This window comes from Pezoporus occidentalis, unplaced genomic scaffold (genome assembly GCF_034315485.1).
Source record: "Pezoporus occidentalis ecotype Australia unplaced genomic scaffold, CSIRO_AGI_Poc_V1 ctg2, whole genome shotgun sequence".
Lineage (NCBI taxonomy): Eukaryota > Metazoa > Chordata > Aves > Psittaciformes > Psittacidae > Pezoporus > Pezoporus occidentalis.
This window is the reverse complement of record NW_026913855.1, coordinates 16,116,595-16,173,028: the sequence shown is the minus strand read 5'-3', so window position 1 is coordinate 16,173,028 and position 56,434 is coordinate 16,116,595. Positions and strand designations below refer to the sequence as shown.

General features: G+C 40.3%; 1 protein-coding gene and 1 long non-coding RNA gene across 6 annotated transcripts; both read right to left on the bottom strand.

Moving 5' to 3' along the window:
- Nucleotides 1–950: 950 nt before the first annotated feature.
- Nucleotides 951–33,337, bottom strand: RNF182 (ring finger protein 182). Of its 5 annotated transcripts, XM_062618008.1 has the most exons (8): nt 32,796–33,337; nt 26,602–26,744; nt 21,850–21,978; nt 15,730–15,906; nt 14,053–14,224; nt 11,365–11,694; nt 9,431–9,511; nt 951–4,113 (listed from the first exon to the last, which is right to left on the bottom strand). In XM_062618008.1, exon 8 carries the CDS (start codon nt 3,895–3,897, stop codon nt 3,160–3,162), a length of 738 nt encoding a protein of 245 aa, XP_062473992.1. In that variant the 5' UTR covers nt 3,898–4,113; nt 9,431–9,511; nt 11,365–11,694; nt 14,053–14,224; nt 15,730–15,906; nt 21,850–21,978; nt 26,602–26,744; nt 32,796–33,337; the 3' UTR covers nt 951–3,159. The 5 variants fall into 5 exon arrangements, with proteins under 5 accessions (XP_062473992.1, XP_062473993.1, XP_062473995.1 ...); XM_062618009.1 differs by lacking the exons at nt 11,365–11,694; nt 14,053–14,224; XM_062618011.1 differs by lacking the exons at nt 11,365–11,694; nt 14,053–14,224; nt 15,730–15,906.
- A 10,245-nt stretch (nt 33,338–43,582) lies between these two features.
- Nucleotides 43,583–53,179, bottom strand: LOC134163272 (uncharacterized). The gene is made up of 4 exons (XR_009964669.1): nt 53,139–53,179; nt 50,040–50,488; nt 48,195–49,309; nt 43,583–45,813 (listed from the first exon to the last, which is right to left on the bottom strand). It is a non-coding gene; the product is annotated as an uncharacterized LOC134163272 (long non-coding RNA).
- Between the last annotated feature and the right edge of the window lie 3,255 nt (nt 53,180–56,434).

Genomic DNA, 56,434 nt, shown 5'->3' with positions numbered 1-56,434 from the left:
CAGCACATCCTTCCTATGTTGTGCCCAGCAGCTACTACTACATCATCCTGCCCTGGCCCTCAGGGGATATCACTGTATTATACTGTAAACAAGCAGCTAGTGAGGATAGGGTCTGCATCCATAGGATAAGCAGGCATTAAAACAAAAAATCTAATTCGTACAAAATTAATCTTGTAATAATGAATTCATTACACTTCGTACCCAGTTGAGTCACGTCTCTGCAAAGCAGGAATAAAATCCTACTGAAAGGAAATTGCCTTGGTGGGCAGGCAGTATTTTATGACCACAGGAGCTATTACTCCCCAAGGAGAGAAAAAAGTCACAGAAAGGGAAGGAAATGCAGACAGGCAGGTATGCAGGGCTGGATTCTAGCTCCACTTACACTGACAGAGTTATTCCACTGTAGAGGAGACAAGAGTTTTCAGTTCTAAGTCTTAAGGATGTTGGAGAATAAAAATAATGAAAGAGTAATATCTGAAGTTCTTCTAATCCCAGTCACACACCAAATATCTTCTCCAAAGATAATTGAGATTTAGACCTCCTAGCAATTCTCAGTGGTCATATTGTAAGTCATACAGGAATTGTATGAGACCAAAGCTGTAAAAACGTGCTCTGTCTGAGCGGCAGAATAGCTATACAATCAATATGTTTTTGCACGCTCTTATTTTAGAGTGGATTAGTGTTGCAGCACAGTCTAAAATAACAGCATAAATTTAACAGGCTGGCAGTCTTAAAAGAGTGAAGTATAACAACAGGTGTATTTATTTGTGCTGTGAGATGTAACTGATACCACTGTAATCCTGCTGAGATTTTTAAAACAGAGTATAAAATACTCGGCGCTGGAGCTACAATAATCTTAATCAACTGAAAATCAAACGGAAAAGACAACAGGTATCACTGTAGACATATTGTGCAGAGGTACTACATATGTGTCACACATTTGCAAAACCTATTAGTCAGCCCTTTATTAGAGACACTACATTCAGACAAATTGAACAAATCCTAAAACATATAAATCCCTAACACTACAAATACATCTTATCCCAAAGCTATGAAGTACGATAACACCACATAGGTTTCTATTTTTCTTGCTTTTTCACATGATTGTTGTTGGATACTTAGATTTTATGAGTTCATAGATGAGTCAAACCTTGCAGTATATACCAGAACTGGAGATGATACCTCTTCTAACTATATGCTTTACCACAGACATTAAAAACAATTACTTAGAAATAGTGATTTCTAGGAATTCTGAAAATATTTTAGTTATAATTGTTATCAAATCATTACAGAAAAGCCTAAAACATTTCCATTAATCATTCATTACATAGCTCCATAACTCCATACACTTGGAAACTATGATTTTGCTTTAAGTTTTCTTCTTACATATGTGTCTATATGCACATACACACACACATATATGGACTACTATAAAATGAGTGTCAAGAAAAGCAGGACCTTTACATTTCCACATTCTTCCCTATGTTTGCGATAGGAATGAAACTGTAGATAACATCCATGCCATCTACAAAAATTAAAGCAACTTGACTTCAAATCCTTGACAGACACAACAACCACTTACGCTCTGCTTTTCCCGTTGGCATTTTCCATTCTTTAAGTCAGCCTGCTCTAAGAATATATTGTTAGGCCATACATTCAATCTTCATGCAACAAACCTTTCTCCCTGACACTGCCTTGAAATTACAGAGTCTTGTGCCTGACCCAGAAACCATGCTTGCCCTGCTCAGCTCCTCAGTTTTAACCCTGCTGTGCACAGGAAAACAAGATTGCAGCTGTGGTGTTGACTAAACCTAGTTATACACATTAAATATTTCCTTTTTCTGTGCTCTTCCAGTAGTTCAAAAAGTAGCCTGAACCGTACAAGATACAAGCAAGCCTTACAGGGCCTGATTCTATTTGTGGAATGGTAAATCATCAGTAACTCCTCTGAACTCAACTGATCAAGACATACCAATCGCCACACCTAGAGTGCCATCCACTCACAATGGTGACAGAGGGAGCTCAGGGTATTAAACATTTTGAAGAACTATGTGATAAATAGAAACCTTTCCAAAGTCATAGAACCTCCTTACAATGCTCATTCTGTGAACTCAGAAAGAAAAAAACCAACAGTTTCAGATTTTTTTTCTGAGATCCGTCTTAGTGATTGAAGGTCCATTTCCTAATGGTTGGGAATAAAAGTCTATCTTGATAGTTAAAGCCACATAATCCAAATTCTCCCGTGTAGCTACCACAGAGTAGATGTGCATGAAGCTGGTCAGGCAATTTGTTAGGAGGACTAATGGGTTGGAGATGTGGTGCGGTGGTGGAAATGCTAGAGGGGAGGGTAAGCATAACAACATAGCTACAGAAATCTGCAGAGCTCTGAATCCTCAAAGGGAAACCTAAGGTGTATACACACCAAAATAAGAACACCCAGAGAAGAGCAAATGTGTGGCTGGGTCCCTGGAAGTACTCATTAGCAAGAGTATTTCAGAGGCAGCTGCAACTGTATGACAAGTGGGCTTCTGTTTGGGGAAAGTGTTTTGGAGACATGTCTTTAGCATGGTGAAAAAAAGATTCCTCATGTTGCAGAATGCAAAAAACCTGTAACCATTGGCCTCCTAACAAATATTTCTGCTATAACAAGAACTGTGAAAAAGCAATGGCAGCTTGTCTTATTCATCTTATAATATCAACTAATAAAGTGATTTTATTTGCTGTAAATGGTAACATATGATAAACTACAGATATTCCAAAGCATGAGATGCTGTACTTTGACCTGGAAGGTGTCTATTGTATTAATTTCTTCTAGTGTGGATCCTGCAGCCTTGACTGACATGATCAAGCCAATAGAAAGCAAAGGGCTACCCGTGTGAATAGTGGCAGCAGCAGCAGGCACCCAGTTTGGCAATTTTGCTTTATCCTTTCCTACAACTTGGCCTTTTAAAATCAGCATGTAAATTTTATTTCCATTATTTAGCTTTAAAAAAAAAAGGAGGGGGGAATCAAATCAAGTAGAAAAAAGGACCATATAACTAGGGCCACTGCTTCCATTTAGTGGGATGGACAACAGTAAGAATAAATAAGAATACAAAGACAGGACATATCAACTATGCTACACAAGTGACAATACATCTTATTTTACTGCATTTGTTATCAAGATGACATGCAGTCTAGAACTTCATGGCAAACACACTGGCAAAAGCCATAAACCATGAGAATAACAAGGCTCGAAGGAACAAGGCTTACAAAGACAACCCCAAGGGTAACTTTCTTAGATACCAGTAAATAAATCCCTAAAGGCAAGGAACTAAAGTACAGCAACCCGAGCAACCACACTAGCACCCTAATTGAGGTCTGGAAGAGCAAAGATGTGCAGTTCCACACTGTCCAGTTGTGGGACACAGTTGCAACAGAGTCAAAACTTGTAGGCCTGTAAAATTCCACAACAGGGGTTGAGTTCAGGGTCGGGGGACTTTCTCTTTGTACTTCCATGATTGTTATAACCAGGCAATTAGAAGAGGTGTGAGAAGGGCTAACCAGAGATGCCAACCTCTTGGGAGTCAGCAAGAGCTCTGTTGGGTTGTCTGGTAGGCACTTTTTTCCCTTTCCCCCACAAGCCAAATTCAGAAGGATGTTGTTGTCATCAGGAAGACTACTAACCTCATCGTCTGGCAGGCATGTTTCAAACCTGCAAAACGGGCATACTATGACTCCTTGTGGGGAATCACCGAAGTCTATGATCTTGCAAAGGCATTTGGCACATACTCTGTGACAGCACTCCAGCACTTTCGGTTTCCTCTGTCTCAGGTTATAGCGGTTGTAACAGATCTTGCACTCGAGCTCATCTGAGCTCTGGATTTCCACAGACTCCTCTGGTAGCTGACTGGTCATTTCTTCTGATGGTTTTTAGACTTGCAGAAAGAGAAGTCAATGGATGAAGAGGTCACTCTAGGCTTCTTTCAGAACTTTTTCCTGGTGATCACATCACCCATCTCAAACAGGAAAAGAGGAGGTGACATTGTCGAAAGCGTCAGTAGGCATCATCCATTTTCAGCTTCTGCTAAGGGCTGTGTACTGCATGTCCTTTACTCTGAGCCAGGCATCCATCTGAAAAAGACAACGTGGGATTTTTGTGCAAGAAAAGCTAAGCTGCAGCAGGTGCAGGTTCTACTTTTCAAAAGCTCAGCTTCCTTTGCTAAAAATACCTCTAAGGTAGTTTTTTTGCTGTGGCAGATAGTGCCTATTAGCAGTCATGCTGACAAAACTTAGTATCACTCTGCACGCATTTGTTTTAGACTTGTAACTTTGATTGGCTCAGCCCATGAAGTTCTCGGCAGAAGCTGCAATCTAATCATGGATCCATGACCATTTGTCTAAATTCCGGTTTCCTCAGGAAATGAGACCTAACCCCTGGTGCTTTTCATCTTTCTCAGTAACTTGTGAACCTGCTGATCACTTTCAAACAACTCAGCAGAGGGGCAGCAGTACTAAACATAACAAAGTTTCTAGAAAAGAAGTGAACACTGGCAGTTGGGTAGAGGAGAAGGAGAGGTATTTGTAATGACTACCACTTATCCTGAAGTTCAGTGGTCAGCCAGCACACACCCAGCTTCTGCTCTTAACAGGCAGCATGCTGCCTATCGCTCAGCCAGAGAAGAGGGTAATATAGGGGGAAGCTGGTGATACTCTGAAGGGATAAAAGAGTTTCGGGGAGCGAAGTGGGTATGGAAGAGGGCTGGGGTTATTGTAAGAGTTATGTGAGGACCAGGTCAAATCTGTAAAAAGATCAGGTTTTATTAATTCCACTGCTTCTGGAACAGCTCATTTCTCTGTCGACACCTAGCTCCTGAACACAGATTACGAAAATGAGGGTTCATTAGCTTGTAACAAATGTCTCCTCTAATGTGTGGATGCTAGGGTGAAGGCTAATGTGTCTCTCAAGGGCATTAGCCAGATGCTTTCTGGCACAGCCATGAAACACTGGCTTTCAAGTGTTTCATGGCTGTGACAGCTCTTTTACACCTCAGCTAAGGAGAGGCCCAGGGCATGCTTGTACTGCTGCATGCCCATTCTGCGATGCATTTGTGCCACCAGAGACCCATCAGGTTCACTGAAAAAGAAGTGTATTGGTCTGTTTTGTAACTGTGCATTTTCATGACTTCATGAAGCAGTCCCTGTATTATAAGCAAAACACTGAGCAGAACCATGTACTCTGGGGACCAATAATTACCAGCACTTACGAAACCAGCTTTATTTGCCAGAAGATAAAAACTTCTTCAGATTCGGGCATATGCTTGCTCACAGAGATGGGTGCGTCGTTGCATTTGCAGACTTTGAAACTGTGCTTCACTGCTAGAGTAAGAAGGAACTTGCCACAGTCAGACAATGGGGGTCAGCACTTGCATCCAGCTGCCAGCTCCGTTATCAATAAATATCAGGCACACGGAATACGGGGGGGGGGGGGGGGGGGAGAGAGGGAGAGAAATGGTCTATTTCAGTAAACTTGTTTCTTAACTATTAGTTTTAGTAAATGTTTGATTCCTTTCCTTGGGGAAATTTTAACCCACTCCTAGCATTCAAATCTTTCTCCTTTTTTTGAGAACAAGGCAGGAAGTTGTGTCTTTTAAGCAATGCACTCCTTCTGTCAATACATTTTACTTGTCAACTATCAGGCACAATAAAGTGTCCTTCATGGGCCTATTGTTCCTACTGTGCTTTATGGATTTTCCATTCTCTCAACCTTCTGCATAGCTTCTATAAGTAACAATTTCTCAAACTGACCTCCTGGATGTTAAAACAAAGATTTCATTACTGCAGACAATGCAGTAAAGAAAAAACAGGACAACATAGTGAAGAAAAAAAGCACCATATTTCTCTAAGAATTTATAACAGACATGGCTCCTTCCCCATTTCATTTTCCTAACTTTTTTCCTGCCTCTTCCAACTTACTTCTTTAGTGATTTAAAAGTTTTCATCTCTGCCTTACTGTTGTTTTTATTATTTGCACCGTGACTATATTTGTTGTGTGTTTCATTAGGCAAGGCAAACACAAAAAGGCTGATCCATAATATTTAGTGTGTACAAGCTAAACATCTAAAAGACAAAGTACATCTTTTACAGACCTTATAACCTATCGTTTATCCTTCGTTACACTGTGTGCTTCCTTATTAATTTCTACTACTCTTTATTTCATTCCAAATATCATCTTCTAGATGACTTTTAGGCATACATAAATGTCACGAAGTGAAACTTTCCAAAGGACAAAAAAAACACAAAAGGGACCTAAATAAGTGAAATGCCGATCTACAGGAAAGCAAAGCACCCCTGAGAAGTTAAGAAGCCAAACAAAACAAGTGATGGTTTTGAACTTTTACATCTTGAGTATCATTCAAATTCTGTACCCGAGGTGAATTCAGATTACTAACAGGTTCATGCTTCACAGCTAAGGCTGGCAAACATTGTCCTGTGATGTAAAATTAGAATTGTGATTAACCAAAAAGCTGCCCAAAAATGTGTCTGCTTATGGAAAACTGTGATCTTTCTCTGCAAACTCCCAATCTTTCTAAATGAATATTTCCCATTTTTTCCAAAAAAATAGTCTACTTTCCAACCAATTTTGTTAAAACATGGATCACTTCTGCCTGAATCAGATTTCAAACTGAAAGCGTTTTCCTGATTATATCCCCTTTAAGTGGCCAAATTTAGTGTTAATACAAGGAGCAACAAGTTGCTGGCACTAGCAATATCTCAACTGCTAGATTTGAACCATTAACTTCATTTCCAGAACACAATGATCCTCCTTGAGGTAGTTTCTGTCATGAGCTATTCTACAAATTATTTTCTAACATTTTTTTAATGTACTGCACAAGAAAGAACTTACATCATCTTTCTCCTTCCACAGAGTCTCTTCAAAACATATCTATCAGTAATAAAACATCACTAATTGCTTTTTCTTTAGCTAAGTTTAGATGTTTGATTTCTCCTTATGTGTTCTTGTGTGATTACTGCTTACTACTATTCTTCATTTATACATCTATTCCTTTGAAAATTAAAATTTAATCACTAATTTCTATTAATGATATTCATACATTTTTTAGTTTCTCATCTCTATGGTGGGTTCAGATGCTTCTTAGAGAATTTTGTATTTTTTCTTCTCAATACCCACATTCTGTCTTATTTTTTCTCTGAGAATTGATGCCTTTTGAGCTTTATTAATGCCGCTCTGCTATTATACACACCACATATACTAAAAAGTTTTCTGATCAGGGACTTGTTAAAAATACAAGAAAACTGAGGATTTTAAAGAATTTTTGCATCAAATTACCCCTATTCTTGAGAGAATTAGAAATTTCTTGAGAAATACAGCCAGCCACTCCTTCAGACCACTTCTACTCTATGGCAAAGAGACATGCGTGTCTGCATGTCTCTCCAGGAGAGTATTTACTGGAAGCAGGCAGGATAAGGAATTAAAGTAGGGAATACATTAACTGCTGCCCCTCTGAATCCTGGTCCCCCACCAAAAAGGTGGCAAAAGCTTCACATACTTCTGCTTGCTGTGTGTTGAAAGGAAAAGCAGCTGCAATATTACACAGAAATTATTTAGTATATTACACAGAAACAAGGGATTGTGTCTCTATGTTCATGTTTTGTACTCCTCTTCTCTTGGAGCCACTTTTTTATGATGACAAGAGAAGGTACGTCCCTATTATATGTTCCAATACTCCATTAATGTTTGGGTTTTTTTTTTAATTATTGGGATACAATATACATGTTTTTTCTGACTTTGACATCCAAAGGACAGTCAAGTAAAAACTCCTGAGCGGAAATCCTATGATGAGTCTAACTTCTTTCACTTCCAAGTACAAAACTGCTACGGACTTGAGATCAAAGTGAGGCCCCGTGTCTATGTTGAGAGCACTGTGTTTATTTTTATTAATTCAGATATTGCCATGACTTGAAATTATTCGCTATGTCCAGTTTTCCACTTGAACTTATTTATTTTTAGAGATGTCTCACCTGCTTGTTTGATACCAACAGGCACAAGTTGTAACTAAGGAACATATTAGGAAAAAAATATTCACAAGGTGTTCAAAGACTGGAACATGCGCAGAGTGAAGCAGAAATTAAATCTCCAACCTTACAGATATTGAAAACATGACTGGGTACAACCCTGGCTACTCTGCTGTAGAATCTGGCCCTGCTTTGGGCAAAGGAGACTAGACTCTTGCTGGAGATTCTTTCCAACCCAGATTATTCTATGATTCTATGTTTTGGTATCCTGAACTGACTTTATGTGCTCTGTTTCAGAAGCTTTGTTCCTTACTAAGGAATCAGGCTGACAGTTGCTTTTGTAGCTAAATATCTCTCCTATATGTTAATTCTACCATTTAATATATGAATTCCTTTTTACAAGAAAGCCTAGATAGCTTCTGTTATTCTGTCTTCCACAGAAGACTATCCACTGGGCTCAACACAATCCAATTGCAGAACTTCTCATTCCTGTCTCTATTATGTAGCACATAGTGGCCTTTGGAACAAAATATAAACTGCTAGACATGTACAATGATAAAAGCATCCACTTCAGTTTATCCAAGAACAAGCAGATCTGTTATACTGACAAGCACTTGTCTTTTGTAAGGGTTCTGCCTAAGCACTGCAGGTGTGAATCTTTCCTATTCACATTATGTTCCTGATGCTGCTTGAGCTCTGACTCCCTCTCCCTTCCTTCCCTGTGCCACCTATGCTGTACCTGGCAGACTCCTCTCCCTGACCCTTTTAGTAGAATGGAGAAAAGTTGAAGGAGAAAGCAGAAGATCACCAGGAGTCCCCAGTGTTTCAGCTCACAGCTGGAGGGCAGTTCCAGTAGCAGGGGGAATATCCTGCCCTGAGACCAAGAGGAGGCCATCCATCAGTCTTCTAAATCACTGCTGGGTTGCAGACTGCAGATTTGCAGGGTTTCATCTCAGGCATTGAAAGAAAGGTGGATGGGTTGTGCAACATGTTATGACCCCCCTCTTTGCACTTATCTATCAAATACTGCATAGACAAGTGCTCTTATGAGAAGGCCATAAGCAGTTAGTTGTAGATGAAGCTCTCAATATCGGAGCTTAGTCATGCTGACAGGGCAAAGTAGACAGGATATTTGTGCTTCTCCCTAATAATCATCCTCTCCCAGTCTATCAAACCAACCTTTTATCATTCGTCTCTCACACTTTTTTCCTATGAAAGTAATTTGCCAACAATTCACATACAACCTAAAATGAATACATGAGGTCAGTAATTAACTTCCATCCATGGAGCTACCCAACATGTGATATTTTCAAAGGTTTTTAAAGTTTCCTCTAAATGCAAGCCGAGTGTATTTGGGGAATGAGAGACGAAGAAATGTATATATATATAGAGAGAGAAATACAGAGAAACTTACTTTCCAAGAAAAAGAACTTCTTGCAAAGTTTCACTTGCAGGGAATGCAAGAAATGCCTGTTCTTCTCCACATGGGTAAAAACTGGTGGAAAGGAGGGAAACAGAATTAGTAGGGCAGGAACATAGCTGGAAGTCTTTTCAGTCTGTTTCTCTGTAAGAGAGGAAAGCAGTCCAACTTCTGTAGTTTGCATAGAAATACCCATATGTTAAGATTTCTGTTTAGAGGAATATATTGGGTAAATCCCATTTACTAAAATTATTTCTGTAAAATAATCCAGAGTTATCTTTATAGATCTGTTGTTGATTTTAAGCCTCTTTCAATATTATGCACTAAACATTCTGAAGTGCGATCTCATCTAGCAACTACATATTCACAAATGTTAGCAATGCATTCAAAGAAACCCCAAGAGCAAAGCAGCTAACAAGATAAACTGTGCTTTGAAAGAAGAGTTTTAAAAACAATCAAGACACTTTCCTTCACAAATCTTACAGAAGCTCTTTGGTCATTTTTACTTTTCCAAACAACCTGCAGTCTCTTCTCCAGCACAGACCAGAAAGCAACCATCTCCTGTGGACCACTGCATTCACATTTGAGCAGCTTTGCTGCATTCTGACTCAGCAGGAAATGACCATCACACGAGATTTTTCCAGCTTGTGCTAAGCACAATGCAAAAACAAAAACCCAAAACTGCTTTACTAATGTGACATTTGAATAGACTACGCTCAAAGTGCCAGCAGCTATCACATGTTCAACCTGTTTCATGCCACATTTCTGCTAACACTGGATGGGTTTTAACAATGGGCAATTCTCTGTCAACTCTAATCAATGTGAGATTTTGCACTACAGTTACGGAATGTGACATACTGATCCATGCTTGGTTTACTGTCAGCTCTACAAACTGCTATGAAAAATGCCTCAATTCTTTTCACAAAAACATAGTTTTCCATGGGACAGGTAATGAGCTTATTTCTTAAATAACTACGCACAAAAGAGAAACCCTGGAAATATACAGCAAATATACAGCAAATACTTGTGTATTACTGACTGCTTCTCAAAAGACTAATATGAAATAGAAGTATTTCTATCAGAAGTTACTGTTATAATATTTAGTCCTTGCCTGATCTCCCTTAATCCTCTGCAATATTACAGAAAGACAAAATAGCTTTTCATATTCAAAGTGGAGTTCACGGGTCTCTGATCATTTAGTATGAAAAGTCATGCAATAGCAATGTGCCATCTTATATTGGAAAAATTACAAATCCAGCAGTTACAAAATTACAAAACCAGCAGTTACTGTTTTTTTTTTATTTCCCCTCACCAGTAAGTAAGCAGGGATATTTTCATCAAACACAAAGTTCAGTTTATTCAGTATTGTGACACTGGCTCTTAGGGCACTTTCTATATCCTTTGCATGTGCATATTCACACCACCAGATTCCATTTCCTCTTAACAATACCATTTGCAACACTTTTTTGTTATTCCAATAACTCACATTAGGTGTCAGGTAGTACCAGAAAACGATATGAATAAAAGCAAATGCCTTATTGAAATGTACTGTCCGCAATTATTTTCTTTCTAGCTAAAGCTGCTACAGTCTCGATATGAATCTTAAAACTGACTGTGATGTAGAAAAAAATGTTTTCTTAGTTAGACTTGTAGACACAAGCAAAATCGCTTCCAATATTTCTTAAGAATTTTCCCCTCATATATAATTCATGAACTATTTATATAGCAATATGCTGAATGACTACTTAATGTGACATACGGTTGTAGGTTGCTTTGTAGCTGTTTTAAGAATAAAGGGCAAAGGATCTGATCTCTTAAGAGCTGTCTTGATTTAAAAAGACAATTACACTAAATCGATAAGTAAAAAGAAGTGTCTTGAAATTTGTATTTAAAATGATAACATAATTTTGGAAATAAGCTAGTTACACAGAATTCATTCCTTTTAAAATGATTTTTAATTGTTTCACAACCTGATTACTTGGGCTGTTTTAGCATTTTCTCTGGTACTGTTTTCTCACTGCCAATGGCTTTTCCTTCATGACTCTGAAACCAAGAAATTATCTACTCCAGTGAGAATATATTTTGCGATAGAACTCATGACCTTACTATTCTTTTAGCGAAAGGTTACGCATTCTCCTTTTTGGTAGAATGGGTGGTTTATGGCAAGTTTCTCAAATACTTAGTTCTGCTTCTCTGCTTTAGTGCTTATGTCCTTTAGAAGCTCTTCTGAGAACTGAACAGACTGTAAGACATGGATTCTAGAATACGAATTCGAAAAGATACAAAACTATAAATAAATAAAAATCTTCCCAGTGCTTCTTAATACAGGCATAAATGTTTACCCATATGACCTACAGACATGTCTAGCATTTTTCTTTAAATTAGGCATTATTAAAAGCCAATATGAATTTCAGAATACATGAAGATAACACTATAGAAGTTTACTTCCATGTTTTGTTTACTATTGTGTGCCTGAATTAAAGTAAGCAATTAAAATAAATCCAGAAATACAAGAAAATAACTTTTTCTTTTTTAATAAAAAAAGACTGTGGTAGTGGAAGTTATTAAGTAACATACACAAAATGTAAAATCCCCAAAATATGACAGAATTCTTTTTCTTTGGACATATTTTCTATGTTATATAATTTGGGAGGGACCAGGTGAGACAAAAAATACAGAAAAATAATCTTGATTACATCTTTCAGTGAGAAATTTCTCTTCACACAGGAGAATAATTCATTATAATGATTTCCAATTAACCTTCAACATAAGATTAAAATAGAAAGCAAGTATTGCATTATACTTGTCCTAATGGAGCTGAAAATAATCCCAGAATAGACTTGAAATGAAGATGTACTTGCTTTTTCTATTGTCATTAAAAGCAGTCTGCCTAATACTTAAGTATGTTTAACTTGGCTCATTCAGTTTCAGACATTTCTGGGGTATGAACAGGTATAAAGACTTTACAATATTTTCTATTTTATCTTAATAGGGTAGTGAACACAGGTGGAAGATTATACAGGGCAGGACTGATACTGAAGTATTCAGTACTGATGTTGCAGATAGACCCAATAGCTCGAAAAGAAAAGGAGGACGTCTGAGGAAACAATACTTTATCCTGGATATACTAAGCTGTAATTTTAGTATTTAATTTAGTTCACCTAAAGCACATCTAAAAATAGTACTGCTGGGATCAAAATTATTTTTATTTTGCCAATATAGCAATAGTTGGCATAAATTCCCTCTTCACTCAACATTTTTATATATGACTAGAATTACAATGATGTAACTGAAAAAAAAAGTTGCATAAAAATCTTATTGATATATTGAAAAAATGAGTAAACAAAAAACCCCCAGCTGTTATGGAAAGAATATTAGTAGATCTTCTTGACATGTGGTAAAGCTAAATTGTATGTCTTCAACTGCATTCATGGAAACTGAGAGATTCCAACAGAGAAGTGTCAGTAAGGGGACATTAACTGTGACTGTAACATGTTTTGCTCTCTTACAAAATACTTGCAGGAAAAAGTCCATTTGACCTGATTTATACATAAGGGAAATAATTTTAGAACTGTACCAAATTTGTTTTTAACTACATACTTTTTTATTTTCAAGCACTTGTTATTATCACCCTGCACCAGTCTTATTTTTAGCTAACTTTAAGAATTGTTTTTCTTTGGCAATGAATGGTCCCTCAAATAATAAGACAAAACCACTTCATGTTAGGTTTATATACTAACTATAAGCAAACTACAGTCTATAATCTTCATGGTCTTAAGAAAAATACAGAAGAAAATGATCTATTAGTTTAGGTTTTTTTTTTTTAGCGTTTCTGCTGAAAATGAAGCAGCACCACTTTAATTCCACAGGAAGCATCACAGCAACTCTGCTTCCATCTAGCAGGGCTTCACAGTTGCATGGCAGCTACATGCAAACAAACTACAAAACTACAAAGAACATCTCCTGCATGTGCACCCCTTATTCTAGACACAGGTACATGAAATAAAACTGTGTGTTTAAGAAGTGTATGAAAGTAGTTAAATTGTGTCAGATTATATGCACAGCTTTTATTTTATGCCATTAAGGAATACAGGAATCCTCTTAACCAAGAGCAGTATCAGACTGGATGTATCTTTTTATCTACTATGAATGATCTGGGGCTGTCAGAGCTCCATGGAGTGCCACCACCAGCCTCAGAATCATTGGAGTGTTCTGCTCATGAGTTTTGCTCAGCTCAGATTAATGCTTATATAGGACTTAAACTTCAGGGAGACAGATATGAACTGCTCTGCTTTTAACAAGCTATTTAGCAGTGAAATGTGGCATATTTTTTTTTACGCATTATGAACTGTCAGAGAAAGAGCTTAAGTACTACTGGATGGAGTATTTCAAGCTAAGGACAGAACCTTCATGGGCTGAGATGCTGTATACAGCAATATAGAGACTACATTCTGTAAGAAACCACACTGGTACGATTGCTCTCCCAAGAACAATCCTCTCCAATGGTAGTCTCAATGTCCCCCTGAGAGTTAAGGTTTGAAGTGCGAACCCTCACCAGACCTCAAACTTCAAGTCAAATTTTCCTCAGTGGGCAGAAAAAAATTGGCTCTACTTACTATGTATATGTCATCCCATCCTACATCATTCCTAAAGTACACAGGAATCTGCTGCTGCTGAGCTAAAATATTATATCCTCCGGGTATTTCTGAAGGCACAATGGTCACTAGAGGTTGCCCCGAGACTAGTGCTACTTCTGGGCGCATGTTCAGGCCTGAAGCACCCTTCAGACTGGATAAGAAGAGCAGGAAAAAGCAGTCAATTTGCCCATAACGTGTATCAAAATCCAGTTCAAAATGCAGTGTATCTTCCTCACAAGTGTTTCTGATGGAAATATTCTCCCACAACAGCAGCTAATCCAATCAAGTCTAAATCTGATCAATATGAACCTGCAAAAAATTGGAAAATCTGCACAGTTAGAAAATGTGTTTCAGCAAGAGTTGCCTGTTTCTATTTTGGGACAAGGACAACCTCGATTTTCCAAATTTTCCATCATCCAAAAGAGTTACGCTGGTGAAGTCTTACAAACTCAGTGGAGGGTATGAGATTGTCTTTGCTTTGTGTGGAGCTACAGCATTTTGATGCCATTTGTAACCACAACAACTGAAGGGTTAAACTAAACCAAAATGTTTCAAGTGTGCCAGTTGAGCATATTCAAAATACAAAATCCAAGAGAGGAAAGCATTGCTTCAGAAACTTTTGAAGTAATCAAGGCATATTCAGAAACACAACTTGTATATTAAACTAATTAGAAAGAAAGGAAAAAACAATCACCACGAAACATAAAGAAAGAACATAAAATGGAATTCTAAAGGATTAAAAAGCAATACATAGGTCCATAGAGAGTTACTACACTTGCCTATTTACCTGGTTTAGTGCAAATTAGTAACTGAAACCAGGTATTGGTATTTTCTTAACTGGTAATAATGAATGCAGATTTCAGTTAAAGTGTTTTGCAACACACAATAAAAGGCTAGAAAAACTAGAAAATGTAACACCAGCAAGTTCTGAATTTCATTTAATGTAATATAAAAATCAACACATCAGCTTTTCAGTAAGTATTCCAAAGGACAACAGGTTTTCTAGACAGTATCACAAATGAGCAGCTTGGATGAAGCTTATAGAATAAAGCAGGAAATGAAAAACAATTTTTGCCTTCTACTAATACTTCTTGATAGAACAGAAACATAACCCAGAGCATCTTAAAATACCAGATGTTCTGAACAACAGTTTTCTCTTAAGTATTTTAAATAAGGAATCTCCTCTGCTTTTACTTAAGCAAGTGAATAGGAGGTTTCTGAATGTTCTACTACGTAAGCCTCTGTTTCAAAAAATTAGAGAGATGTGCAAGTGACTTTATTTACTAGACATGAGTGGACAGCACATATTCCACTATGTCTTCATTTCCAGTGTGCTGAATGCATACAATTTGCAAAGAACAGGTGATCTATGAAAAAACAAAAAACAACAAACCCCCACCTGTAGAAACATAGTATTTATTTGGAACCTAAGAAGCATTAGATTTTATTTATGCTGTTACTTTTGCATGGAAAGCTCCATGAATGAAGTATAGGTAGAGTGTACTGCTGTTTGTTAGCCTACTAGACCACAGTTTATAAAATTACAAGTACTGCATTAATAATCAGTGCAAAAGGCAGCATTGCATCCACTGTGAATCTGACTTTTTCACATCTCTGCAAACACAGACCCATAATTTGCAGCAAGTTAAAATATACCTTTTTCCTTAGGCTTGGCTTCTTGACAGAAGGAGCTCTGTGAAATTGAATAAAATCCAGTTCTAGTGTCTCCTCTAGAGTCAAATGATTACAGTATTACTTGAGGACTTCTGAGCCATATTTATCCTTCTCTGCTTCTGGAAGACTCTCAGAAAGTGCACCCTAAGAAAAACCACCCTGAAAGGCATTTCCCATTAACTGTGGTGAATATATTTTGCAACAGCAAGCACATCTAACTTCAAACTGCAGTGCAGTGTTGATAGTAAATGAGCCAGATCTGGTACTGGAACATGTAGTTCAGGATGAGCTAAGTTAATCTGGTTTGTAGAAGATTCAGCCAAACTTCATCCCACTTCATCATCCTATGCTAATATGCTGAGGTTTGTCTTCAACCCGTGCCAATATATATTGCTTATCTGTAAGCTGTCACTGTGCTGGGTGTTAAGCTACAGAAGACTGCATTCTGAAATGTGATAGGAGATATTCTAGAAGACAGAAAAAGTTTTACCTTTCATTCTCAGAGTTTCCAAACTTAGATACGTCTCAGTTTGAAAAGGGTATCTCAGAGGATCAGTAACCATGGAAAATGGAGACTTTCATCTCCACTTACTCAAAACTTTACACAAATGTTGCTGTTCACATCATGTCTGGCTGTGCTCCTCCTTACAGATGCCATCTCAAGTTTTGTCATGCACATTAACATCTTGTGCGTTTGAAGCAAAAAGGCTTGCAGTAGCAAGCTTGGAAAACTTTAACTTTCATGCCTTTTCCCTGAGAGACTCCTGTTTCTGAATGCCCACCACAGAACACCGCTATATGAACAGATCATAAGACAAAGGTGGACTGAGGGAGAAACAGCTACACCAACAGTGAATTTTATGTTAAGCATATTCACCAGACCGAGTGACCGCTGCAAAAAGCCAGCCACACATCACACAGCTAAGGCCAGTTTTATATATCAGATCAAGTCAAATGAGCAAACTATAAGCACGGAATTCAAACAAAAGTTTCCAGATTGCAGATTAGTTGAATATACTAACAGTTATTGCTTTAAACAAACAAACAAATTCTAAATACACACCTAAGGTTCATTGTTGATGACAAAGCTGCTTTCTTGTAACAAATGCAGTGCATGTATTCAGATAAATGAGAGCTATCTGTGTAGTCCTACTGGACCGAATAAGGGCATCCGAGAAAGGACTGCCAGAACATGCCTGCCGCTTGGTGAAATTCTTTTGACCAAATGATACAGAGTGAAATTTCTGACTTACTTCAGCCAGTCTTAGTGGCGATTTTGCCCTTATTGATGAGTCACTCTATTTCTACAGCAAAAGGTGGTATCATGCCACCTATGCCTAAACCTTTAGCTTTCAATGATCCCACTCAAATGCACAAAATTAAAAGCTCTGTACAGCGTTTTCAGTGATGCAATTTATTATATAGTACAGCAATAAAGGTATTCTTTACTTTTAGGCCAGCGTGGTTAAAAGCCTTTTGATTAGCAGAACAGCAACAGGGCATATTGATAATTCATTCAACAAAATACTGTAAGCTAGATCCTCTTGTGTAAATCAAGAGTGATTCAACTAAAAGAGATGCAACACTTGACAATATAATGTGAGCAAATCACATAGGCTTTTGTTAAAAAAAAGCCCTTTCTTTTGGAAAAATTGCCTTCTTCCTGTTGCTTTCCATATGGTAGCCTGTAGTTCTAAAGATGTGTTAAGAAAAACTTAAGGGATTTGTTCATCAAATTTACTCACCAAGGTTAGCTTGGAAAATGATAGTAAATATTAATTCTTGGATGCAAATATTTTGTTAGGATATATGTGCAGGCCTTTCTCAGGCAAAATTCCTATTTATTGGGGTAACAGAAAGAAAGCTGATAGAATTAAGTACTAGAAGAATACTGTATGTTTTTCATAGAATCATAGAATGATTTGGGCTGGAAGGGACCTTAAAGATCATCTAGTTCTAACACCCCCCTTTCCACAGGTTGCTCAGAGCCCCATCCAACCTGGCCTTGAACTTTCAAGGATGGGGCAGCCACGGCTTCTATGGGCAGGCAACCTGTTCCAGTGACTCACCATCCTCACAGTAGAGAATTTCTTCCTAATATCTAATCTAAATCTCCCCTCTTTCAGTTTAAAGCCATTCCCCCTCGTCCTGCCACTACATGCCCTTGTAAAAAGTTCCTCTCCAGCTTTCCTGTAGGGCCCCTTTAGGTGCTGGAAAGCTGTTATAAGGTGTCCCCTGAGCTTTCTCTTCTCCAGGCTGAACAAGGCCAGCTCTCTCAGCCTGTTTCCACAGGAGAGGTGCACCAGCCCTCTGATAATCTTTGTGATCCTCCTCTGAACTCACTGCAAAAGGTGCACGTCCTTCTTGTGCTGGGGGCCCCAGAGCTGGATGCAGTACTGAAGGTGGCATCTCACAAGAGTGGAGAAGAGGGGAATGATCACCTCTCTTAACCTGCTGGGCATGCTCCTTTGGATGCAGCCCAGGATATGGCTGGCTTTTCTGGCTGCAAGTGCACCCTACCAGCTCATGCTGACCTTCTTGTCATTGACTCATAGAAGTACAAAAGAGTTAGGGTTGGAAAGGACCTTAAGATCACCTAGTTCCAACGTTGGCTGTCAACCAACAACTCTCAAGCCTGTGAAGGCTTTTTGGATATCATCCTTTTGGATAGCATCCCTTCCCTCGAGCATGTCAACTACACTACACAGCTTGATGTCGTCAGCAAACTTGCTGAGGATGCATCTGATCCCACTGACCATGGTACCAACAAAGATGTTACACAACGCCAGTCCCTATACCAACCCCTGAGGAACACTATTCATCACCGGTCTCCACTTGTCTTGGTTACTGTTTCATAGAACAAAATCCTTTGTGAAATTTCTACAGCTTGTTACCGGCCCATTTATTTAGCTCTTAACTGTGCAAGCCCTGCTGAGGCAAAAGTCAGACTGAATTGACTAGGAGAATGACACAAACAACCGTTTAATTTCTACTTGGCACTGTGTCATGGTTTAAACCCTAGCCAGACAGCTTGTTCACTCACTCCCAGTGAGTGGTGCCAGGCTGAGAGCAATCGAGCCCCCCCCCCGGGGCTCTCCCCTTCCCCGCTCCCAGAGGAACAGGGAGGAGGATCAAAAGAGTGCAACTCCCTCGGGTTGAGACAAGAACAGTCCAGCAACCAATGTACAACACAAATCACCACCACTACCACCAACGATAAGAGAAAATAACGAGTCCCACCTGGAAGCCCATGTCCTTCTGGGTAACTCCCAGTTACCCCCCACCCCGGGCATGACGTGCTGTGGTATGGAATACCTCCCTGGCTATTTTGGCAGGCGCCCCGTTTCTGCTTCCTCCCGGCTTCCCCTCCTCCCTGGCAGAGCATGAGCCTCACAGAGTCCTTGGTCAGGGTAAACATCACTTAGCAACAACCGAAAACATCGGCATCACCAGCACCGTTCCCAGGCTGGAAGTCAAAACACAGCACTGCACCAGCTACCACGAAGGAGAAACGTGACTGCTACTGCTGAACCCAGGACACTCTGTTATTGAAAAAAAGTTGTGTTTTCTTAATTGTCACATTATTAAATCTTGGAAACAACTGTACTTTACAATACATGACTCCAACCAGGGAATATCATCAGTAAAAAACTATGATGGCATCTAGTAATTCATAAAAACTGCAGGATACTGTTCCATATCCAAAAAGATAGGCTTATTTTAATACACTGGGTTGTGCAGAAAGGAGCAGACAAGATCTCAAGGACAGTGTTTATGAGTACATGAATTGTGGCAGCCCCACTGGCAGGATATCAAGTCTGAAGGACTTACTGATCGAACATTATGTGAATGAAGTATTTGATACACTCACACAGACTTGGTATCATGTCTAAATGAGACATTACAGCCTCGGATGTGTCTCATATTCTCTGAGTATACCAGGTGGAACCTCTGGCTTATTACACCAGTGGTTCTGAAACAGCTTTAGATTCCCCTCACCATCAATAACAATCCTTAACCATTTCACATGGTAAGATTTTAACTTAGCTACGCATAAAATGCAACCAGAGCACTATGCATTACAATGTCTTTAAAGACTACAAGACATCTTGCAGTGACACCTTAATAACAACATCATTAAGCACTAGATCTAAATGGAACAAAAATGGACCTCCACAGTAAATGCCCACTATCTTTTCCTAGAACTCCGCAGTGAATCTTGCTATTGGTTATACCTGTGCAAAGCCACCGAGCTGAGTTCCACTGACTTACTGATGCTGCATGAATGTAACTGAGCACAGAATACAATTTACAAGATTGCTACCTCAGTTTTGGGATCCTTACAGAACAGAGTTTTGAATCAGAGAAAAGAGAGAGCAGTGACTATGATGAATCTCAGAGAGTTTTATGTATGGACTGGACAGAGGGAATATTTAGGAAAACCAGCTTCTGAATTGGCACTCTAGGGAACACATCAGAAAGCACATACATGGGGAGAAGGTTTGAATGTAATAAAGCCAAGTTTGAGTTGATACACAACGTGAATTTGGAGAGAGTTTCAAAGATGCAGAATTACATGATTTAGGAAGACAGGCAAGAAAGATACAAGATGTTTAGATAAGGGGAAGGGAAGCAATGGAAATGCCAAGTCAGCTAGGAAAGAGTAGATTACGTATTACAAGTTACAGAATCAAAGTAACAGAGTATTAAGGCATAGGCAGAGGTGACAGGTGAGGAAAAATTTGTGTTTTATACCAGAATAGATGATAGGAAAATTTGGTACTAATCTGAATATGAAAAGAAATGGAGAAATCAGACATGACTTCTGGTGCTCACCACACTGATGAGAATGAACATGGTAAACAGTAACAGAATTATAAAGCAGGAGAGGATGTAGATAGAAAATGTGGAATTCATTTTGATACTGGAAATACAAGTAAAATAGCTACAGTGAAATTTTAGAGAACCACCCAGAGCAGAATTCAGGAGCAAACTGCTTTATTTTGCTCTGTAACCAAATTCTCTCACTACCAAGAGCAATCAGAAGTGTTAGTAGCTACTAAAAAAAAAAACAAACCTCAAACAAACAAACAAAACACACCAGAAAACAAACAAACAAACAAAAAAAAAACCATAACCCCCCAAACCATCTAAACAGTAAAAAACAAACAAAAAGAAACACTACAGGAAAGACTGGGGAGGGAAAAGAGGGATGCAGGGAAGAGATGCATTCACAATATTTACTTCCCGAGTTGTCAGACCACAAACATGACAAATGACTTTGTCTTTTAACAGGAAATTCTATTAAAGGCTGAACAAGGTGTGGATGATGGGGTTCTAGCAGACCCTTTAGTATTTTTGGAGAATCAGTACTTTCTCAGACAACAAGCAAACCAAGAAGCACAACTCCTGGTCTGTGATGGAGCTGACAGACATGCATGATTTAGAGCAACATGGTTCCATTCTGTATGTACAGCAATGTTAAGAGTACATAGGAATGAGAGAGATTATCTGTGGGTCCAGCCTCATACAATCAGCTCAGCACAGTGAAGAACATGACAAGATGAGGTCTGCAAACTGGGGAGTTCAGTATGGGCACTGTATTTTTTTTTAAGTGGACACAATGATCCTCATTGTTTGTGTTTGATCTTGTCTCAGACAACAACTGAGATGACAATTCAATCTCAGCTCTCTGAATTTCAGAAGTTTACAGCCTTCTGATCAAAAGGATCCACTGAATGGAACTTTTTCAAGTACAAGATTATTTAACAGACAGTCTAAATCACCGCTCTTGCGAATATGAAACTAACTTTTATGCTCTGAAAATGCCTGGGGGAGAGTGGGGGCTTGCGTGGTGGCTTGCTGTTTTGGTTTGTTCTTTTTTGTTTGTTTGTTTGTTTTTTTGGTTTGGTTTGGTTGGTTGGTTTGGTTGGTTTTTGTTTTCCCTTGTATTTGGGTGACTAAAATCCATTTTTAAAAAAAATATAACAAAACAAAAAAAAAAAAACTTTAATCCTTACCTGTGAGGACATGGGTAGTTGGAAGAAATGCAGACAAAAATGTAAGATTTAAGTAAGGACCATAAAACTATACTAATCTTACCTCCTGTGCAGTGGAGATCATGGAACATAATCCACTAATTCCTGCATTCAAGTGGCAAAATCACAGAGTAATTTGGATTGGAAGGAACCTCTGGAGGTCATTTGCTTCAAACTTTATTTCCTGAAAAGTCTAGAAAACAATATTGCAACACTGAGTACCAATAGTTTAGTACAGCTCAATGAGCAAGAGTGCTGGTATCACTCTAACCTATGTACTCACAAGCACCACGGCATATGTAGCCAAATAGTCTATCTAGCATTCATACTGGAGATACATTCCTTTCAATGACAGGGTGGACAACGAATGCCGGCTATCCAGTCCTTATCCTAACTTCTCATTTCTTTTTAGGTTGGCAACCACATGCTGCTGCTAGATGTGACTTTCTGTTGCCTTTAGACACCAACAGCAAAAAATCTCTTCTTGTCCCACCTCTGTGAGTCATCAGGATTTACCGACTTCTCTCCTTAGGTGGGTTCCCTGAGAAGCCGTGGTGTAAATGTGTGCGGTTATCTTAATGACCTGCTAACCTCAGTGCCATCAACAGCCATTCTCGCATTCCAGCAATCCTTCTCCCATTGTTACTTTGGTGCTTCCAGACCAACACAACCCTATTCACACCAATCAAGGTTCCCACTGCTATTCTCAACAGAACTAGAGACAGGTCTGGAGTTACAGCTGCCCAGAGCCTTGTCCATTTTAGTTTTGGATATACCCAGTGATGATGGGAGGTCTACAACCCCTCTGGATAATATTTTTTTATGATTCTGATTTTCAAAAGCAGGTCTAACATACAGTGCATTTTCCAGGAAGAGTTACGGAGGAGGTAGTGTGTTGCCTCAAACATTATGCTTCCATGCTTCTAAATCCATTACTATATATTAGGGAAAATACAGAAATATGTGATACTTCAGGATAAGAGCTGAAATTGTAGTTTTCACATTGAGAATGAGCACTACTATCTCCTCATAAAAAAGACCACATCAGAAAGAATACTGTTGCTAGTGACTGTTGCTCAACTGGAATAAACACCACATTTCTGCAAATGCAGAAGAAAAGCCGCTCAATACATTTATTTGAATAATCTGGACAAAATAATGTTTTCATCTACAAGTATCAAATATGTACAATAATATTTAGCTAGATAATCTTGTCTGACATTTCAAGAAAAATATTCAGTCATAGCTGTGCCCTGCAGTCAGTACTCTAAAGCGATACTGATGGGGGGAGAAAGAGCAACACACATATACCAACACAGACATTCCCTGCCTGTAAGCCCACTTTGGGCAGAGGACACAAGATGTCTCTATTTAAATGATGATTCGAGACTGAAGAAAAGAAAGATTTAACAGAATTATCAGGGAGTCACTTAAATAAAAGAGAAGCTTTGTTTAAACAATTTAAAGCTGAGACAAAGTGCCATTATCACAATGCCTCATAATTGTTATGTTTGCTCTTTCCAGCCGGTCACAATGATGAACAATAATGATGGCACAATGCGAGATATTCAGCATTTAGCTAATTCACTCAGTCTAGGCAGGGGATCAAAGATGTCTCTATACTCTTCTATTCATTAACAATGGCCCTTTCCGGTTCCAAATGTAACTAAGAGAAACCCTAAAGCTTCTGTGGCCTGTGCATATCTTGCCTGTCCTGTCTGAGAACATTAATAGCAGCTGCAGGAATGCAACTTCCACATTCAACCTCAGTCTTTCCAGGGCAGCTGGCACTGTGGGGAAGCAGAGCAGAGGTCTACTGCTTTAGTTACCTTCCTCTCAGACCTCCAGCAGACCAAAACCCATCTTTGCTGTGGCAGTGACTTTCTTTGCTTATGTGAATTAAAAATTTTGGGGGTGGGGATCTTCATGGACATCTGGAGCTGTACACAGGAAGTGAGCTTTGTCAGTGTCCTCACTGGAACCCATGGGTTTAATGAAACAGACCACCAATTTTTGCCTATTTCCTATCAACACAGTCCCTTGTGGTTTCCCCATCGTAGATTTGCTCATCAGTAAATGTATGATGCTTGCTGTTTGCTGCCTGGCACACTGCATTTCTTTCTGCAGATGGCTGAATAACCATTCATATCTCTGACTAGAGTCTTTCTTTTGCTAGAGATATGCAACTGGATTTCTGGAGGGCAGCTGCTCAGTGTTTGTGTGCCAGTCTGAGCGGCCTAGTATGTCATGGCAGACACATGATGTCATTTCTGGAGCAGGCTTCACAGGAGTTGTGCCACTGCTCAATCCCATGAATGCTGATGAAACTGCTTTCCCAAGATTTGTTTCTTCTTTCAGAATAATATGATCTTGCAATATATGGCTTCAGTTTGATTTTTTTCTACAAGTCTTTCAGACTCTGCTGATTATCTGTGTGTTCCACACTCAGTGTATTCTCTAGAAAATTTGATCTAAAGATTGCAGCGTATTTTACACTACGCAAAGTTAGGGACTTTACAGGCATACTGCCAGGATAGAAATTCATTCTTATCCGCATGCCAGTCCAGAAATCCCACTCCTAATTCATGTTTCTTCCCCTAAGACCCATATCTTCTTTCCTACCACAGAAAAACAAATAAGAAGCCGCACAAATCCCAGCAAACCATTCCAATCCATTTAGACTCAAAACGGATGTCAAATGATATTAATCTCCTTCTCTGGAATTTTCTGACATACCCTACCTGCTGCACTTCCGTCTGTTTAGATCCTAAATTCTGCACAGCAAAGGCTGTATTGCATCTTTTTCATCAAAGATACTGCTAATGTTCAAATAACAAATAATGAATCTAATCCATCACCTACGTGCCTTATTGTAACACACACATACACACTTGAATTTCAATTTTATGCATATAGAAACATCAAAGCAAATGTTGACTGAAGCTGCCCCTTGTCAATACTCCAAACGTCCCAAGACAAATGCAATTCTTCAAACCTCATCAAATGAGCTCTGGGCCAGAAGTAATAGGGTGAATTTTAACCTTACCTTCCAATACAGTCATGCGCTGATCACTGTATTGTTTGTTGTTGTTTCCCAGGAGTTATTATTTGTCATAGCATTATTTCATCCTTCTTTTTGCTCTTCACCAGTGCTTTAGCTAACACGGCTAGTGTGTGAGCAGCAAAATAAATCATCTAGGATACTGCTTTGAAATACCTTTTAAAAAACTATCTGTGTTTCAGCGTGGTTGGGTTTTCTGTACTCGCATAGACAAGACCATAAGCAAAAAAAAAAAGGTGTTAAAAACCTAAGCATAACAACACAACACTGCTACTGAAAGAGGTTCAGAGTGAAGCAGTAAAAAGGAAGATGCATCAAATATGCAGCAGGATTGTTTGTTACTATTTTACAGTTAGTGGATAGATACTTCTTTTTTTTGACATGCATAGAATTATGTCCACAGCTGCTCTTTATTAATCATGTTGTGTGAATTTGTTTCTTTTCCTTGAGCAACAGACAAAGAAAAGGTGACAGGGATGAACTTGCTTGTACAGTAATTTACAGCAGTGTAAGTAGGCAATTTCCATACATGTATCTGTGATGTCAACTTACACCCTTAGTTTACTTGGCAAATATAAACATACATGTGTGTATATTTGCATAATTTAAAATATGATAGCTCTCTTGAGAGGGTAGCAAATATAAATGTGTGCACGTGTGTTCGTGCATGGACTAGAACTACAGCTGTTACCCTCTCCAGAGACCTACAGAATTTCAAATACACACAATGTAGGAGCTATCTATATACATGACAAAGAGTGAGTCAAGCATCATATTGATGTTATTAAAACTGAAAACAAATGACAAGACTGGCACAACTAACATTTTTTATGAATAATTTTACCGAAACAGAAAAATAGGTGGAAGACTTAATTTTTAATAGGGAACTTAGTTCAGAAGGCTGTTCAACTTATTCATAGCCATATCTGAATAACAAAACTGCATCAAAAAGAACTCCAGCAAGTTTATTTCTATATTTTATTGTGACATGCTTTCCTCTTCCCTGTCCCGAAGTCAATGAGAAGTCATATTTTAATAAGACTATGTCAGCATGTCTTACTGAAGCCTTACATTTACACTGATGGACACATGGAAAATTATCCTCAGTCCCTAAAAACCACACAAGCATGATGCAGATGTTTTGAACATGTTACATTAAGTTCATAAAAAGAGGCTTCATAATGCAAATGTTGCCAGACCCACCAGCACAGCACACTGCTGTAGGACAACCTATCTTGGGAGGTATAGCAGGCAAAGGCAGGGAGACATCATTGCACTCAATGTTTCTCCATTCTAGGGGTTTAAATGCTTTCTTAACTTGCCTGAAAGGTGGCATAGACAGGCAAGATAGCCATGTAAGGGAGTTTGTTTCATTTATTCTTAAGAGACCTATTATGTAATATTTACTAGAAATATACTTCATGTAGGATTTTTGTGGGATCCATAACCATGCAATATTATTACTTCATACTTAAATCACCTGCACACCAGTAATTTTCAGCTCTGCCTCACTCCAAGTCTTGTAAGAGCTGTTTTCTCTGTCTCCCCACCCAAGAAAGCATTCTCCTTCAGATCCCTACTTGAGCATATACAAGTATGCACATGCTTAAGTTCAACTAAAAGTAGATATATGCTTAAGTGTGATCCTATTGTCTTCAGAGATACCTATTCTAGGATATGATTTGGCAAAATACAACATGTAAAACAGAGATATGATGCTTGAGAAAACATTTTGGTGAGCTTCCAGGGACTTACCTACTAGCTGCCAGGCTGGCTTACAGCTCTGGGCTCAATCTATTCATGCATCTATCCATCCATCCATCCATCCATGACCAAAGCGTCTGACTACTAACAAAACCAGATGATTCATCGTTGGTAGGTTCTCTGTTCAATTTGTCCTGTGGGAGACATGGTATTTTAAGGTATTAATATTTCAGGCTAAGAGAAACTTATGGTATAAAGGACAGGTTTTACATTGCTCCTAGTTTTTAAAAGACAGAGAGGGACAGAAATGAATTTTTTCATTGTTAGATGATCTTTAAATGAGTAGGCATCCAAGCCTGCCTTCTGAAGTGTAAAATACCACCTAATGGCCAGTGAGGAATAACATGAGCTATACTGCTAGAAGGTGCTCTCCCTTTTAGACAGATCTTTTGGTCTTTTTTGATAGAACTGACTAGTAACATTGTATTTCATTTTCATTTACTTAACAAGCCCTATTCAAGGTGTCAACCTTAAACTTAATAGCACAAACATCAAGGATTTATCTCAGAGACCTACAGGGAGGATAAGACAACTCCAGGTCTGCCATGGAGATGGCATAGAAGAAAGGAGACATACATTAGAATATTGAAAAATGCAGAGTGCTTCCACTTAAGAACCTTGCTCCAGTGATACAAACAAAATGAAGAATTAACAAAAGAAAACAGCATTTCTCTTTAACAATAAAGTGCTTTCTAGTTGCATTATTATTGCATCAGATTGCTATAGAGAAAGGTATGACTATTCACATAAACTGAGTACGTCACACTTTGAATGAAGCACGTAGTCATAAAATGTACACACATTTCTCCAATAATGACTGCCAAAAGGGATCATCAACTAGACATGTTTTAAAGGGGGAGCTGAGCACTAGGCTAATAAGTGTTTTTACTAGTGGACTTAAGGGAAATATAAAATAACCTCTGATAAATTATATGAATTGCACAAAAATATGGCAGAAAAGTAAATAATTAAGAGGACAGAATTATTTGGCAAAACAGGCTCATTGAAACAAAATGTACCTGAATACAACCTGATACACAGCCTGGAAATAACAAACCAGCCCTTGAGAATAGGGAACTGTCTAGTGCAAAACAAATAATCTGAAAGGATACAGAATAATGGAATAGAATAGTTTGGGTTTGAAGGGACCTTTAAAGGTCATCTAGTCCAACACCCCCAGCAACAAGCAGGGACATACAGAAATCACAGAGGACAAATCACTGCATATGAGATCTTAGCAACATGGACTTAGCAACATGGGATGAGTGAGGAGGGAAACATAGCTATTTTTTAGCTCCAGATACCAGTACCATTTATGCTTTGGTAAGAGTAAATCAAAGATATTTTGCATAGTTCTGATAGTCACATTCTATAAAGGATCTTGAGAGATTGGACAGTTTCTCCAAAACCAGTGAGATTGTCACTAAAAAAATTATTCAGGAGCTGAATAAAACTCCTTCAAGTGAAGGCTTTAAAGAGCTCAATCTGTTTAGTTTATCAGAGAATAAGAGGCAACTTGATTATGGGAGTAAAGCATCAGGTACAAAAGCACTCTTTGATTTACTGGACGCAGTAAAATGTCTGTAATATACTGAAAGCAAAGCCAAGTACTACAGCATTACAAAACATCAGCTTTCCACTGAATATATGTATTACAATACAGTTTTAGTCATACAATTGCACATAATTTTCTTCCACAGGAAGCTTCATTGAGTGTGCGGGATAGTTTGCGATTATAGTGAATGGTTTGGTTTATTCTCATTGTTTAATTTGTGACCCCACAACCCACACATTGTACCTAGCACCAAACACAGCACTGTTTCTTTCTTTGACTTTCATTTGGCTGGCACTTTAACAGCATATGACTGTAATTCAGTGAACTGAAAAGGTACAGGAAAATAAAAGCCCTCATTACACGTTATACAACACTCCACCTGGACAACGGGTGATTCAAATACTACACAAAATTTCTGCTTAAGGTGTTACTACAAAATTCTAGTTAAATAAGCCGAATATTTTCAATAGCGGTAGAAGCCCTAGTAAGCCTTCTCAAGCTTTTTTGAGAGTTACTTACTTGTAGGAATTGTTTAAACAGTGAAAGGCCAGTATCAGCTTGAGGTTTGTTTGCACCACAGAATACTACCGTGGAGACACTCCACATCCCCCATCATGTATGAGGAGACAAATGACTTCTGCAGGTTCTTTGTAAACACCCGCAGGGCAGCTCCTCAGGGGTCAAGACATACCTTCACGTAAAGCTATTCCACAGTAGAAGCTTCAAGGTCAGATGCTTTTTCAAGCAGACTCTGATCAGGTCACTGATTGTGAGTCACCAAGAGGAGAATATTTCCTTTCTGTTCACAGGAGCACATCTCCTGCCTGGGATTTACAGACTGGCTATCCATCTATCATCTGAAACAGGAGTTTTCCTTCTTTCCCATGAACTGTCTGCCAAGATGAGCTCCCCTGCCTGGAACACCAGCTGCCCTCAAACAATTATTGAAAGGTTGGGTTTCCTGACCAATATCTTTTGCCGCAGATATTGACAATAAAGCCTTGAAGGCTTACAAAAAAATGCAGCCCCTAAGGGGGCCATCCACTGGGAGCACACAGCCTAATATCTACAGATTTTCCTGTCTGGGTCTCCTCCACCAGTCTGTCCCAGTCCCATCTCAACCTGACTCCTCATGCCAGTCCCAGGTAACTCTCATGGGCTACAGATTAAACCACACCTTGTTCCTCACTGCAGGCCCATAACCTTCAGGTTCTTTCAGGTTTCCATACGGCTGCTCTCAAACCCAGATTATCACACTCCTTTCTTTCTGCCAGGCTGCCATTTCTCCCAGTAACTTGGACAGTTCTTGAGGCAGGAAAGCAGAAAGATAAGACAGTCCATCCCCAGCCATTCCCCAATTTCTGAACACTGCAGCACCATCATTAGTAATCTTTATAGATGATGCTTCCAAAGGCAATACATATCTACAAAATGCTTGTGAACCCCAGTCTATCATAGAATAACTTTGTTACACTTAGGCTAGATTTCCTGGGAATGGCAACAGATAACAGGTAAAGCCTTAATAAATATCAAGTCTCTGCTCAATACTGTGGAGATACTGGAGCATCTCAGGTTTTCACACTACCTGGACTATACTTAAATTGCTGTTGTGTAATCTAAGCTTTTACAGAATGTTTGTGTAGATCTTGTCTAGACAGCTAATAAAAGACTTCTGACTGGAGAGTTACCACAGACTTCCGCCCATTTGGAAATCTACTGAAGTTAAGCCTGCACATGAACATCCTCTCATTGCAAAATAACTCAGCTGTAAGCTACCATCAGATCTGAAAAACTGGACTCATCTGTCAATAGTGAAAAAGATATAACAGGAAAAGGAAAGGTATGTTTACTTACGGCACTTATTATGACTAAAATGCTTCACTACATCATGTCTGCAGGAAAACCAAGCTGAATGAAACCACAGAAGATTGGGTTTAAACAACTGTAGAGCTGTAATAGGTTAAAAGCTGCGTATCTTGTACTCCTTTATGTATCTTTGCATATGAATTTGAAACCTAAGGTATGTTTTCAGGAGGCCTGAGCTCTTTGCAGTTTACCACAGCACTCACACTTGCAAATGTTTTCTTTACACTAGAAAGTCACAGTTATCATATGTTACACTACTCTAAGGTACACATCTACCAATACTGTTATTGTCAGAACAGTAGTTTATATTGGATAGGAAGCGCTTCAGCACACAACATGTGCAAAGGCCACAGGAGAATTTCCCAACCTTTGCTCTCTGAGGATCCCTAATAGTCCTTAGCAACATTGCTGGAAGGACTGAAACCAGTCTCTAGACAGCAGGTGGTAAGTGTCACTGGCTTCAGCAGGTGCACACACATCTCCAGAAAAACGTTTAACAGAGTCATCAAACCTAGTATATAGACGAACACGTTAAACTCGGACTGATTAAAGCAAGAGGAAAACTGGCAAGCAGACTCCTGCAGTGGCCTTATGTCACTGTACAGAGTGCACAGCTATAGAGGACACTTTCATGACAATTTAAGAACAGGCTTCCTGTAAACCTAGTCTGGACTGAGGAGCATCAGAAAGGTGTGAAATGACACTCTGAGAGGCTGTGATCTAAGTGCTAGAACTGTTCAGACCATTAGAAGCTCTTACACATGTCAGAGCCTATTACAGGACATATTATCTATAGTAGGCTATTGGGTTCTTTCCTGGTACTGCCCCAACTAACTAATACATTGTTTTTATCCCTAATAAACTTCATCAAGTGGAGTCTGCAATTGTTCCACATGGAACAACTTCAAGACTGAAATACCACATGGAAGCGTTAAACGTAAATATGTTGCGTATCCCTTCAGCTTTCAGGGCAAGATTATATTGAGTTCTGATGTTTCTCATTCCCTGCCACACAGCTAAGGGAATAGAACTCCCCAGGTCTTTATTATATACAGCTGACCTTTTATTTCCTACTAGGTGCATTCAATTTCAGATAGCCCAGAGTATGGTCTTGAAATGTGATTTTCCATCATGCTAAACTAATCTGAGGTCCCCATTTTTACACATTTAATAAACTCAAGAGCTTGCTATTCAGTGTTGCATGAAAAACAGAGGTCATTCAGAAGGTTATAACTTTTTCAACAAAACAACTGTTGTGGCGCTTCTGAAAGAAGCAAAGGACAAACACTTATAAACACTGAGCAAACCACTACAATCAATATACATAAGAAATTCCACTTCTGTTTGTCTGTTTATTTGTGATTTTATTTTTAACAAACTATATCTTAATTCCATTGTATCTATTGCTGATATTACTCATTTAACTTTTATATTCAGAATTGTTTAACCCTTATTTAAAACTTAATTTCAGTTAAACATCTTTTGCAAGAGAAGCCTGTCTACAGTTTATATGCTACTTGTATTCATGATTGCTAAAGAGAGCTGCATCTTCTCTTTCCACACTATAAAATATTTTCACAGCGTTTACTTAGATGGTAACAGTAGCTCCACTTTTCATTTAACAGTCACTATTTTTATATACTTCTCAAACTTCTTGCAGTCAATATTTAGCCTTTGGGTTCCAATATGCTGGTATTACATTATGTATAGTGTTTTGAATATCAAATCTGATATATACAGTACATACTACTTAAAATTTTGATTCTTGTCCGCCCACTCAGTAACTATGATAGCCACACTCTCCTCATCTCACATCCTATTTCCCTGTTTTCTCTTGTTCATATCCAAGAAGATTCTCATCTACAGCATCCTGCTGGCTGCATACATGCCACAGTACAACTTTGCCTTGGCCCATCGACTAATTTATTTCCTAAATCATTCAGCAATGAACCTTAATGGCTGCTCCTTAGGACCTCATCATGCAAGGTCAGCAGTTCTGTTATCACTGGGAAGTTGCTCTGAATTTTAAACTTCTGTTGAAATGCATGGTTATTTGTAGTCACTACGATTCAAATGTTATTCATATAGTCACTACAAACATCGGTCAGGCAACTCATTCCCGCTAATGACCTTCTCATCGACCCTCTGACACGAGAATTTCAGGGGCTAAAGGTGGTTTATTCTTAACTAACCTTGGTTGCCCGAGATAAGCACGCCTTTATCACCTCTACAATTTTACCGTGGCTCCGTCTTCGAATGAGCTAAGCTGGCTTTGAAAGCTACAGACTCATTTTGTGTAAAACCTTTTGGTACGCTTACTCCTAAAAAGAAGCAGTAATTTCTTCAATACCAATCAATCCTTTTGATTTTTTTTTCTTAAACTAAGCAGCGCATTTTAAAGCTATCACCCTATTCAACGTTACTTTATAAAACTAAACAAATCAAACTTTGTAACCCCCAAATTTCCAAGGGGGCAAAGCCAACACCACCACCACCACCACTATTATCGAGGGTGATCTTAACCGCGGAAGGGAATCGATGCCCTCGGCCAAGAGGCAAAGCCAAGCCCACCGGTTGCAGCCCAGGGCGCGGAGCCCGCCCGTGTCGTTCCCCCCCCCCTCCCAGCGCTGCATTCACGCCGGCGCGGGACGGTGGAGGCGACCCGCCGGGCCCACCCCGCCAAGCCGCGGCGATCCGGGCGCTGAACTGCCGCTGCGCCCCCGGCCCTGCCCAGGCGGAGTCGGAGCGGGGCCGCCCGGCGTACCTGCGGCACTCCTCCCCGCTCCCCCCTATCAGGTGCCACGGGCGCGGACGCGTCCTTCTCCTCCTCTCAGACGACGCCCGCCGCCCAGCCTCTCCCGCAGCCGTCACCCCGCGGCAGGTCCCCGCGCCCCGCCGCCTGGCTTGGGGCACCGCGGCCACATGGCGATGGCCCGACCGCGCAGGGGGCGGGTGGCAGCCGCTGAAGAAAGAGCCCCTCGCTCCGTACCTGTCCGGGCGCCGCAAGCGAGCGGGGTGTCTTCGGGAGAGGGAGCCTCGTCCCCTTTCAGCTCCGGCGCGGCAGCGGGCGGGCGGCTTTGTTACTACTCGGAAGAGCCGCGGATCAGCGCCGTCGCTATAGAAACTGGCTGCGCCTCGAAGCGACACCGGCGAGTGGCGGGAGGGAGGCGGGCGCCGGGCGGAGGTGTGGGGTGATGATGGAGACGTTCATTCAGGAATATCCTGGACTCTTCCTCCGCCTGCAGCCAGCCCCCGGCACCGCCCAGCCCGGCCACAGGGGGTGGAAGGGCGCCCCGCCTCTCCCGACTCAATCTGCTTGTCTGGGCGAGGATGGAGCCCCTCTGCTTTGAGCAGCCTCCGCCCCATCACCGCCGCTTCCTCAAGGAGGCTTGTCCCCAGACCACGCCAGGCTATTTGCTTGCCCATTCCGAGAGCGGTCCCCAGGGTAGCAGGGGCTCAGGAAGCACCCACACCACAAAATGTAGGGGGTTGATCTAAACTCCCGTTCCTGCCCACTTACCTTTGCAGCCTGTTTGCCACAAAAAAAAACCAAACCATGGACCAAACTTTTTTAGGAGCAGCGTTTCAGTTTGTAAAAGTGATATAGTTCCACATCCCCTGGTGAGGTTCAGGGTCTTCCCTGCATTATCCTGAACCTGAAGGATGGCATGTTTTCCTACAGCAACAGCTTACAGCATGTCATGGATGTCATGCCATCTTCATATGCTTCTCCCTGCTTGGCATGACTGATAAAAGAAAGTCCTTTCTTTCTTTCCTCCTCATCTACTGAAGGCTCACTGGTATCAGTTTGTTGAATCTATTCTAATTTTTCTCCCTGAAACATTCTCTCAATAGTAGCAAAGTTGATAAAATATTCTACTAAGTGCAAGATGGATTTCTCCTTTTCTCTTTCCCTGGCTTATATTGATTAAATTGGCCTTCCAAGTTTGCCAAACAGTAGAAACCCAACATGCAAGGCCAACTCAGGGGCTGCAATTATCCAGCTCAGCTACTGCTAAGCTACAGGGGATGACTATTAAGTATCAGCACTGCAAGTCACTGTGAGCAGGTGAATCTGTGCCAAGAGCTGCTGGCACACTGCAGAAAATACTCTTTAGGAAGAGTTTGCCAAAGACAAGAAAGACACCCCCCTCTCAGGAGCTCTTCACAAAGCAATGTCTCTTACAGCAGAACTGCTGGCAGACTAACACAGCTGAATGACAATGATGGCACAAATGAGGAAGACAGAAGGTTGGGTATGAAAGACAGGGGGTCACCCTGTATCTATCTATTTAATTTGCATGCTAAATACTAATTCTACAGTTAAGAACAGATAAATCCAGTCAGAGCATAGCAGAGCTAAATTAATTTTGTTTGTTTTACCTTATAGCAAATTTGCTTGCTTTGAGGTGGAAGGAGTAACACTAGAGAAGTGAAGTATCTGCCATGTGCTGGATCGTATGGCATAGGAGAAATTCTTCTCTTTTTTCCTGTATATAAAAGAGTGTTTTCATCCTTTTAATCAAATGGAGTAACAATATTCATAATAAATATAGTGCTTTAAAAAGATGAAAGCTTGAAATCAATTCATATTCTAAAACCTTTTGGAAGAGTAAGGGTGCTTTTTAGTCTAAGTTGTATTTACAGAAGGGAGAATTTAAACACACTAATATCGCTAAAAGAAGTGGTCATTGTTTTGACAGCAAGAAACACGATGTTGCTATGATGCCTATTCTTTTTTCTTACAAAAGAATTTAATAGCACTTTCTCCTAGGTGGAAGCACAAGAAGGGCTAAAAAAATGCTAGGAAAGACTATCCAGTCTTCACTGATACAAAGCACCTGAGTACTACTTGTATTTTGTGTGTTCCTGGGGCTATTAATCTTCAATGCGGTTTTACACATGGACTTCTAATCATGTTTCCCTCTCTAGGCTAAAGGTAAAGAACAGCATTTTGAGTAGGTGCAATTGAGTCAATTGGGTGTTAAAAGACTCACAGGCAGGCACAATCAGACGCCTCTTAGTATTGTGCAGATATCTTCTAGATTACCCCTCCTGTCAAGGTTACAAGGGTATTTTACTGACAGAGATGAGCCATTTTTACAGATGCTTATCACCTGCATCTTTAGGAGAGAGCATTAGCCAGGTCACCGTTCCGGTGCTTGTGAAGTGTTTTACTGCTTTTTTCTTTTTCTTATTTTTTTTTTTTTTTTGTGGGGGTGGGTGGTGATGTTGTTGTTTGATTGTTTTTTTAATTCTGCTTGAAATGTATTCAATCTTAAAGAGCTTAATGTCATTTGGATCCTAACTTTTATGATGGTGTTTACAAAGTAGGGCACCAACTGCAAACATGCCAAGCTGACGTTCAGGCTGTTTGCAGTCACAGTATTGCTATAGTTATAAGTGAGTTGAATGAAACAAAAAAGATACTGAACTCTTGCCTTGTAGTAACAAAACAGTATTAAGTCAGCATCGCATTTTGGAACATTTTAACACTAAGCCGTCTTGCCTTTGTGTTTTGACATTTTGTTCCTGTTTCTCTCAATTCGGGTTAAGGATAATACTTTTTAAATCTACAACTGAAATGCCTTCTGGCAGCATTTTTAGGGAACATACACTTCTTTGGGGGAGTGTGACAAAAAAAAAAAAAAGAACATTTAAAAAACTGTGTGCTGATACAATCATTGCCAGCTTCTGACTCTGCAGTGACATGTGCATCTTTCTCAGCATAGAGGATTTTTTCCAGTAACTCAGTGTACTGAAGGGGTTCATTGTGGAACACTGAACGAGCATTAACATTCGTGTGGAGCAGGAGAACAGCTTTTGTAGGTGTCCCTTCTCTTTTACCCTTTGTCTTCACTTCAACAACCATTCATCCCACCAAACACTTACTCTGTTGGACTATTGTTCCCTGTAAGCAAAGCAAAGTATCCTTAGGACAGCACTGAAACATTAAATAAAGATTGCTTGAGCTGAAGGAATAAAACACATTCTTAGCACATCATGTTAAGACAAAAGAGGGGTATAAGCTGTGGTAAAATTGAAGTAACAATATTTAATACTAATATTAGTTATAATTACTAACATTATTATTAGGATTGTGGTGCAACCTAGAGGCTGCAGGGACCTTTTCCCCACAGAACAAAAATTTCTGCTCCCAAGAGTTTACCTTAAAATTAAATGTCTTTCCTGAGGGCCTGGAATGCTATTAGTTACACATTTGGGTGTTAGAAAATGCAGTGGGGCCTAATTTGATTGTGGGTTTTTAGATATAATACAAATTTTAAGTAACGTAATAATGGTAATAATTCTGTCAGGAGATGGCGCAAAACCATTTTTCTGTGTCTATAGGCTAGGGGTCCTTTTGTAAATTGGAGACCTCAGAACCTGAAAATGAATTTAAATGATAATTGAAGGAAGCAATAAAACATGAGTGTGCTAAAATAGGGGATGAACTCCTAGGTTCTGACACTGTAAAGGGAAACTGTGCTTTCCCCAGGGCTGTCTTTCAATTGTGTTTCTTCAGCCATATCCTCTTTTTTTTTTTTTTTCTTTTTTTCCCTTTGGCTGAAATGAGTACGTTAAACCTTTGCTTGAGATTTCTGGATGTCCTGCAGAGGCTAAGCTACAGCAGCACAAAAGGGACTGAAATGCCAGAGACACAGGCTTTCCTTCCCCAGCTCTGCCAGCTGCTACACGTACACACCTCTTGCTGGGTAGAGCCACCGCAGCAGTGGCAGTGGCTGGAAGTGTTTTTTTTTTCAGGGTGAGGGACACGAAAAGATTGTTGAAGGGAGAATGGCATGTGAGGGAGCACTGTCATTATCAGATCCATGGTATTTGGGGTACGTGCTTGGGTTCCCAGCCTTTCTATATACCTTTCTATATACCTTTCTATACCTTTTCTTTTGTTGTTTTTTACCACATTGAGGAGGTACTGGCATAAGAAAAACCAAGTATGTATAAATAAGTTCAGACTTGCAGCTGATCATTTAATAAAAAAAAATACTTACCGGAGGTTTATAAAGGCTCCTGTCCAAATTCATGATGGGAGGGTACTGTTGAGCATTCAAAGCTATCAGAAAGCAAACAGCAGTCTTGCAGTACCTAAAGGGTCTACAAAGAAGCTGGAGAGGGGCTTTTTACAAGGGCATATAGTGACAAGAAAATAGGAAATGGCTTTAAGCTGAAAGAAGGTAGATTTTGGTTAGGCATTAGGAAAAAAAATCTTCACTGTGAGGGCGGTGAGGCCCTGGCACAGGTTGCCCAGAGAAACTGTGGTTGCCCCATCCCTGGAAGTATTCAAGGCAGGTTGGATGGGGCTTGAAACAACCTGGTCTGGTTGAAAGTGTCCCTGCTGTGGCAGGGGGGCTGGAACCTTTAAGGCCCTTTCCAACCCAAACCATACTATGATTCTATGATTACCACTATCTGGTTGACTTTCAACATGACCATGCCTGCCCTTTACTATGTAGTTCCATGCTGAGATACCACAGCTACTAAGTGAAGTAGCCTGCTGAGAAACAGGCAACGTACAAGTTGAAGTGTGGTGCTATATGATTATAGACATGCTTGACTGTGCTTATACTCACTGTGTGGGGCAGTGTATATATGTCTTAAGTGTATATGCTTACAGGCCTCCTGTGACAACATGACATCTCAAGAAAACACATGAGTTAAAAGGGCATGTTAAAAATTTATTGCTCTGGAAAGGTATAAAATGATGTGGCAACACACAGAACACATACTGTTATATAATTTTGCTTACTGTAGAAGAGAAATAGTGAAGAGAAGCCTAACCTAAGTAGCTAAGTAAATACCATAGGGGCCAAAGGGATTAATGCTAGGGAAGCGTTAACTCTGAATGGTGTATTTTGTGTTATTCACACAACCTACTGGGATCTTAATTGAGTGTAACTGCTTAGAAAAAAGATCCTGGCATTACTGTGGAAAGTCCATCAGACAGCAGTGTTGAACAAAATACTAGTGGGAAAGGAAAAAATCAGACTGGAAATACCATAATTCCCACAGATCACTTATATGTTACACCTTGAATACTTCGTTCAGTTATGGGAACTTGACGGCAAAATAGATATAGCAGATACAGGGAGCATCTGGAGACAGGCAGATGATTAAAGGCTGAGAGAGAAAATTTTGTATCTGGAGAAACTGAAACAATTAGACCTATTTAGGGGTGGCATGAAAAAAGGACATGATACAGCTATATAAAAATAATGAATGGCACAAAGAAGATTCTGCATTTCTAGTCACTTCCCCCCCCCTCCCCAGTAATTTAAGAACAAGAGTTCATCCAGTGGAATTAAAAAGATACAAATTTAAAAGGGATGAAAGGAAATATCTATTAAAGTGAAAGCTTTCACTGTTACATGAGATAAAATTTAAAGAAAAGACTAGATTGTATAAAACACATTGTAAGGGGATAAAACCCATCATATTTCAATGCATAAGCCTGTCATTAAGCCAGAGGGACAGGGAAAGGAGCATTAACAGTAACTCCTTTTGGGCAAATAATTGAATTTCTTGAAACTTCTTCTGAAGCTGCTTTTGCTGGTGATTAGGGGGAGAAGATGTGACAACAGATGATACTGTTTTTCACCTGATATGCAGATTCATTTTCTCATCCAGGATGGACTAATGGCCCCCTGCCACGGTCATCCACTTGTGCCTGTATGAACATCCTGTCCAATTGCACAGCATTGGGTGCTTTTCTTTCCATAGATCACCTAGGACTATGTTGCTGGGAAATTGCAAATCCTTCTTTTTAAACCTCTTTGCAGATCTGGCCTTTAGGGACTCAGGTATCTAAAGACACACTCATGTAACCAGCATAGTTGCGTATTTGTGTGGTCTATGCTCTAGGTAGTCCTGTCAAGCACCATTTGATTCCAGTATGAAAATCTCTCTACTACGGGAGCTAGTAACCTGCTGTGTGGTTCATCCTTAAATCAATCGCAGGGTAGATTGAATATGCGACTGTTACTGTTTCTTCAAATAGATGCAAACTTACTAGATGAAAACCAACAGAAGCTAGCTACTTTGGAGACAGAACATTCCATTATTTCAATATTTTACAATTCCAAGTCAATGAGCCACTTCTGAAATTTCCACCTCAAGCCTTGCAGTCACTTGTTGTACAAAACTCCAAAACTTTACCGGAGACAGGAGATTTTATTTTTTTATTTTTTTATTTCATAATCAACTAGATTCACCCGTTTTAGCTGCACCTTTTTCATATAGTGGGAGTTCAGTACAAGAACATAGTAAGTGTGCCTGGCAAAAAAAAAGTAGGGACTTCATATATCTTGGAAAAGATAATAATGTGACAAGATCACATACAGTCCAAGATGTTCACCCATCTGAAAACTACTTACATCTCACACAGCCATTATGTACATATAAACTTGAATCATGCTTTAATTTGATGGTGACTTATGATGCCAGTACTGCAGAGCACTGCTACATCTATTACCTACTTACTCTCCTATAAGCTACGTCACCCAAACAAGTCTTCAGGCTGAAGCTATCAGTTCAGTACATCAGTTTTCCCATGCTATTTGTGTGTTTAACCAGACTGAGATTGTTCAAGAGGATTGACCAACCTGTACTACTAACAGATTCAAAATATGCTCATCTTTTCTTGCCTTACATAAAAAAACCAATTACTGTCTCACAGCTGGAGTTTGTGCAGCAATTTGATGGCAGCAATATCTGTTTCCCTTTGCATTTCCCATCCACATCATGAAACACAATGGCACAGCTAAAGCAACTGCAGAAAACAATTGCATTTTAGTAGTCATTTGCCATCAGCACTACATATACAATGTTTTGTTGTTTGGTTGGGGGTTTTTAAGCCGGGATGGATTTCCATAAAGATGTTGATGAACCATTAAACCTCCCACCTGTGCCCAAAACAACAGAAGGAAGAAAATATCAATCTAATCTAATGGGAGCTCAACTTTCCCTGGGATGTGATTCTGTGTCTACTAGTGGTATGAAACTGGTAGAATTCATGTTATGTGCTAGTGTCTTAGTTTTCTTGAGCTATATTAGTTCCCAGAGGAAGTATGCATTCTGTGTGATAGAAATGAGCTGGTTGGATGTTGTTAATTACAGTGTGAAACAGTATCAGAAGCCCTAATGCTTATAGCCTTTCTAATCAGAGTTTGCTGCTTCTTTGCATTTAAAAATAATAAACTAAGAAAACCAAAACCTGCAGCTTTTAGGTCTAAAAAGCTAAACCTGAGAAGCCAAAGAAAGACACTATAGCTTTTCCTGTCATCTTCCTCTTTACTTTGAATTTATTCTTTTAATGTTCGTTGCTTAACTGCACATAAAGAAATTAACAATGCATATAGTAAGAAGGCCACCACAGGCAGAATAATGTTGAGTAAATGTTTCTGCATCACTAAGATCTATAAGCCCCAATAGCAATTTAAATATCTGAATCAATGATTTGTCATTAATTAATGATTACTGTCCTAAAACCAGTTTTGCATATAATAAATTTAAGATACGTTAAATGTTGCTTGCCTTGTGGGGAAAAAAAAATCCTTAAATTGTGTTTAGAAACAGAAAAGGTAATTTGGAGAACCAAAATGAAAAGTGAACACAGAACAGAATTCTTGAAGAGGCAGTAACTCTGGGATTTGAAATGAAGGACAATGGAAGATTTTCAGAAAGGTAGGCTTTGGTTAGGGAAACAGCTTTAATTCTTACTGCCTGTAGTCACGTTGATTTTGCCCACATCAATACTGGGTAAGACCATGGTGACTTGCTAGCATATGACCTACCCTGCTGTATCTGGAAACCCACTGGGTTCTCAGCAAGCAGCATGTTCCACACATTTGTAGTAAGGACAGCTAGCATTTGAAATGCACGTGCTAAACTCCTGTGGATCAAAGAGCTAGCTGATGGCAGAAAAACGTTAGTCTCAACACATTACTCATTTTGGCCTTATAATCCTGTTGTGTTCAAAATGTTGACACCTTGAAAGAGAAAGGAAATAAGATAAAGGAGTAAGGAAAGGAAGAGGGACAAAAATTACATGGGGCACACAAAGCTTCTAGCATGGGGCAAATGTGGATTTCTAGTAAGAAGTCCCACAGTGCAACACAGATTTTGCATGAAGAGAAAGAGAAAACCACATTTTAAACAACATGTGAAAGGATCAACAAAAGCATTGCTGTGAAGAAGGCAGAAAGGGAACAGAACCAGGTAGCCTGATGGGAGAAGCCCAACTGGGTGAAAAAACAATGCAGAGACTATTAGTACAGGCTAAGCTTTCGGGGAAAATATGCGGAATGCGGTATTAAAATGCCACCTCTAAGGAGTGTGAGGTGAACTTTCTCTGGCATGAGAATGAGAAGAATGGGGCACCTTGTATGGGAAGCAGAAATAAAATTATGAGCATGCAGGACATATGAGAGAAATGAGGGCTACTAGCATCTGAAAGCAGAGGTGTTGAGACAAACAGATGTGAGAAACCTTGTCTACCTCAGATGCCACAAGGTGAATGACTCCTGAAAACAGCCACAGTGGTTGTAATGAAAGTGTCACTTTTTGAATTGGAGGGTTACTGCAGATAGCACAGGATGGATGTTATGATGGCTATAGATGACTGTACTTTATCAAGCTGTGCAGGTTGAGAGGATCACAGAGCCTGTCTAAAATGAGTCTTCAGTGCTCAACCCTGACACCTCAGCTAAGAGTCCTAGGACCTTGAATCAGTGTGGGTATATCAGAATGCAACTGAAAATATCCACTGTGATTAACAACATTATTTTTACACAAATGTGCCTTTGTAGCACAAGAAAATTTGAAGAACAATTATTATGATATTCATTTGGGTGGTATGTCATATATTGCCCAAATATAACCAGTTTCTTCCAGCTGCATTTCCATTATTTTTGCCATAATGTCCCCACTCTTCAAAAGTGTGTAGTAAAACTACTGCTAAATTGAAAGGAAGGAAACTAATAAACTTAATTGTTATATGGAGTACCATGACACAAAGTACCTTAAAGGGTTAGTGAATTCTCTTTTTCCTTTTTAGGGCACTGTCATCCCAGATAGGCTTATATGTCCGTAGTAGGAATAAATCATGATTCATTTGTACTTATTCATTAATAAAAACCAAACCAGTCTACCAGGTTTATAGAGGATTATAAGATATTGATTCAGAATACTGTAAAGCTGGAAACCTGGTTCAGTCTCATTTAAAGGGAAATTCCACACTTTGGTAAGAAAGGAAGAAATTGCTTTCAGGTGATACATTTTTACATTTTAAATGACAGTTCTTCTCTTTGAAAGCAGCTTAGAGGTTTGAAGTACTGGAATTAGCCTCAGAGGTGATTAATTGACAACATGCAGGTGAATGGGTCAATTGTACAAAACAGCTGATTTAATCACAGGGTTTCACAGATTTTTCACTCTGACAGAGTAATAAAGTTTATCACACCCTGTAGATTCCATCAGACACTTTGGCCTGCTACAAATATGATGGAGATGATCACACTTGAAAGATTTTCTATGGGCATTACTAGTATATAGTGTAGTCACAGTGACAGTTCTTTGCTGGAATGGGTAATCAAACCTAGTGGTTTTTAATCTGCATTCTCCCTGTACCTATGAACACATCAATAACAGATTTAAATATTTCAAGGGTCAGTGGAGTTAACAGTAAGACTGACTTTGAGAAAAATGTGAAAACACTGCTGTTCATACTTGTAAGAATTTTTATACCATGCAGGTGTTTGCTCATCTACTGCTAAGCCCAGGAAACTGGATACATAGCAAAGAGGGAATGAAATCGGGCATTAAAAATATCTTGGCAGTATCTTACACAGAAGATGTGGTGAGCATTTCATAGGTACCTGTGTGGCTGTTTTTTTGACAAGGTGATGAAGTGACATTTCAAGAACGTCATTGGTAAATGCTGCAGAACTGCAATTGTACCCACCCATCTGGGGACTTCTACGGGCATCATTACAAATCAAGATTATACACGTGCTTCCTGAGATTGCCCATCAAAGTAAGATAACCAAAAGAGAACAGTTTGCTGTTTTTCCTCTGCACACCTGCAGTATTATGCCTACAAAATGAAACACACAGCATCTTATTCAGAATATGTGTTGAAAACCAGGTCTATTACAATGAAAACTGACTGTTTTCATTGGACATGTTTCTAGCAATGTGCAGGTGGTGCAATCAGCTGAAAAATCTCCTAGAAACAGTACTGAAAATGCTCTTTTTTTAATTTTATTTTTTTTTTTTTGCGTCTGTGTAAGCACCATTAAAGAGTCTTTGCCTGACTAGCCTCTGCTAAGGCTGCACAGCGTGTTGTTGCCACCTAGAGTCAGTTCATCAAAATAGAAATTCTGCCTGTCTTTTTTCCCTCCCTCCCCTTAAAGGAATCCTGCAGCATATCCAGACATCTCCCACCCTTCAATTAGTGCTTTGTTTTGTTTTGTTTTAAAAACCCACCCACAAGTGCGTTTCCAACAGGTTAACTACCCCTGTGTAAAAAAGAGAGAATGCAAGGCGGCCTCCAGCCTTATTTTCATTAGTGCCTGCAGAGGGAGCAATTGTACTCATCAGTGATCTTGACCTTCCATGTGTGGAAAGCACATCTCTGGCCTCTTCAGCTAAACAAACTCACTGAGGAATGGTGAGTGTGTGCAGTGCAGTGCAGTGCCAAGGCTAAGCATGTGGTTGCTGGGGTGCTTTGCTGGTTGATAATCTGTATCTAGGGTTCCTATCACATCTCCCCTTTTCTTTCTTCAAACAACATGGCTCACATATTGTTCCTTTTGGTTAGAGATTTGGGTACATGGCACACAGGAAAGGTGTGCCAGGAAGGAAATAAAATGTGGAACTGAGAACTGGTGGAAAATAAAATTCCAGTAAGATTCAACAACCAGTGCAGATTCACAGCTCTTGTGGAGTGAATGTGTCCACTTCTACACTGGACAATAAACCACTTCTGAAACAAAATCATTTTCTTCACTTCTGTATTTTTCCATACTTCACACTGAGGGTAACTGAAAACCAGAAAGTGAATAGAATTTAAACTAAGATCCCAATATTGTTCTTGCTGCTCTCTCTTCTATCAGTTTTTTATAAAGATTTAGAAGTGATTTATACTCAAATAACATCTTAGAGAATCCTACAGCATTACAGCTAGTGAATCTTCAGAAAGGAAAGAAGTGCACTCATTCCGAAGCACAACCATTCCTAGGGCAGAGTATAAAGGAGAGTGGAGGAGATCAGATACTTAGGCCCTTTCGACTGACTGCCAGGTCTCACTCACCTCTCATCTCTACCAGATAAAGAGCCCTGAACGTGAGCTTTTGTACTGTATAACTGCTTGACCAGATGTTTCACAAAGATAACTCCTTGATTCAAAACTTTTAAAGATAAAATAACAGGACAGATGAGTAATGAGGGTGAAGCGGCAGTTAAAAAAGTTAGGAAGTCATCTCAAGAGAAATTCCGACCTTCTGAACATATGAGGAAAATATTACAGATCTGTATTTAGAAACTGTAGATGAAAGGAGAAAACCAAGGACTTCTGAAAAATATCAGTTCCATCAATTCCTTCAGTCTGAATATGCTTTTCAGAGCAGACTGAGAATCTGCCAGAATACATTTCCCTCTAAGATCACTTGGTTTTGACGTTTATCGTTCAGAGCCATCAAGAATAAATTATAATGTAAACATTCTGCTTCCACTGTCAGTAGGAAATGTCTCAGTCTCCATGGCATATATAGTTATGTACTGCTTGTGGTACTTTTAAATTTATGTAGTTCTACTTTTTTTGCTGAAGGAAGTTGCCATTTTGGTTGACCACTTTAGATAAATAAGAGACAAATGATCTGTTCTCTACTGGAAACATGGCCAGGCTTCCTGTGACTTGTTATTCCCTACTTTCTTTAAGAAAATCACTCAGACTGACCAGCTCTCAGTTGCTCTGTCTTTGGATGAATAGCAATAAAAAGCTCTTCCTGAAAAAAAACAGTATTATTTTCTCTTTTCATCCACCAAAACCCTGCTCTGTCCCATTCTGAAAATGAACAAACTATCATTTTAACTTAAGATATGGTTTAGAGAATAATCTGAAAGTAGACAGCATCACAAACAAATGACACATCCATTGCTTGTTTGGGTGGCCTTGACATCTCGAATACTCAGGCAACACTAATTTCTGCTTTTGAAATGCACAGACTGAACTGTAACACCCAGACTGATTCAGAGGGTGAGGAGGGAACACAATGAGCTTTTTAGTAATTCCTCCTGCCCTTACATGGTGACAAATCACAGTTTTTATTTCACTGACCCGTTTTTACTACTCTGCTTAGGGCCAGCATGGGGAGTTTTGCAGGGATGATTCTTCCCTGACATAATTGGCACATCTCTGAAGTAACCAAGCCTCTCATGGAAGAAACAGGGTGCTTGTCTGGGCATGAACACCATCATTTTAAATCCAATGGCAGTGAGGTTTGTTAAATGAGGTGCTTTACAATAAGCAGACAGCGGCCCACAGATATGACACAGCCATTTCAGACTTTAGTTGGAAAGAAGCTTAAGTTTTGTGAGAAATATACATCTCAGATAATCAGAACTGTAGGCATGGCTGGTAGTGGAAACCACTCAACTTGTAATTCTGAAGTGAAAGTTGCCAGATCAATTTATTGTAAGACTTGGAATTCTCCATATTAAATAATCCTGTAGGTAGAAAACCAGATGCTGTCCTCTGCAGGCCACTAATTAAAAAAAATCAAAGCATATATTTCAGTAGTTTGCAAAAATTTAATTAAAAAAATAATGAAGAATTATTTACAGTCTACTTTATAAGTCTTCATTACCAAAATTGGGAAACCATTGAGTAATGTGTCACTGGCTGGCTTGCTAAGAAAGATTGACCTTTGGCTCAAGTGCGATTCCGAGAGTGTGTTCAATATGCCTCATAGGAAACATTCAAGCAGCATCTGTTCTTTGCCAAAAATACATGAACAAGTAAACCAAAGCTCAAACAAATATATAATGTAGAACTTACTATATTTTAAATAGTTCTAAGTAGAAATTACTCATAAATGTTCATACCTATGTCCTGTGTTCAGCAGTGGCAGTCATTTCTTCTCCTTCTTGGTAGCTGGTGAAGCGCTGTGTTTTTGACTTTCAGCCTGGGAATGGTACTGATAGCACCAATGTTTTTAATTACTGCTCAAATGTTTGGTCTGGCCAAGGACTTTGTGAGTCTCATGCTTTGCCAGGGAGGAGGGAAAGCTGGGAGGAAGCAGACAGGACACCTGACCCAAACTGACCAAAGAGGTATTCCATACCACCACGTCATGCCCAGGATGTAACTGAGTTACCCAGAAGGGCTAGTTCACTGGGGGCTTGGACTAGGTATCGGAGGTGTCAGTCGGTGCTTGGTCAGGCTGGGGGGGCGAGTTATTGGTCAATGGGTGGTGAGGTGTTGTATTCTCTTCCCTTGTTATTTCCCTTATCATTATTATTATTGGTGGTAGCAGTAGTGATTTGTGTTATACCTTAGTTACTAAACTGTTCTTATCTCAACCCATGGGAGTTGCATTCTTTTCTATTCTCCTCTCCAGGAGTAGGGGGAGGGCAAGAAGCGGGCGGAGTGAGAGAGCAACTGCGTGATTTATTGCTGAGTGGGTTTAAACCACGACAACCTAAAGCCTGAATTTCCCTGAAAAACAAATACTCACAAATAAAGCAATAAGGCTTTTTAGCTATTGAGAAAATCAACATCAGTAAGAGCACCAACCTCCACTCCTTCAAGTCTCAAGATACAAGAAGGAAAGGCTAACATGGGAAGTGGAAAGAGTGAGCAGGGATTTAACTTATAACATGTTGTAGGGGAGAAGGATAATAACTGCAGCTTTGAAAGATCTGGAATGAATGCTCAAAGCAAAACCTTAATTCTCTGAAGAATAATTATGGAAGCCTTCCTGCCATGTCCACAAGCAATCACTCCTTCCCAGAGAAGACCATCAAGGCATGAATTCTAAGCAATGACCCTTTCTTTCTGAGGTCCTTTAGCTTCTCAGGCTGCTAGTGAGTCAGGCTTGTGCAGAAATGAAACATAATCCTCATGCTAGTAGCTACCTGCTGGATGTTAACGTGATTTAAAAATCTGTGTTGCTATAAACTTGAGTGATTTCTTAATACAATAATGCTTTGTGTCTGTCTCTGTCAACATCTGTACAACCATCTAGCTAGTCCTAATAACTTCTGAATCCATTGGGCAATTTTAGCTAAGATTAATAGAGGAAGGGTGGTTTCAAAAAATATTGAACTCCTAACAGTTTTGTGGAAATGAGTGGCTAAGGAGGGGAAAAGTAATGCATTAATGCTCCCCATGGAGAGGAAGAGGTAGAAGCTCACCCTTTATTAAATGGTTGATTATCTAACCGAGCAGGAGCCATTAGTCATGATTCTTGTGGGACTACTTGCCATTTATTAGCAGCTCCTTCTAGCACATGCAGGGATCACTGTAGTCAGAGCTAAACCAAGCCTCCAGAAGCAGTGCAAAGCTGTCACTAAGTGTAAGACTGCATCTTTTTGGTTCTGCAGTGGTAATTCACCCTGTGGTTATCAGAACACATGACCAAGATAGCAGTAATGAATTTTGTTTACAGTGGATTAAGCCTAGTTTTGCAACTCATTTGCTGGAGTAGGTTTTTTTCTGTAGTTCCTTAATATGAGCTGAGATGACCAAAACCTTACTCTTGGTCAAGGGCATTGTCAGGGCCCTGAGGGCACAACCAGCCCAGCCTGCCCCTGCCCCAGCTGCCCTGGGGCTCCCTCCACCCCATCCAGGTACCAGGACCCCATTTCAACCCCCCAGGGCTGTGAATCTCTGCCCCAGTAATGCCACATCAGATCCCTGCAGCCCTACCCTGCATGGTCCTGGGTTTATCCCTGTTTTTGTGGAGGGTCTGGATGCCTGGGGCAGAGGCTGCCTCTGCCTAGGGTACCCTGGCTGGGGTGATTGGATGGGCCCTGGCTGCCAGGCCTGCTGCCCTGGGATTTCTCCTTAGCCCTTGCTGCACCCTAACAGACATGCTATAAACTACCAGTGCTCTTTGAGCCATGTCAAGGGATTACATCCTACCTGTGCTACTCAGTCTGGCAGGAAGCTCCCTAAAGAAAAGGCAACAGACCAACAGAACATGCTTACAGAGCTTTTGTAAAACTTCTCCAATACCTTCGGCAAGCTTGGACATTAAAGGAGTTTGTGAAAAGCAGAGAAAGGGAGGTTGAAAGACAAACAAATTGGCTTAAATAGTAACAAGGCTCTCCCTGCACTCTCTGGTGCCTGTCATGTTAGGCTGTGGTGACTCAGGTTTCCGACCTCAGTCAGGCACCTCTTCAGCTATGCCTGATAAAGAATGAAGTCCCTTGGCCACCACAGTCCACATCTTATTGAACTGAATTAGGCACAGTTCCTGCAGTTTATATCAAGAAATGGTGCCTATGGTGTGGCCATAGCATTACTTCTGACAAGTTAGTGGTGGGTCAATAACCTGTGGCAATGGGTAGGCATCTTGGACCAGCAGCTTCTTAAAATCACCTCCCAGAGCTTGAGAGTCAGGGCCCTCAGGACCTGATACTCAGTTTAGTATCTTCACATATTTGTCACTTGTTCCTCTTTTAAAAGGCCACAAAGCTGTGTCTGCCCACTCTGCCGTCTAGTCCCATTACACTTAGAAGAGGTATATATGTCACAGCTCTAGCGAAAACTTTATATTTCTCATTTCTCCATTTCTCACTGCTCATCCTCCCACCATGTCACCTGTTTCCTCTGCCTCCCCCTCAAGAAGCAGTGGTTCCCCTTTCCATCTCTTATGTGCATCAGCATGGCTATTAAGGGTTTTGCTGACGACAGCTTGTGTGCAGAGTTCTGTGCTGAAGGAATGAGGGAGGCTGTGCGAGCTAAGGTCTGAGAGAGCCTTGTATCCTACTGCTCTGAAGAAAGTGGTTCCCAGGGATTTTAAGGGAATCCAGATAAGCATGCTCCTTTTTCTACTTGCTCTGGACCCTTGTCTACAGACAGGCTGGGCTTCATCCTTGGCTACCTCCCATCAAGCTGCTGTTCCAGTGATGACTACACATCCGGTGCTTCACAGTCTTTGTTGGTGTTGCTGCTCTCAGTTTGCTGTTGCTTCCTGGGTCTTGTTGTCTTCTGTGAGCGTGGAGTTCTCAGGCAGTAGATCTTCTCTTCGAAAGCTAAAGGAGAATGAAGGACCAACTGTCAGTATATAGAAGAAATGTAACCAAAAAGACTGAACATATCTCAACCCCAAGAGTGATTTAAGTACAAGGTCTCTTGTTTCCAGGTCACCATTTCTGACACTTGTGAAATGCCTCTGCTCAGGGCAGTAGAACTGAAATGTTTGTAAACTGTTCTTCCAATCTAAAAAAAGGAAGAACCAAAGTGTACCTGCGGGCAAGCAATGTGACAGTATATAGTTACCAGTGGCTATTTATTTCAGCATCCCTTAAACTGTGCTTCTTATTCACACTTTCCCCTAGCTGGATGTGAGTGACAAGGAGTAAGAGAGAAACCAAAGACTCACTGTAAAATCACAGCTTGTCCAGACCAGCAGTGCTGGGTGATGTAAAAGATCTGCCAGAGGGGGATTTTGCCTCTCTCCTTGGTTTAGGTATCTGAATGCTTCCTCCTTCAGGGATCTGTGTCTGGAGGTGGGGATAGAGCCCATCGGACCCTCCCTAATCATAAACAAACTACAGCAGCAGCTGCCCTGAGTGGGCAAGGATTCATCAGCTTGCTTCACTGAGAGCTATAAATCACTATCTACTCAGTTCACAGGTAACAACTGTGTGTATCCAGTGCAATTAGCCCAATATCCTAGTCCTTGAGACCTGAACTGAAAACCGTTCAGGATAACAGATAGATGCACTGACAGTCTTTGAGATCATCACTGAGCAGTCTTACCTCCAGGCTTATATAGTTCCCATGCTGCTGAAGTGAGGGAAAGCTTTGTGGATGGAAGTCTTATCCTGGGTTGGGTAGGCAGAAATGATCTCACAGCTTGAGGCCACATACACTTTTGCACTGAGATCATTCTTCAGATCCCAGTTTTTAGGAAGATACAGTGGTATAAGAAAACGGATGCTCTATCAGGCATCCACGGTCCAGACAGGACTGTGTGGTGATCAGACTGCTGGATGCAGCATCTGCTTGCTGGATTTTGTGGAATATCTGGGCAGGCTCTTGGGGAAGGCCTGATGGAGCCTTTCAACACAGTGAATGGAGCAATGTCCTCAGGAAGGGAGGAGAGGGTTTCTGGAGGCAAAATGCATGCAGTCATATGGTAAACTGGAGGCCAAGAGCTCCATAGTAGCTTCAGCTGGAATGCTTCCAATACCAAGAGCAGGGCTGAACTGGGAGAAACAGCAACAAATTCTCAGCAAGTAGCTAGGAAATGGTTGAAGACAAAGGATTTGAACTTCTTAGAAAATGGGAAAACTTTCAGAACATATGTAGTCAGAGTCAGGTAAACTAAAATGAAACTGGTGGTGGCATTTATAAAGGTGTTAGGAGATTTTTTTAACATTGAATGGAGAAGCTGACAAGTGCTAAAACATGATTCAGGATGGCATATATTCAGTGCAGGAAGTTGGGAAATCTTTATCCTCTAGTGAATAATAAAAAAATTGGTGAAACTGAAAGAGAAGAAATACAGAAAAATCAAACAAAAAGAATCTCATATATAAATAAAGGATGTTTCTTTATAAATGCTAGAAGTCTAACAAACAAGATGAGGAAACAAAAATGCCTGATTTTAAGTAGGGATCATCTCATACTATGTGTATCAGAAGCTTGATGGGAAAAAGGCAATTAATCTGATGCTCTAGAATCGAGGTAAAAAGCATATAAAAAAACCCCAAAGGAGGCACCAGCAGTAGAGAAGTGGTAGCATGCAGTAGAGAAAGTTTTGTGCCAAATCCAAGTAGCAAGCTAATTGTGTTTCCAAGCAGCTAAAAACCTATATAGCCTGACATTCCTGGCCTAAGTAAAAAATATGCCATATCAGGGTTAGATCAGATGTCTGCATCTATTACATGCTGAGGGAGACCAGAGTTGCTGACAGGGCAAGAATGCAACAATAACAGGAGATATGAGTTTCCCGCCTGCATGTTGAGTAAATGTCACATTGGAGATTGATGCTGCAGAGAAATAAAACAGTGTTTCTGCATGAAAGGGCCTACAAAAGAAGAAGAAACTTTTATATTAGCCCTGAGCAACATGCAGAACCTGGTTCAAAATGCCCCTGCTCAACATTCTTGCCTAGGGAACAAAAGCAAAAAAAGCCTAACCAAGTACAATAGAATTACGTAGGAGCAAGGAACCTTGCTAAAAAGAAACTAAAATGGATGACTGAAGGCAAAAATGTTTGTATGATGACTATTTAAACATAACATGCAGGAGTACATTTGCTCTAAGCCTCTCTGTTGCAGACAAAGGCTTTGGAAAGACCAAAAGGAAAGCTGACATGGCTAACAGCAGGATAAAGGAATTTATTAGAAGCAGAAGACTTTCTTCAGAAAAGAGAATTTGTGTCCAAGAATGGAAAATAGAAAGGATCATAAACTCTGACAAGTTAAATAAAAACCACAACAAGGTCAGCCATATAGAGTCCCAGGAACAATTTCCAAAGGCTAAGGGTCCACCAGTAAGGGCTATGAAAGAAATTAAGGCCCCATAGGACAAGAGGAAACGTCTTCATGTGAATAACCTATTAAAAGGGGAGGATAAATGGCCAGCGTTCACATCTGAGTGAGGTCTCCAGTGATGTTTGAGGGGGTTTTGTTCCTGGGCTCCTGTGGTTTAACCTATTTATAAATGAACTTGAAAAGAGGTCATATGGTGAAAAGACAATTTGATGAACAAAGTTATTGCACATAGTGAAGGTGAGTTGGCTTAACTCTTTTCAGGCTAGATAAGTATTCTGTTTAAGGTCAGTGTATGCCTGCATTGATCTCAGTTCACTTGTTAGTAGTTCACTGTTCTTTGAAAGACCTGGGGAAAGCCGAATGATCTCAGGTGACAACAAAGGAGAGAAGAGAGGTGAAGGACTGGAATGGGTTGCCCAAGGAAGTTGTGAATGCTCCATCCCTGGCGGTGTTCAAGGCCAGGTTGGACAGAGCCTTGGGTGACATGGTTTAGTGGGAGGAGTCCCTACCCATGGCAGGGGGGTTGGAACTAGATGATTTATGGTCCTTTCCAACCCTAACTATTCTGTGATTCTGTGATTCTATGACCAAGGTTAAAAGGTCAGGAATGTACAGGTAGGGAACCAAAAGGGGATGTGGGGCACACCACCCTGAAAACATCCCAGGAGCCAGTGAACAGTGCCCACTGGTGCCACGCTGGGAGACCTGAGAAGAGAAGGGAATGGATATAGGCTCCTCATTCACCAGGACTTTGTCACCAGGCTTCCTCTTTCTGCTGCTGGGGATAGTGGGGGAAGTTGATCAGGAAGTCCCATGACTCAGTAGGACCTCACCTGGGGAAGGTATAAAAATACCCACCCCACAACAAAAGGTCTTAGAGGCACCAGCAGAGAGGCCGCAGCTTGGCACAGTTGGTCCATATAGATGGTTGGGTCCCCAGATGGTGCACAACAGTGAGGGCACCCTGTGAGACCTGATGTTAGCACAGGCTGCTCCCACAAGTATTCCCTGAACTACACACCTTGTGGGCTGTGCAATCAGATAAGAGTACAAGGTGACCTACTGGGATCCTTCATTCTTTTCCAATGTAAGAAGTCCCACAGCATGCATGTTTAGGGAGGTGTATGGGCAAGATAAAAGAGCATCAGGAGTAAATATTTCCACAGCATGATTTGGGGGTTAGATCTCTCCTAAAACACTGCCTGACCAGGTGTGGTAAGGAGATGCAAGGTCCAAGAAGGAGCTCTGCAAGGCTGGGACTACTGGGATTGGCTGGGGACTACTGTTGCAGAATTCAGTAGACTGGGGAGTACTGTTGCAGAATTAAGTAGACAGCAGGCAATAATCAGCTTCTTACCTTCTGGAGAAGGCAGCATGGGCAACCCCAAATGGAAGGTGGGTGTCCATCAAAAATTGGGAGTCCATCAAAAATTGGGAGTCCATCAAAATCTGCAAGTTGTGGTCCAAGATGTCCCTAGTCCTGGTGATGCCAGCATCATCTAGCACACTGATGACAAAGGAGAAATCAGGGACCTGTTGAAAATGAGATTTCAATCTCTACCTCCAGCAGACACCACAGTTTGAATGCAGTGCTTTAGCCTGCTAGCTAACCAATAGCTTCAATACAGCCTTATTCTAGTTCTTACAGTTGCATAGATAGACATAGGGTAAGTTCTTCCTCCTGTTTCCTTAAAGACAGTTTCTAAACACCTAGGCCAACAGTTTCAACAGTTGCTTCTGATTTTTGATACCTCCAGTTTGGGTCTGTAATTTGGGTCACATTTCAATTTCTACATGAGCATGCTTAATCAGGACTTTGACAAGCAGGGCTGGCACATCTCAACTGTCTCACTTGGAAGTCCAGGTGTTTCAGAGGATTGGCTCTTGTGTATAATTAACTGGGTGTTATTTATCGAGCTGGCAGCAGAAGACAGTCTGTAGTAGAAAGCTCTGTGCCATCCAGCAGGTCAAAGTTCCAGTGTTTTGGCTTCTCAGTATTGCTGGATTGCCACTGTTTAAACAGCAAATTTGGCCCTGACCCAATATGTGCTGTGAAGGGGCAGGGAAGAGAATTTTGTCATTAAACTTTCCAAACTCCAGTTTGTGAGTAATCTACGTACACCTCATTAGCTGCAACCTGGAAACTCTCAGTTGCTTTTATTTGTTGGCATGGTGAACATCAAGATTTTAGCATGACAGGAAAGTAAATGCAGCTCTGCTGGGCCCCTCAAAATACATTACTATTCTTCATCTGTGGCTTTTGAATCTTCTGTCACTGTTACTTTGGCTGACAATGCCACATTACACATAGTATATTATTTTAGACATGGTACTAAACATAAAAGCCTTCCTGGTTTTGTCAGTTGAACTGAAGCAGACGGCTTTTATTGCTGCATAGGAGATTAATAATAACTAAAATAAATAAAAAGCCCCCCTCCTCAGTTGCTTCACAATAGACATGAGGCACAAGGATGTACCTTATTGAAAGGAGGAACCTAAATGCAGTGGAACAAAGGATGTTTGGTAATCATATCCCAATACAGAAAAATCTATGCCTTCCCAGAAATGCTAAATGCTGCTTTGCCACCTCTCTTTTAACCTTTGATTCATCATTGTAGAGAGCTACTTGTACTCCTTAGATACCTAAGGTTTTGGTTTTTCTAAAACTCTGTGCTTCCTGATGAATGCTGGTGCTCAGGGCAAATACATGAAGTAAGAAGGAAACTTACACATCTTTCTCAGCCACACACTGGAATTGAAAATAAGAAAAATCCCCTATCTGAGTATCCAAGGGACCCAGTACTTACCTGGTTTAAGAAAAAAGGATATGTTCGTGGAATGTTCATTTCACGAACAGCATTCTCAAGGCTCTATCGACACTGAAAAAAATTACAAAGTCTTGACTTTTTAACCTTATCCCATGAATCCATTCCACATCCTTGTGCTTCTAGCCTCATTTCCCCCAGAGAATTAAATTTCTGTGATCATGCCATCTGGCTGTCTATCAGCCAGTATGTTCTGAACCTGCTTTCTATCAAACTGACAGAGGGATTGGGACTCATAGAGAATTAATGCCTATGAAATTCATGAAAATCAGCAATTGGGTCAAAGACAGATATCCAAATGGGTGCCCTGACTATGGGAAAGGTAGGCAGAACACAGCCATTTTACATGCTGCTTGCTAATATCAGTCATCACATTTGCGGCTCTGGACTCACCAGAGCAGATGGTGCTTCTCGCTCAGTGAGATTGAGGGCTTATGGTTGGTGTAGTGAGCAGTACAGGTAAGGGAAGGAAAGATGCACCAAGACACACCTGTAGGAAAGCAGGTCTCAGGTCCACAAAACAGTGTGTTTAGTGATAAACTTCCACTTCCATGCTGCTTCTGTGCTTCCTGAGAGCCCTGCAAATATGTGAATCTATTTCTCATGGAGAAGGCTGACAGGCAATCATTGCCTCTTCACTTCCACACCTGAACCTGTCCAGCTGAGGTCCCATTACTTCCACTGCTCAGGGCCGGAGAGAAACTAGAGCAGCTTCCAGGGCTCTGGAGATAACAGGCTTGCTCTTTGAGACCATTTAAAGGATATTAAATGTTAGAATGGAAAGTACATAACCAGTTCAAAGTTTCCCTAAAGAAAAAATCCCTACCAGGGAAAGTTTAGAAGCAAAATGATTTCTCCTTCCCCAGCAAAGGGAGTTTCAGTTTTTGTTTTTCATATCTTGCTTCTCTTGCTTCACATACTGTGCTATGGAACAGCAGCTGAGCTTGCAAATACTTTGGAGGAAAAGGGCTGTTTTGCTTGAAGCTATGCCTGTCCTAGAGGGTAAAGCGTGTGTTTTTCAAAGTCCTAACTCCAGTATTTTAATCCTGTATTGTAATTAACCAAGGAATAATATTGTTTAACATCACCTTGGCAAGCTTGTGTGGCATGTGCATTTCCCAGATCAAACTGAAGCCTGATGTGTTATGCTTTCCTTCAGTGCACTTCTGTGTGGGCAAACTTGTGATCTCAGCCTTAGGTATGCCACAGCCCCTCCAGACTACATGTGGCCAGGCCATTTTGGGAAAGATTGCTGTGGGCTGACCCACAGCAGGGGCAGGAGCTTTCTGTGGTTTGCTCACTGGGGGAGTTCCCCACAATGAAAAGGGAGGTAGATAAAGTTTTTGCCTCTTGACTGGTTTATGAAGGGTAAATATATAGCTCAGCAGGACTTGCAGAAAGAGGCACTTGGGTGAAAGCTGAGTGCCCTTCTTGGAGGTGGGTTTGATGTGTGACTGACTCATGGGGGCAGGAGAGCCATCATTTTAGTGAAGAACAGATGTGAAATATATTAACTGGAGCCCTCTTCTCTCCAAGATTTCCTTCAGCACCCCCCCACTTCTGTCTTCTCAAGGACTCTATTATTTTACACAGGAGAAAGAAGTGAGAGTTCAGGATTTTCTCTCCCTCTCAAGAGATCCACTGGGATTATACTGTATTTGTACCTTCTAAGTAATGGATTGAGGTCCTTGAAAACAGAAAACACAAAGAGTGAAAGAAAGCTTAAAGCTTGTTACATTTACAGTGCAGGTCAATGAAGGCAGAAGCAAAAAGCTTTAAAAATAACTAGGCTATTTCAACAGCGAAGTCCCTGGTGAAATTGCTCTCC

Bases quoted from the DNA above. Each gene is read 5' to 3' on its own strand.
- RNF182 (XM_062618008.1), bottom strand. From the start codon at position 3,897: ATGACCAGTCAGCTACCAGAGGAGTCTGTGGAAATCCAGAGCTCAGAT.